General features: G+C 45.8%; 3 protein-coding genes and 1 pseudogene across 5 annotated transcripts; 3 read left to right on the forward strand and 1 right to left on the reverse strand.

Moving 5' to 3' along the window:
* The first annotated feature begins 24,070 nt into the window (after positions 1-24,070).
* LOC136527845 (peroxidase 16-like) lies at positions 24,071-27,361 on the forward strand. The gene is made up of 4 exons (XM_066520693.1): positions 24,071-24,572; positions 24,679-24,870; positions 25,964-26,129; positions 26,609-27,361. The coding sequence occupies exons 1-4, from the start codon at positions 24,330-24,332 to the stop codon at positions 27,016-27,018; spliced, it is 1,011 nt and encodes a 336-aa protein (XP_066376790.1). The 5' UTR covers positions 24,071-24,329; the 3' UTR covers positions 27,019-27,361.
* A 512-nt stretch (positions 27,362-27,873) lies between these two features.
* On the forward strand, positions 27,874-35,962 carry LOC136529627 (protein MAIN-LIKE 1-like). 2 transcript variants are annotated; one of them, XM_066522703.1, is made up of 8 exons: positions 27,874-28,043; positions 33,317-33,389; positions 33,502-34,176; positions 34,271-34,465; positions 34,548-34,756; positions 34,844-35,138; positions 35,214-35,312; positions 35,398-35,962. In XM_066522703.1, the coding sequence occupies exons 2-8, from the start codon at positions 33,318-33,320 to the stop codon at positions 35,668-35,670; spliced, it is 1,818 nt and encodes a 605-aa protein (XP_066378800.1). In that variant the 5' UTR covers positions 27,874-28,043; position 33,317; the 3' UTR covers positions 35,671-35,962. The 2 variants fall into 2 exon arrangements, with proteins under 2 accessions (XP_066378800.1, XP_066378801.1); XM_066522704.1 differs by lacking the exon at positions 27,874-28,043 and adding an exon at positions 32,967-33,176.
* A 10,938-nt stretch (positions 35,963-46,900) lies between these two features.
* Positions 46,901-51,363, reverse strand: LOC136527047 (uncharacterized). 2 transcript variants are annotated; one of them, XM_066519657.1, is made up of 6 exons: positions 51,243-51,363; positions 48,838-50,186; positions 48,398-48,448; positions 48,214-48,255; positions 47,932-48,090; positions 46,901-47,450 (listed from the first exon to the last, which is right to left on the reverse strand). In XM_066519657.1, the coding sequence occupies exons 2-6, from the start codon at positions 50,137-50,139 to the stop codon at positions 47,298-47,300; spliced, it is 1,707 nt and encodes a 568-aa protein (XP_066375754.1). In that variant the 5' UTR covers positions 50,140-50,186; positions 51,243-51,363; the 3' UTR covers positions 46,901-47,297. The 2 variants fall into 2 exon arrangements, with proteins under 2 accessions (XP_066375754.1, XP_066375753.1); XM_066519656.1 differs by having other exon boundaries at positions 48,214-48,312.
* A 9,195-nt stretch (positions 51,364-60,558) lies between these two features.
* Positions 60,559-63,663, forward strand: LOC136528956 (uncharacterized; annotated as a pseudogene).
* The last annotated feature ends 7,849 nt before the right edge of the window (positions 63,664-71,512 follow it).

Consider the following 71,512-nt stretch of genomic DNA (forward strand, 5'->3'; position numbering starts at 1 on the left):
TAGGACGAACCCCGGTGAGAGACCAGAAAAATGCAGCCACGAGGGCTCGATCTCTAGCCGGTAAGGTCCCAACCACTGGGCCTTGCCACCCGAGCTACGCTCGGTTCTCCCTATTTGCTAAGTTGTTCGGGAAGGAATGGCATGTTGGACCGTTCTCAAGGAGCTATTTGGACAATGGTTGGGTCTGAGTTGTATGCTGTAAAGCTTCCATTGTTCTCTCTCTGAAAGCACAAGACAACAATACAAATGGAATTCATGCAAAGGCTTATTTATTATGGGATTTCCATGTTCTATGTGAAAGCAAGCTCATAAGAATTAATTAATGAGACATGAGGGATTGCATATGGAATGGTCTCATATTTGAAGCTTGCTAAATTGAAATGAAAAAAGATAACAATACAAATGAATGGTTGATTCAACACAAGATGTGACTTGATGGCTTGAGATGGTGAAGATAGCAAGGAAAGGCTTCGATGTACTAAACAAGGGTGAAGGGCAAGCGACGGCTTGGCGGCCGAAGAACCTAGCTAAGGTGAAAAAGGAAGTACTTGCATTTAGTTGAGGTACTAATCAAGCTACAATGGTCATATTGATGTGGAGGATCAAATCTATATTGGACAAAGTGTTTGAAGTGACTTGATGCATTTGGAGTTATTCATATTTGATGAATGGAATCAAGTCATGTGCTCAAGATGGCTATGCTCAAGTGACAAGATCAATATCAACATGTTGCCACCCTTACTTGATGAAGATTGAAAGAGATGGCATTAATTCAAAAGAGATCAACTTAAGCGGTATAAATTCGTTTTTCCTTTAATCTTGAGTTTAATAGATATGCCGTACTATTAAGAGGGATGCATCATGTTGATAGATAATGTTTCATAAGTGCTTAAGCTAACCCATGTGAGTTTTGAGTATTTGAGAGACAAAAGAGCTAACTAATTTCTTGCTGGTCTGGCAATACCGGACGTGTCCGGTATTTGCCCAGCAAAGGTAAAATTGTTGTTCTTGAGTTGGTTCGTCGGGAGTTCCGACGTAAGTCGGGAGTTTCGACGGTCGGGAGTTCCAACATCTCGTGCTTTAACTGACTTGGAGAGTTCACTGTGGTGGTCATACCGGACGTGTCCGGTATTCATACCGGACGTGTCCGGTATGGATGACCAGAGGCCAACGGCTAGTTTTCAAATGCCTTCAGAGTCGGGAGTTCCGATGGTCAGAAGTTCTGGCAAGAGTCGGGAGTTCCGACACCTCACAAACTTCAACTCGGTTACTTAGTTTTCAAATATGCTGAGGGTCAGGAGTTTCGACGTGAGTCAGGAGTTTCGACAGTCAGAAGTCTCGGCATTCATCGGGAGTTTCGATGCCTCACAACATCACTGTAACTTAGTTACCGTTGGCACAGTATAGGTCATACCGGACGTGTCCGGTATGGCAACGGCTATAAAACGGCTAGTTTTTCCAAGGGGCTATAAATACCCCCAAGCCTTCACCTTTGGAGGCTGCTGATTCTGCTGGTTGCTACACACATTTTTTAGCCTTGTCAACTCTCCCAACCATCTCTTAGTGAGTGATTGATCAAATTTGCCAAATCAAATTGTGGGTTGAGTGAAATTCAAAAAGAGAGCAATCCAACCACTTGAGCACTTGTGCATATTGTCTATTTTGTGATTCGCATTTGTTACTTTTGGACTCTTCGGTCCTAGACGGCTAGGCGTCACCGGAGAGCACCCGAGAGATTGTGGTGTGCCTCGGAAAGTTTATAACGATCGATTCCGCCGCCTCAGAATCAACTAGTGGAAGGAGGAAAAGGAGTTAGAAAAGACTCCGGCTAGAGTGACCTTCGTGGTACCCTCTAGGGCTGACCTTCGCTGGGTCACCCACAGTCCCCTCAACGGAGAGTAGGACTCAAACGAGTCTGAACTTCGGTAAAACAAATATCATGTCTCAATTCGCATTTCATTTGATATTTGTGTTGCTCCAGCTCTTGTGCAGGTTCACTGTGTATATAGTCATCTCTAGTAGGTACCTGCAGTTTGGCTCGAAGATAGAAATCAAAAGGAGCAAGTTTGGTGCTGTTCTGTAGAATTCGTGTATACCGGACATGTCCGGTATTCATACCGAACACGTCCTGTATTTCCTGCCTGTGCTGAATACATTTATTCTCTGTTCTAACTTTGTGTTGCAGGGTTGTAGCTTCTAGATATATTCTTTACACCTTGTATACTCTGTGGCTAACTTGTGAGGGGTGGTACTACTCTTTATTATGGAAACTCCCTTTACTAATCGTTTCCGCATTTAAAGGTGTTAATTTTCAGAAACGCCTATTCACCCCCCCTCTAGGCGGCATTCTAGGTCCTTTCAATTGGTATCAGAGCGAGGTTCTCACCTAAAGCTTCACCGCCATGAGAAAAGGATGTCGACGCCTATCGAGTTGGAGCCGGTGCTTCTCCAAAATGATGGTTCAAACTTTCTACCTTAGTCAATTCATGTACTCAATGCTTTTAGGGATATTAATCCTCTTGTTGAGCATATTGTGGATGCAAGCATACCTCTTCCTATAGTTGATTAGAGCAACTACAAAAATTTATCAAAAGAGGAAGAGATATGCGTGCAACTTAATGCTTAAGCTATTAATATCATGTTGAGTACATTAAGTGTAGAGGTTCAAGATGAGGCAATCTTTAATGGACAACCACCTCCAGAGAGTGCTCATCTCATTTGGACTAGACTTTTTTATTTATATGGAAAATCCAAATGTGATGATGCACTTGAGATCATGTCAATGGAAAGTATGTCCATTGTGTCTTCATGCAGCGAAGAAGCCTCACAAAACCTCAAGAGCGCTGAGTTGGAGCAAGAAGTGCAAGCAGCGCATGACTTGCTGTCTGCCTGCACATACCGGACGTGTCCAGTATGCAGTATGGCCGAGGCAACAGACCATCAAGCAGCTGTTTGCAATGATGCTCAAGCCCGATGGAGACCAAGTGATGAGTCAACCTCAGTATCTTATGATACTCATCACTTGTGTCTCATGGCCAAGAAAAGAAAGAAAAAGAGTAACAAGAAAAATCAAGAAAAGGAGAAAGCACAAGTAGATGATCAAGATGAGAGTGATGTTGAAGTTGAAGACAACTACAACCTTGATCATCTCAACCGCAAAGACAAGTTCATCATCATGAAGATAGTTGAAAAGAATGATGAGCTTGAAGAAGAGATTGAGAAGCAAGAGAAATCACTTCAAAAGCAAGAATTGTTTCTCATCTCCAAGATGGAACAACTAAAGGCTCTAAGTGAAAGGTATGAAAAATTATCAATTGAGCATGCTTTAGTTACTAACTCCTCTTCTAGTGTTTCTCAACTAGAGAATGAAAACTTTGAGCTCAAGGCAAGGCTAGATGAACTATCAAGCAAGTATAATGTGCTACAAGCAAACTATGTTCATCTAAAGTACTCTCATGAGAAAGTAGTAGAATCAAGCATCATGCTTGAGGTAGCTCATGAGGTTGTGATGACATCAGTAAAATTTTCTCAACCTCTTACACATTCACTCACTAGTACACCATCTCAATTAAATATTTCTTGTACTAATAAGTGTGCTCCTCAAGCAAGTCAATCTTCGATTGAGCTAAATCTCATAGAAAACATAGAGCTCAAAGAAGAGGTGAAAAGATTAAAGAAAGATGTGATTCGGTTGAAGGATAAGGAGAAAGCACAACCTTCTCAAGATAACCGTGATAACATGGTGAAAAAGCTTGAGAAGGGTTCAAACCTTGCTTCCTCCAAAGCCCAACAAAAGAATCACATTTCAAGTAAGGCCAACACAACCAAGAGCAAGAAACATGAAAAAAGGTTATGCTATGGTTGTGGATTATATGGACATAAGTGGGCAATGTGTCAACATAAGAGTTGGGCCGACAAGGTTAAAGCCGCCAATCAAAAGGCTTCTACCAAGGAGGCCAAGCAAATGAAGAGTGATGGACAAAGCGCTTGTCTCATGAGCAAGAAATTAGGGCATCCTACCAAGAAATGCCCAATGTACAAAGAGGCAAGAAAGGAAGCCCAAGTTGCAACAAGAAGATGATATGGATGCAATGATATGGGCCATAAGGTTGATAGATGTCCATACAAGCAAAACAAGCATAGAGCAAACAAAGGCCGCATATGCTATGCTTGTAGAAGAAAGGGGCATCTAAGCTATGAATGCTCAAATGGTAATGCTCCTAAGCTGAACACATTTGTTTATAATGGTAAGCTTAGGAAGACCACAAATGGAGTTAGCACTAGCAAGGTGATGTGTTCACCACAAACTAGTGCTAAAGCCATTTGGGTGCCTAAGCACTTGTTGACTAACCCAAAAGGACCCAACAAGAGTTGGGTACCAAAGTGTGATTAGGTTAATGATGTAGGTACTTGGTGATGAGATGAAGGCTTTGGGGTGGTTGAGCGAGCAATTTGATAATATTCACTCAATCTATCAACCAATTCTTATCATAATCTTTTATATGGTTGACCCAAAGATAATTCAATGAATATATCATATATTTCATCCACACCATTGGTAACAAGTACCTAAACCTTATAGGAAAGCCAACTTGTTCGTTTTGTGTTCAATAGTTCACAAATAGACGGCATCCTTGGTCCTTTCAATGTGGCTAATTGAAAAGTGTTTTATTTTGCCATATGATGCTTTTAATAGCTCTCCAGTAGAGCAATTCATTTGTTGAGATGCAGGTATACAATAAATAATAGATCTAAACGAAGAATCACAAGCAGCAAATTATTTATTTCTGTCCTACACCTATCGGGCGTGTCCGGTATTACTATCAGATGTGTCCGGTATGGCCAGGGATAGAAAGAAAGTATTTCTGTTCTACGTATTCCGGACGTGTTAGGTATACCTACCGGACGTGTCCGGTATTGCAGGAACCATAACACTAATAGGATTACAACTGAGTCTTTGATTCATATATTTTCATATATCCTCAATTTACTCAGAAGCTTGTGGTTTACCAAATCTAAGTGGATTGTGAGCATCTCTTGAACTCAAATTTAAATATGGAAAATTATTTATTTATGGTTCAAAATAGAAAATTGTCTCCCATATTCTTAATAGAATAAAGTGCTAGTTGAAGGTCATTCAAATTACTTAAAGCACTTATTTAGGGGGAGCTCAGTTTCTATTTTGCACTCTGGTGGACTAACACATTTATCTAGCATTATTTGTAGTCCTTTGAATGAAAATATATCTAGCATGATTATTTGGCAATTAAGGTCAACATAAAGATTATCATGCTATGTATCTTCTTAGTGGTATTCTTGTGGGCTCAAGGCAAAGGTATGTCTTTACATACATGCATTGTAAGTGCATCTAAGGCCCTTTATATGTTAGAATGTGTATTTGTGTGACATAGGAGAGATGTTTTTCAAAACCTATAACTAGCATGTGTAGGTGGTGTGAATTTGAAAAACTATTTGAATCTTGGTCTTTGTGACCTAGCCTTGTCATGTGATAATTATAGCTCTCCTTGATTGTTTGACTGGCTAATTATACATGACATGGCTTTCTTAAGTCCACAATCTACTATGTCTTACAATATCTCTCTCAAGTAATCAAAATCTATTTATGCCAAATATTTAGAAAAGAGAAGTGCTACTCATGGCATTTACATAAGAAAAGTAATTACATCTTATTTGGATCAAGGACATACATGTTTTTGGATCAAGAAACAATAGAGAAGGGGATTAGAATTAATTGAATGAAATTTGGAAAAAGATCAGTCAGCCCGCAAATACCGGACGTGTCCGGTATGAGTGGGGCTATAATAACGGCCGGTACCCCTTCGACCCTGATCCTCTATCTATCTTTTCTCTCCTCTAAGCCGACGCTGCCTCCTTTGTTCCACCATATTGGTGATCGAGTGATTCCACCATGAAAAGGAAGAGAGGGAGATTGGATCGAAGGAGATTTGCATCAAGATTGAAGACTCTGGGACTTGGATTTCCAATCGTATCTTCATTCACTCTCACAAGGTACCCTAATCCCAGACCTCATCCGATCTAAGCGGTTAGGGCATGATTTTGGAATTCCTTCGATAGAGATGCTACATTACCTGTCTAGAAGCAATGCCTAGAGTTTGGATTGGATTGGTTAAAGATTGGGCCAAGGACCCCGGTTAGGGTTGCTGTCCGCTCATACCGGGCATACCGAACGTGTGCGGTATGGGACAGCAGAGCAGATTTTGCTCCCTTGTTTCAATCTTCTCAGTGGTTGATTCTTGGGACTAAGTTTAATTGTCTATTGTGTTTTGTGAACCTTTTGACCTAGTTTGGTTGAGGTAATTACAAGGCATAGGACAATTATCCTTATTTCTATATATCAACTAAAATAAGCTATCGTTTGGGCATGTATCTAAAATTCCTTACATATCTTTGGATACAGGACAGCAGCCATGAGCGGAAGATAGGAGCCTAGGTCCAAGCATAGGCATGATCCAGCTTTGGAGAAACACAAAAAGGCAAAACAGGAAATGCATCCTAGATTTAGTCAGCAGGAGCAGGGCAGCAGCAGGGAACTCTCCAGAGCTACTAGGGGTGCTCTACAGTACAAAGAGGGAGACAACAGTTCTTCCTCTAACATAGATACAGAAGAGTATAGAGTGGAGCCTAGTACCAGGAAGAGGAAAAGCACTGATAGAGATTCAGATGGTGGTAGCTCAGATGATGAGCAAGAGATTGAGGAGGAGCAGACAGTACCTCTAGCTCAGCACCAGCTAGGTTAGGGTATGCACTATGGTTTACTTGAGCCACATCCACCTAGTGTACCCTCTTATGTTGCCAGAGTTGACTATCGGGGGAAAGGCATGACCAGAAGTGCCAGAGATGAAAGAAGAATTGATCCAAGGGGCTTGTCAAGGATTTAGTTTGACCATCGATTTCAGATAGCCTTTCATATGGACTTCTACACTAGTGTGATCCTCGCCAGGAACCCAGTGATTGCCAGGTCTCAGTGGATTGACTGGCAGTACATCATAAATTTGCAAAAGGCCTCCATTGATCACGCTATTGCTATTTGTGAGCATACAGGGGTTTATGAGATTATGGAGTTCCAGCATGACTGGAACACAGAGGTGGTAGCTCAGTTCTATGCCACCCTATATGTTGAGGAGGATGAGAGGCGTATGCACTGGATGCTTGAGGGCCAGTGGTACAGTGTTGATTATGATGCTTTTGCAGCACTACTTGGCTTCTCAGATGATGATCTTCAGAAAGATAGGATCCACACAGAGCAGGTGAGCAGCTTGCCTACATGTACCCACCAGGGGGTGAGAGAGGAGCAGTGGGGAAGGTTCTAGGTCTTCACCCTACTTATAGATACCTGGACAAGATGTTCAGGAAGACCATTGATTGCAAGGGTAGAGATAAGGGAAACATTACAGATTACTCTAGGAACCTGCTCCACAGGATGGCACCTAATGCACGACCCTTCAGTGTATTTGACTTCATTTGGTGTGAGATCAGGAGTGTCGGCGAGAGGCCCCTCAAAGGCTATGGTTTTGCTCCCTACATCATGCACATGATTGAGCAGGTCATAGGGCATACCTTTGAGTATGACAAGGTACATAAGGCCCTGAAGATTGTTGCAGACTTGCCTAAGGTTGGGTACCTCCAGTAGGACCAGGAGGAGGAGCAGCAGCACTAGAGGCAAATGCACCTGTAGGTGGTGCAGTAGCAGGACGAGCTTCCCCTCTACCATATGCTCCTTCACGTTCTTCTTCACATCACCACAGTCTTCCTTCTCCTATTCGCAAGATGTTCAGTGCTATCTTTGGGATGTGCAAGGACATACGGACCTATCAGTAGAAGGAGAGGGAGGCTAGGAGGAAGGATACTTGGACTTTAAAGCAGATTGCTTCTAGACTTGAGCTTGATCCTCCTAGGTCTCCACTATCAGATGAGGCAGCTAGTGAGCCTGAGACTGAGGAGCAGTAGCAGGGCAGGTATGACGTAGAGTTTGCTGAGTTCCTTCAGTGGCAGCAGCAGCAACAATAGGCACCAGAGCACCCTGACACTTTACCACTATAGGCTCAGGTGCCTACTTACTCTCAGCCACGTCCCAGTGCTGTAGACGAATATGCTTTAGACTGGTGGAGTGATCTCACGGGTAATTTCTATGACCCCTCTGGTGCGGGTGGTTCTCGTCTAGCCGGTGATGAGGATGCTGGTAGAGATAAAGATGATGATGAGTGATTACAGCTTGCAGTCCCTTTGTCCTCAGTATGTCATTGTTAGACCTTTGTGGTGATAGATGACAAAGGGAGAGAGAGACTGATTAAAACTTCAGGATATTTGTTTTATTTGCTTTTCTTTGTACCTAAAGATATGTACTGCAGGCTGTAGCTTCAGCTTCTTTTTAGTTTTTGAGCTTCATTGATGTATATCTTGAGTTTGAGAAAGATTGTATCATGTGAGAGATGAGACTTACTTATGCTTTATCTATGTATCTCTTGAGACATGATCTTTATATATATATACATTAGTGGCTTGTGGACTTGAGAAAATATGTAATGAGTGCTATGTGTGACATACATGCATTGTATTTATTTTCATAAGGACCATGCATGCTAGAATGAAAATATTTGATGTGATGTCTTTATATTTATTCTTGTGTGATATATCTTGCCATATGCATCACGATTTTACTTTGTCACACACACATGCACTCCACGGATGCAATGATTTAGGGGGAGTCTTCTATTTGTTTTAGTATGTGCAATTGACATTTGAGGTCATTTCATGAATTCTAATCACAAGCACATATTAAGGGGGAGCCTCTCGTAAATCATTGAACCCAAAAGTTTAAATGTTTATATTCTTTTGTAAGCTTTAATTAAGTTGTCATCAATCACCAAAAAGGGGGAGATTGAAAGTGCATCTAGCCCTTTAGTGGGTTTTGGATGGTTGAATGACAACGTGATTAAAGGTCTAACTCGTTTGCTAAGTATGGACAGTTAATAGGTTATCTCACGGGTACTTAATGAAAGCCAAAATGATGTGTTGTTGTATAAAACAATCTAGTTCAAGCACAAGACAACAATGCAAATGAAATTCATGCAAAGACTTATTTATTGTGGAATTTCCATGTTCTATGTGAAAGCAAGCTCGTAAGAATTAATTAATGAGACATGAGAGATTGTATATGGAATGGTCTCATATTTGAAGCTTGCTAAATTGAAATGAAAAAGATAACAATACAAATGAATGGTTGATTCAACACAAGATGTGACTTGATGGCTTAAGATGGTGAAGATAGCAAGGAAAGGCTTCGAGGTACTAAGCAAGGGTGAAGGGCAAACGACGGCTTGGCGGCCGAAGAACCTAGCTAGGGTGAAGAAGGAAGTACTTGCATTTAGTTGAGGTACTAATCAAGCTACGATGGTCATATTGATGTGGAGGATCAAATCTATATTGGACAAAGTGTTTGAAGTGACTTGATGCATTTAGAGTTATTCATATTTGATGAATGGAATCAAGTCATGTGCTCAAGATGGCTATGCTCAAGTGACAAGATCAATATCAACATGTTGCCACCCTTACTTGATGAAGATTGAAAGAGACGACATTAATTTAAAAGAGATTAACTCAAGCGGTATAAATTCATTTTTTCTTTAATCTTGAGTTTAATAGGTATGCCGTACTATTAAGAGGGATGCATCATGTTGATAGATAATGTTTCATAAGTGCTTAAGCCAACCCATGTGAGTTTTGAGTATTTGAGAGACAAAAGAGCTAACTGATTTCTTGCTGGTCTGGCAATACCGGACGTGTTCGGTATTCATACCGGACGTGTTCGGTATTTGCCCGGCATGAGTCGGGAGTTCCGACACCTCACAAACTTCAACTCAGTTACTTAGTTTTCAAATATGCTGAGGGTCGGAAGTTCCGACGTGAGTTGGGAGTTTCAACGGTCGGAAGTCCCGACATTCATCGGGAGTTCCGACGCCTCACAACATCACTGTAACTTAGTTACCGTTGACGTAGTATAGGTTATACCGGACGTGTCCGGTATGCACCAAGCCTCCACCTTTGGAGGCTACTGATTCTGCTGGTTGCTACACACATTTTTGAGCCTTGCCAACTCTCCCAACCCTCTCTTAGTGAGTGATTGATCAAATTTGCCAAATCAAATTGTGGGTTGAGTGAAATTCAAAAAGAGAGCAATCCAACCACTTGAGCACTTGTGCATATTGTCTATTTTGTGATTTGCATTTGTTACTCTTGGACTCTTTGGTCCTAGACGGCTAGGCGTCGTCGGAGAGCACCCGAGAGATTGTGGTGTGCCTCAAAAAGTTTGTAACGGTCAATTCCGCCGCCTCAGAATCAACTAGGGGAAGGAGGAAAATGAGTTGGAAAAGACTTCGGCTAGAGTGACCTTCGTGATACCCTCTAGGGCTGACCTTCGCTGGGTCGCCCACAGCCCCCTCAACGGAGAGTAGGACTCGAACGAGTCCGAACTTCAGTAAAACAAATATCGTGTCTCAATTCGCACTTCATTTGATATTTGTGTTGCTCCAGCTCTTGTGCAGGTTCTCTATGTATATTATCATCTCTAGTAGGTAACTGCAGTTTGGCTCAAAGATAGAAATCGAAAAGAGCAAGTTTGGGGCTGTTCTGCAGAATTTGTGTATACCAGACACGTACGGTATTTCCTGCCTGTGCTGAATGCATTCATTCTCTGTTCTAACTTTGTGTTGTAGGGTTGTAGCTTCTAGATATATTCTTTATACCTTGTATACTCTGTGGCTAACTTGTGAGGAGTGGTACTACTCTTTATTTGGAGTTTCCATTTTAGAAACTCCCTTTACTAATCGTTTTCGTATTTAAAGGTGTTAATTTTTAGAAAAACATATTCACCCCCCTTTAGACGGCATCTAGGTCCTTTCACTCTCCCCTGCAGAGCAGAGGATGATACCGAGCCGTTCAAGTCGGACGCACGCAAGTGCTCGCACGTTAACCACAGTGCATCTATCTTTCTTCTTTTTTATCCTCTACTTTTTTCCCTTTTACCTTATACATTAACCAATCTATTTTATATGATCATATATGTATTAATATACTAGCTGTAGCCGAGGGCACAATGTTTTTTTTCTTTTTCACCGTTTTTCTCTCCTCTTTCACTTTTTATCTTCTTCTGATCTAATTGAATCTTATGATCACAAATCTATAAAATTTATAATGAGAATTTGTGACCATAACTTGTCACGTTACGTACATAAGTTGTGAGTATGACTTTATAATTTTCTAAAAATAAAAATTATGCTTTTTTAAAAAAGTAAAAAAAACTATGATGACAAATTAAGTTGTTCCGTAAAACGTTATGCATATAATTTATGTGTATAACTTCTAACTTTCCAACAATAAAAAATTATGGAAATATTTTTTTAAAAATAAAAGTTCTGATAAAAAGTTATGCATACTAGTTATATGTATAATTTTGTAACTTTCCAAAAAAAGAAAAAATGCAGGAATGATTTTTATCCACAAAAGGAAATTATATTGAAAAGTTATGTTTCGCAAAATATTATATATAAAAGTTATGTTTATAACTCTGCAACTTTCTAAGAAAATATGGTGTTAAATTTTGAAAAAAAAAAGTTATACGTAAAAATTATGAGTATAACTTCGTAACTTTCAAAAAAAAAGAAAAGTTACGTAAATAATTTTTCCCCAAAAAAGGTGATGGGCTGGTGGGATAGCTGATTAGCTGGGTCGGAGAACCAGCTCGCGTGCGATAAACTGCACGCGTGGCACTGTCCAATTAGGGAAAGAGGTGGGAATTCTTTTTTTAGAAAATAAAACTCGTGGGTGTTAGATTGATCGCTGATTTAGAATTGAGTGAATGTAAGCTAATTAGTGAGGTCGTCGCCGCAACCTGCGCGCGCAGGGTGCCTAGAGTGGGATGAGCAGTGTGGGAGGGGGCTTGAGCCCCCGACCGTGACAACTCTCACCACGGGGGAATCGTTGGTCGTCTTTACGAGATCCCTACCGTGACAATTCTCACCATGGGTGAATCACTGGTGGCCTTTACATGCGGCGAAATCAGGAACTACACCGTAGAAGAGGCACGGATCGAAGTAGTGTGCACCCATGCGGATATAAAAGGGTCTGATTATTTGTCCGTATTAGCTTAAGTCTACATTAGACCTTACGCAGCACAGCCTAAGCCCATATAAATATATAAAGTTCCTTCATACTTTTTTTCATAGGTACTTGGATGTCCTTCATTGACAAACCATGTCCGTATATTTGTTTGTTTATATTTTATTGCATATAGTCACTTTATATGTTCTATCAGAAGCCTTATGTTTATAGTAAAGATAGAGAATGTAAAAAAATTATTTTTATGTGTTCATCGGCTTATGCAGATCTGCATTTTGTAATACGAAAAGATCTAGCATACTCTAGCTAATTTTGTATTTGCATACTTTGAGCACTATGCAAGGAAGCAATCAATCAGACCTATAATTACTCCCTCTGCCTTAAAAAACATAATTCTCATTTTTAAGGAGTCAAATAATTTTAAATTTAATCAAATCTATATAAAAAATACTAATATCTATGATATCGAATAAGGACATATTTGGATGTATAAGGCTTGGCTCTGTTGAAGATGAGGGCGACATCGGCATCAGCAACTTCATCGGCTTGACGACATGGAGACTTGGCTTTCCGAATGGCGATATCAAGGCGGAGATGATATTGCCGTCATGGAATAATTTTCTCCGGTCTCTTCTCCATTTTGTTGTGGTTAGATCTGACCACAATGAAGGACTAGGGAGAATAAGGTTCATATCAGTCTTTCTTATTATTCGGTGGCAGAAAGAAGAAGAAGGAAGACACAAGAAAGAAGTTTCTTCACTTCGCCTGCAGGAATGTTGGTCGTCGTTCGTTGGGCATATGTTCTCAGGTATTTTGCCGAGTGTTTAGCTGTGCGGTCATCTATACGAATCGTCGTACATGTTTGGAGTTGAGATTTTGGGCTATACAAAGCATGGGTACAATTTACATGATCAGGTTCTAGAAATACGTAGTATATTCTAGTGTGCTTGTAACGTGATGATGTACTCAGCTATAATCTAATATAATTCTTCTTTCGTCTCAAATAAAAAAGCTCTAACCTATCAAACATGAGGCTAATAGGTAGCCTAATTTTTTAGCCAAGCATTCGTTTTTTTTTTTTGAGTAATAGAGCTTCTATTAATTCATGGCAAGATTACAATCGGCAGCCGCTAGATCGACTAGCCAGCCCGGTGCATTATCAATCCAGAAGTAACAGCGATCAGTGGCCGAAACCATAGATGCACAAAGGTTTGCCACCGAATTCGCGTCCCTTTGAATCCATCTAATCTTAAACTCACTAAAAACCTTGCCTAGCTCTAAAATGTCAAAACATAAGCCTCCGATGTGTGAAGTAGACGCATGTTGACTTAGCAGCAACTTCGAGAGTTCTTGGCAATCGACTTCAAGCATCACCCGGTCGAGTCCCAATTCCACAGCCAGCTCGAGACCCTCCCTCGCCGCCATGGCCTCCGCTGTAAGCACATCCGGTACATCCTCAAACCATCTTGCTGATCCACCTGCCACTAGACCATCTTGATCGCGGATGACCACTCCTGCCGAGCCAGTATTGGTCACCTGGTCGAAGCCCGCATCCGTATTGATCTTGAACCAGCCCGGCGATGGCTTCTCCCACTTCGTTTTCGGCGCCCTCGGTCTGACCACCGGCGCTCGCTTTAGTGACGCCAGGTCTTCCAGAAGCTTTGATATGAACCGAGCAGTAGCACCTGGTTCCCAGGATTTGCACCCGTGACCACGCGCGTTGCGACCAGTCCAGAGTGCCCAGGCGCCACATATAATTGTTTCAGTGGTCGCGATCCTCCCTGACCGCATGTGGAGAACATCCCTAGCCCAAGTGCAACTCTGTATGCTTGGCACCGGCATCCCCGTCTCCTTCTTCACCTCTTTCAAGAATCGCTTCGCGAGCGGGCAGTCAAAGAACACATGAAGCAAGGTCTCATCTCGACTGCCACACACCTCACAGTGGCTTTCTCTTGCCACATGTCGCCTCTTGAGCTCCGACTTTGACGGCAGGGAATTATGGAGCACCCTCCACCAGAAGACACGAACCTTGGGTGGCACATTCAGTTTCCATAGCACCTTCCAAAAGGTCGAGTCACCTGAAGCTGATGCCTGCCTGTTATCATCGGCCATCGCTTTTTCCATCTGGTCCCACTTAGCCAAGCATTCGTTAGCAAGTCGCTGCCAGCCAACTTAACTAATTTGGACTAATTTGTGCGTACAAATACGCATCACTGTATTCTTATTTTTGCGTGGCTGCGGCATATGGCTCCGTCACTGGTACCTCCAGTCTACTCGCCCGTGTGCGCGTGTTCCATTCCACGCATCATCTTTTTTTTTTTTTTTTGACGCTATCCGTTGTTTGCTTTTGTCGAGCCCCGGCCCTTGAACTCCTCCTCTTTTTTTTGTGCTTAACGTTAGCTCTACGGCCCGTGAACTGAAGCGACAAAGGCGGCCCACGGATCGGTTGGGCTGTTGCGACTCTGATCGTATGAGAGGGTCCAGCCCTGTCGGTCCGGCAAGGAAAGCCGCCTATCTGCCAAGTAGTTCGGGAATGGTATGTTGGGCCGTTATCGAAGAGCTATTTCGACGACTGATGGGCCAGCGCTCATTTTCGCCAGACACACCCGTGCGGCGGGCGTGCGCCTGAGTTTCGTATTTGACGTTGCCGCTGCGGACGGACGGAGGACCTGTCCTTCCTTCCGAGCACGATGAGTTCCAAGTTCCAACACGCATCCCCAGCCGGTTACACAGCCCTCATCGTTGTGCTAAGGTTGCGTTGCGTTGCGTGCCATCGACAACAGTCTGTTCGGTTGGCTGGTTCGTATCGTTGCTGGTTCGTGAAGAAGTACTGATGACTGGTTTATGTGAGAGAAAAATACTGTTTCGACTGAAAATTTACGATCGTTTACGACAAGCCACAGCCAAACAAACAGGCTAACATCGCTGGCTCTCGCTTGGTTGGCAGATAGTACTAGTAGTAGTCTATCCGAGACATTCCAAACCCTTGAACACCGCCGATGGAGACAAAGAAGTCGATTGCGTGCCCTGTGGCTGTGATCACGGGCGCCTGCCATGCATATCTGTCTCTTCCCGTTCCTGTAGGCGTCCCTTCAGGTCCATCTGGGACAAATCCGGGAGCTCGCTTGGCTGGCTCGGCGTGCTGGTCCTACGCATGTTCGCTACCGGCGGCTGCCTGTCGGCCGCTAGGAACTGGGCTGGGCTGGACACTAGTAAAGCTCGTGACGAATCGGTATTGCGAGTCTAGGGATTGAGGGATACAGGGACCGTCGTCGATCGCCTGATTACAGCAGGACTCCAAGAGAGACAGGCCTAAACGTCGGCACTATGCCTGCTCGTGGCCGATGGTTCACGGGTAGCTAGCGTGGCCCGTGCACGGCGGCGCATAATACGGACGCGGACGCGATGATTGCTCAGCAGTTTCTGCCGTTCTGCGAGATGCTTCCTTCAGTTCGCAGTTCCTCTGCTTCTCTTTCGCGACGTCGTTAACGGTTTGTTCCATCAGCTGTTTCACCAGCAGGCAGCAGCACCTGACCGAAGCTCAGAGGCCTAACAGTGCGCCCGTGCTGCTGGCAGCTGCTGCAACAACTGCATTCAGAGCTGCGGTCTGCGGCACCGTGCCCCGCCCGCGGCGGCGACCGCCATCTCCCGACACGATCGAGTGCGCGAGTGGCAAATCTCAGCAAAGATAAACACTGGCCGCATGCATCCAGGCGGCGGGCGCCACAGTGGACCGACCGAGATCGGATAGGTCAGGACGTGGCGCGGCACCTCCCGCCGTGACCTACCCGTGCGAGAGCCGAGCCGAAACCTTGGGCCGTCGCGTGCGTGCGCGCCCCGGGATCAGCACGTCGTCCAGCTGCGTGCGTGCGTGCCAGTGCTGCGCCGGCTGGCCTTGCCTTGTCTTTGCCTGGCTAGGCCAGGGGACCATTAATCTTTGCGTGCACCACTGGTCAACCCGGCCGGGCGGCATATGCTGGGCGTACGCGCAGGCAGGCGGCAGCCGCTTATGGCCTTGTTTAGATTAGCCTGTAAAGTTTTTGTGTCACATCGGATACTACGTGAGAATGTCATACGAGGTGTTCGAATACTAATAAAAAAATAAATTATAAAATCCGTCAGTAAACAACGAGACGAATTTATTAAGCCTAATTATTTCATCATTAGCATATGTGTTACTGGAGCACTTTATTATGAAATTATGGACTAATTAGGCTTAAAAGATTCGTCTCGCAAAATAGTCATAAACTGTGCAATTAGTTATTTTTTTATTCTATATTTAATACTTCATGTATGTGTCAAACATTCGATGTGATAGGATGTAGAGTTTTAGGGCTTCTTTGGCAGAGCTCCGGCGGCTCCGGCTCCCGCACCTGTCGGCCGCCCACGGGCCGATAGGTGCCAGGAGAGCCAGAGCCGCGGAGCCCGAAAAACAAGCTTCTCCGGCTCCTGCGGTGTCTGTGAGAGAGGGAAGGAGGAGAGAGAAAAACGCTCCGGCCCAAGCCTCCGGCGACGGGCCTCCGCTTCGCTCCGTCAGAAGCCTGGCCTATATCCTGGAGTGAATTTGGAACAACTCCAACAAACTCCACCTTAAGACAAATTCATCTTGTATCATAAATCAACCCTTCATCCTGAACATAACAAAGATAGAAAACCACTGGTGCCAACAATAGTCTCTTGGACTATCCAATTAAACCAACTAAGCTTGAGCACAGCTCAAACTTAGCAACAGGAACAGGCTTTGTCATCATATCGGTGGGATTATCATGAGTACTAATCTTGCATACCTTCAGCTTACCTTCTTCAATCACATCACGCACAAAATGATACTTGATATCTATATGCTTAGTTCTCTCATGGAACATCTGATCTTTAGTGAGGTAAATTGCACTTTGACTGTCACAGTGCAAACTTATGCAAGATTCAACTCCACAAAGCTCAGCGTACAAACCTTTCAGCCAAATTAATTCTTTGCACGCTTCACAAATAGCCATATATTCTGCTTCAGTAGTAGACAAAGCAACAACTGACTGTAAAGTAGCCCTCCAACTCACAGCACAACTGCCAACAATAAACACATAACATGTAAGTGATCTTCGCCTGTCCAGATCAGCAGCATAATCAGAATCCACATAGCCAATAAGACCCTTATCAGTTCTTCCAAACTTTAAACAGGAATCTGCTGTGCCTCTGAGGTACCTGAAAATCCACTGAACTGCCCTCCAATATTCTTTGCCAGGATTAGACATATATCTACTAACAAGACTCATAGCATATGACAAATCTGGACGAGAGCAAACCATGGCATAAATCAAAGACCCAACAGCACTAGAATAAGGAACCCTTGACATGTATTCAATCTCTGCATCTGTACTAGGACACTGAGCAGCTGACAACTTAAAGTGAGGTGCAATAGGGGTACTAACAGCCTTAGCATTTTGCATGTTGAAACGCTGAAGAACTTTCTTGATATAATTTTGTTGACTAAGAAATAGCAAACCAGATTTTCTGTCTCTACTAATTTCCATACCCAGAATTTTCTTAGCACTACCAAGGTCTTTCATATCAAACTCACTACTCAATAGCTTCTTTAACTTAGTGATTTCAATCTTACTCTTGGCAGCAATCAGCATATCATCAACATATAACAGCAAATATATAGGTGATCTATTAACATGCTCGATGTAAACACAGCTATCATACTTAGATCTTTTAAAACTGTGTGCTAACATAAATGAATCAAACCTCTTGTTCCACTGACGAGGGGACTGTTTCAAACCATACAAGGATCTCTTCAACTTGCACACATATTTTTCCTTGCCAGACACTATGAACCTTTCTGGTTGGTCCATGTATATGTCCTCCTCAAGCTCTCCATATAAAAACGCAGTCTTCACATCTAACTGCTCAAGCTCAAGATCATATGAAGCAACAATACTAAGGAAAGTACGAATTGAACTGTGTTTTACCACTGGAGAGAACACATCATTGTAGTCAACACCCGGAATTTGACTGTAGCCTTTAGCAACTAACCTTGCCTTATACTTTGGAGGCTCGCTTGGAGATAAACCCTCCTTTCTCTTGAAGATCCATTTGCAGCTGATGGTCTTCTTATTCTTAGGCAAAGGTACAATCTCCCATGTACTGTTCTTCTCAAGAGACTGCATCTTCTCATGCATAGCGGAAATCCAATTCTCAGTATCACCACAACGAATAGCTTCTTTATAGGTTGCTGGCTCATGAACATTCTCCACCTGTTCAGCATAACTCAAAGCTTAGTAAGACAAATTACACTCTTCAATAAGACGCTTAGGAGGTGCAATTGTCCTTTTTGACTTGCGTTGAGCAATAGGTAAATCCTCCTCTAACTGCAAAATAGGAGGAGTTTGCTGAACATCATTATGAGCATCATCCTCAGCAACATCATTATCATGGTCACCATGCTCATCAACAGGCTCCACCTACACACCTGTATCATCATCAACATGCTCCACTTGCATGCGCATACGCTGCAGCTCCTTTTCTGGAACATGATCTGAGGGTAAACTGTCAGTAAACATCACAGATTCATTGAAAACAACACTCCTGCTCATAAAAGTCTTTCCTGTTTCAGGATTCCACAATTTATAGCCTTTGACTCCTGAACTATAACCAAGGAAAAGACACTTAACAGCTCTAGGCTCTAATTTTCCATTATCAACATGAGCATAAGCAGTGCATCCAAAAACTTTCAACTGTGAATAATCAGCAGGCGTACCAGACCATACCTCAATGAAAGTTCTTTTATTTAGTGGAATAGAAGACGACCTGTTTATCAAGTAACAGGCAGTATTAGTAGCTTCAGCCCAAAAATGCTTGCTCATCCTGGCATTAGACAGCATGCAACGGGCCTTGGACATGATGGTTCTGTTCATGCGTTCGGCCACACCATTCTGTTGTGGAGTATGGGGTATGGTGTGATGCCTAACAATGCCTTCCGATCTGCAATAATCATTAAATTCACGCGAACAAAATTCTCCACCATTATCAGTACGAAGCAATTTTACCTTCCTTTCAGTTTGCCTTTCTATCATTACTTTCTAGTTCTTAAAAGCAGCAAAAGTATCATCTTTCTGTTTCAGAAAATAAGGCCAAACCCTTCTAGAGTAATCATCAATAATTGTAAGCATGTAACGAGCACCACCAAGTGAGGACTTACGGGAAGGACCCCATAAATCAGCATGAACATAATCAAGAGTACCTTTAGTGGTGTGAACAGAAGTGTTGAAATGTACCCTTTTATGCTTCCCGAAAATACAATGCTCACAAAACTTTATTTTACTCAAAGTGCAGCCATCCAGCAGGTTTCTCTTCATCAATTCTGCCATACCATGGTGACTCATATGTCCCAAACGCATATGCCAAAGGTTAGTTTTACTAGGTTCATCGTTAGTAACAGCAGCAATAGCGGAATCAGAACCAGGTAAAGTACACCCTCTAAGGACATATAACTTTGCCGAATTAAGATCACCTTTCAAGCAAACAAGAGAACCTTTTGATACCTTCAGAACGCCATCTGAACCGGAATATTTGTAACCTTCTGCATCATGCGTGCTCAATGAGATAAGATTTCTGGACATCCCTGGTATATACCTGACATTTTTTAGCGTGCGTGTCATGCCATCATCAGTCTTGATCTGAACTGATCCAATCCCCACAATGTCACACGGGTTATCATCTCCCATCCACACAACATCCCCTTTCTGCACAGGCTTATACGAGCTAAACCAATTTCTGTTAGTGCAAATATGAAATGAACATGCGGAATCGAGAATCCATTCATCATGACCAGCAACACAACCAGCAAATACTACCAGACAATCTCCAGAATCATCATCAGACGCAGCAGCAGCAACAGAGACCTTACCAGCCGACTTGTTTTTCCTCTTCTCCTTATTCTGTACTTTTCTGCAATCCTCAACATTATGATTTGTCAGCTTGCAATAAACACAGAACTTTTTATTACCATGCGGCTTGGACTTTGAACGGCCTCTCCTTTCGTAGTTCTTTCTACCATCATTGCCATCATTGGAGGATCTGTTTTCAGTTCTGCCTCTCATATGCAAAGCATCGCCCTTGGAGGACGACGTCCCGTCATTCTGCACGATGCCTCTCATCTTCTCCCTATAATGGAGAGCCTCATAAACTTCCTTTAGGGTTAGTTCATCACGGCTCAAGAGTATGGTGTCACGAAAATTTGCATACGAATTTGGCAAAGAACATAGCAGTAAAAGACCTAAGTTCTCATCATCATACTTTACCTCCATCGACACTAGGTCGGCGACGATCTTCTTGAATTCAGCGATGTGGCTCATCACTGAATCGTCCTCCTTCATCTTCAGAGTGAATAGCTTCATCTTCATCTGCATCTTACTGGTTAGATCCTTGGACATACACATCGATTCCAGTTTCAGCCATAGTTCTGCAGCAGTTTTCTCTTTCAGACACTCCTGCAAAATATCATTATGAAGATGCAACTGAATTAGGGCGAGCACCTTCTGATCCTTGCGGATCTCTTCTGGAGTCCACTCGGCCTTCCTCTTTCCGAAACTATCCAGCGCCTCATCATAGTCATGAGTCTGCGCCAGAATCCCCCGCATCTTGACTTGCCATAGCGAGAACCGCGTGTCGTAGTTCAGCAGCGGAAGATCGAACTTCATCGACGTCGTCATGAACCCTAACAGCAACCAAAGCTCTGGTACCACTTGTTAAGAACGACGTATAGAAATATGAAGTAAAGAATCAAACCACAGAGGAGACACACGATTTAACGTGGAAAACCCCTCCGATATGGAGGGGAAAAACCACGGGCACCAGCCAGCAACAATCTCACTATCTCAAGAGTTTTGGGTTACACGCCTATGGCGGCTTACAAGAGAATCAAGTCTCCACGAAACCCTAGCAAGGGTGTAGATACCGTACCGTACCGCGGGGGGCTCCGCCCCCCCGCACCCCCCGAGCACAGGGGCGAGACCTGATGGACCGGCTTCAGACTCCGCTACGCTCCGGCCCAAGCCTCCGGCGACGGGCCTCCGCTTCGCTCCGTCAGAAGCCTGGCCTATATCCTGGAATGAATTTGGAACAACTCCAACACATCTACAATCACAAGCAAATTTGGCACAGGACGAAATCCGGACTATTTGCCAAAGTGTATTTCGTTCTTTAAATATATAGAAAATAAATCCGGGCTATTTGTGTGAGTCAGTGGCGCAGCCGAGGGAGTCAGTGTCACGGCTTTCTCTTCTCTCGCCGGGGCGCCGGGAAGGAGGAAGTTCACGTGGTTCCGGTTCCAGACGCGGCAATCCAGCACGCGTAGGATGGTAGGAGGCGACCAGCCTAATTTACAACCGACCTAGCTCGTAGGACACAGCATGTGGAAGGGCAAGGGCGATCCAGCATGCGTAGGACCAATCCTTTCGCGTACAAACTGACTCAGAAACGTGGAAGAAGAGGAATTATAAGAAGAATCTGGTCATCTGCGAGGGCTTCTCCGTCGTCCCAACACGGGGGTTCCGTCTGTGCGGATATTCAGCTACCGAGGACAGAACAGCGACCAACAAGAAAGAACCCAGAACCAGACCAGAGCTGCTGGATTTAGCAGCGGTACGCACATTCCTGCATGCTGCCGCTCTAATTGTGCAGGATTGCATACGCGTGCACCGGTTCCGTTTCGAACAGGACACTGATACGCATCCAGCATCGATGTCCTTACTCAGGAATGGAAACCGGTTTATGTATTATGCAGTTGAAGCGAGAAAATAGTACCTTCCCAGCTCTCGATCTGTTCGCTTGAACTTATCAGGAGACTTATCAGTTAGAATCTATAGTATTTTTTTCTCACAATAAAATAGCTTCAGCCGACTTTAATACCAACTTCACAGACATCATCTGCATGACCGCATCTCCATTCCGTGTCCTCTTTCGGCAGCACCACGGACACGGATTGTGCCTTGCCTTCGCCCCGGCGCGGAGCGGCTGTTAGCATCATCGGAAGCCCTCAGCAAACGGCGAAAAGGAGCAGAAAAGAAAAAAAAACGTCGTTTTGCTTCGTCTTGAGCCACAACGGACGCCTTTGGTAGTGGAAACATTAGGGCGCGTTTAGTTGGCAAAATTTTTTGGTTTTGGTTACTGTAGCACTTTCGTTTGTATTTGTACTAATTAGGTTCGAAAGTTTCGTCTCGTGATTTCTCACCTAACTGTGTAATTAGTTTTGTTTTTCGTCTACATTTAGTACTCCATACATGTGCCACAAGATTTGATATGACATTTTAAGGTGAAAATTTTTGGAATGTAAACCGGGCCTTAAAAAAACCCCCGGCAATCTCTCGGCTCGGCGGCCGCTTTGCTTCCTCGGCTCCCCGTCGCCATCCATCCTTGAGCGCTGGCCACGACCACGAGCCCTCTTCCTCTCCCGGCGCCTCGCGGGCCCAGCCCATCGCCGCGCGCCGCGCCGTATCCAGTAGACGCACGCGACGTCTCTGTAGCGTTGCCCATGCATGCAGCAAGCCAGGAAGCCAGAAGGGGTGCACCCACATGCCATGTCCTGGATTTTTTTTCTATCTAATCCGGCGACCTGCTTCTCGCCGGATGTACTCCCGTCTCGGACGGTGCCCCAAGAAACAAAAAAGAGACAATTACCTGTACGCCATTATAAAAGTTCGAAATGATCTACGTGTCATTGAAATTTTGAAAAGTTTCTCAGTACCCTCGCCCGAAGTTTCTTTTACCTACGTGCCACTTTCATCAGTTTTCCTTGTAACAGCAAGCGGAAAAGACGATTTTGCCCTCAGTTATAGAATGCATCAAAATTTTCATTCTTTCCTCAGGTGCCACTGTAACTTCTTGTGATTCAAAAAACTTCACTTTTTTCTCTGTACCATTATGAAAAAAATCATGGTAACAGCTTGTACGTGTGCATGTGAAAAACTTTAATAATTATAATAAATTCGAAATGCATCCAAATTTTTTTAATTATTAAAGTTTTTCACATGCACACGTACAAGCTGTTACCATGATTTTTTTCATAATGGTACAGAGAAAAAAGTGAAGTTTTTTGAATCACATGAAGTTACAGTGGCACCTGATGAAAGAATGAAAATTTTGATGCATTCTATAACTGAGGGCAAAATCGTCTTTTCCGCTTGCTGTTACAAGGAAAACTGACGAAAGTGGCACGTAGGTAAAAGAAACTTCGGGCGAGGATACCGAGGAACTTTTCAAAATTTCAATGGCACGTAGATCATTTCGAACTTTTATAATGGCGTAGAGGTAAAAGGCAAAAAAAAAAAAAAAAAAACGTGACGAGTGCGGAGACGAGCTGAACCAGATGAGCTGGATGCCTGGATTGCGGAGAACTGGAGATGCTCTCTGGTAGTAGCCGGGACAGGCTACAGACTGCAGAGCATGCAAGCTGCCGAGACAGGGGTCAAGGTTTTAACGGTGCTGGCCGTGGTAGTAGTTTAACGGTTTCGAGGCTGGTCAGTGCGAGAGACTGCGAGCATGTTCGTGGATGTCTGTACACTCGCGTCAGTAAATTTTTGTTTATTACGCGAGTTCTCCTCCCTCCCCGTTTCTACACGTCTCTAGAATGAAGCGGATCGGAGGACGGACGAAGGCACGAGGCAGTGAGAACGTGAGCCAGGCGCAGGGGACTGGGGAGGCCAGCCCGGTGCTAGTTGGCCGCGCGCGTCGGGCACTTGTTTGTTTACCTCGGGATGGGATAGAATTATGGACGATCAGCGGGAGAGAGTAGTGTGCGTGTCCCATGCTGGGGCCTTAATATTCCCCCCGTGTCCGTCCGTCCGTCCCCATCATTTCATCGCAAGTAACCTCCCCGTCGGCCGCTTCGCTTGCAGCGTATCAAAGCTCGATCATCTATATAAGTAAGCGCCGGCCTCTCTCCTCACTTAAAGCAGGCACCCAGTGTTTAGCTGGCGAACGAGAGAGGAGTGAAGCGAACGAGAGGAGGAGCAGCTGCGGCTGCGAGCGGGCAATTAACGCCAGACAGATAGGTAGTAGTAGTCTGGTAGAGGCAGACAGAGAGAGAGAGAGAGGAAGAGGGGGGAGATTAGCAAAAGCCGCGGGCAGCTGCGGCCAGCAGCTGATTGGTAGCGAAAGTATAAGCTCCGGGCGCAATGAGGTCGAGGAGGCCGTCGCCTTCGTGGCGGCAGAGCGTGGTCGCCGCGGTCGTCAAAGCGCTGCTGGCTGCGACGTGGTGCGCGGCGGCGGCGCAGGCGCAGCTGAGCCAGAGCTACTACGCGTCGACGTGCCCCAACGTGGAGACGCTGGTGCGCGGCGCCGTCACCCAGAAGCTGCAGGAGACCTTCAACGCCGCGCCGGGCACGCTCCGCCTCTTCTTCCACGACTGCTTCGTCAGGGTACGTACGGTCCATTCCATTTGCATCCGTCAGTCATCATCATGCGCAATGATCGATTAACGTCCCCAGTCCTGACCCTTCTCTTCTCGGTTCATACCAATCCCAGGGCTGCGACGCGTCCGTGCTGCTGTCCGGTCCCGACGACGAGCACAGCGCGGGCGCCGACACGACGCTGTCGCCGGACGCGCTGGACCTCGTCACCCGCGCCAAGGCCGCCGTCGAGGCTGACCCGCAGTGCGCCTACAAGGTCTCCTGCGCCGACATCCTCGCCCTCGCCGCCCGCGACGTCGTCTCCCAGGTACTGTGTCTACTACTTCTCTGGCCTCTCATCCATCCATCCATCCCAAGCTGCAGGCCGCAACTACACGCACGCACGCCCCTCTCTTCTTCCTCCCAACCCAGCTCCCGTAGAGCTGGACACGGCTGGACAGTCTGAAACCTTTGCTTATATATCCTAATGCAAGCTCAATGTCAATGAGGAGTTTAGGATCAGCACGAACCATTGAGTTTGGGGGGGGGGGGGGGGGGGGGGGGGGGGTATTGGATCTGGGGGGTGGTCCTGGTACTGCATCCTGTCGGAATTCTGCTGTCCCCGGCTCATTCACTCGGAGCAACAGCACGCACGCGGTCCAGAGTCCAGACTCGAGAGCTGGGACGGCGGCAAGGGCAAGGCATGGCGCGAATGCGATAAGCCGTGGTGGCCTGGCCTGGACGGGAGCTGAGCGCTCCTCGCTGGCTCGCTGCTGCGTCAGCCCGTGCTGCCTGCCGGCCTTTGAATTCTTCTCTGACGCCAAAGCAGACACGGTTTGGCGGCGTAAGTGAGCCGGTACGGCGTCGACAGATACGGGCGCCCGACACCTAATCCGCCGGGCCGTGCAGTACTGGAGCCCTGGACGGACAGACCGGTGCTCGTAGAGATATACTACGGAGTATTCCGTATACACGGACACGGCCATACGGGCTCAGTTATTGTGCCGAGCAACTCGGCCGAAGCTTCTGATGCTCGTATTCATATTTCGCACACACACGAGCGTGCTGCTGGTACTGCTCTGCGTGTACGCCTAGGCAATGGTAAAAGAATTTCACTGCAGGAATGTGCAGGTGTACTGAGAAAGAACTTACCGATGGTTGCAAAGGGCACGTTTAGTTCTCAAAAAGTTTTCCAAAAAGTGCTACAGTAGTCATTACATCGAATCTTGCGATACGTGTATGGAACATTAAATGTAGACGGAAAAAAAAACTAATTGCACAGTTTGATTGGAAATCACGAGACGAACGTTTTGAGCTTAATTAGTCCATGATTGAACACTAATTGTCAAATAAAAACAAAAATACTATAGTAACTAAATTTCCAAATTTCGTCTAACTAAACACAGCCTTTACTTATGCAGACCGGCGGTCCGTACTACCAGGTGGAGCTGGGGCGGCTGGACGGCAAGGTGGGCACGCGCGCCGTGGTGAAGCACAGCCTCCCCGGCGCCGGCTTCGACCTGGACCAGCTCAACAAGCTCTTCGCCGCCAACGGGCTCACGCAGACCGACATGATCGCGCTCTCAGGTACATGGCACATGGCAGCTGGCAGCTGCATGCGGTTGCGGTCGGGACGCCGGACGGCGGACGCGGCCCATCATTCCGCCTCGCCCACTCCGCTCACTCCCCGCTGCTCACATTCCCTCCTCCTGCCGCTGCTCGCAGAAACGCATGTCCTTTCCAGGCTGGCGCCGGGGCCGGCTGCGCCCACCCTCCCCCGCTTCCTCCCGCTGCAGCTGCAGCGTCGCGCGCAGGGGCAGTCCTTTTCTCTTGGCATGGTCCCGTGGAGTCCTCCTCCCATGGCTCGCTGTTGCTGCTACACTGTCGCTCGCTCACGCACTCGTGACCCCTGACGAGATCACCACGCACCGTCACGTCACGGTCGTAGCACTAGCAGTAAAACCTTAGTAGGCTGCACGTCAGCGGGTCAGCGACCACGGCTGCCGATCCGCCGCTGACGCTGCCATCCACAGCGTCACTGACGTACGTGGCGCTTGCAATTGCAGGTGGGCACACGATCGGCGTGACGCACTGCGACAAGTTCGTGCGGCGGCTGTACCCGTTCAAGGGCAACAACGCCGGCGCCGGCCCGCCGATGAACCTCTACTTCCTGCGGCAGATGCGGCAGACGTGCCCGCTCAACTACAGCCCGTCGGCGTTCGCGATGCTGGACGCCGTGACGCCCCGCAAGTTCGACAACGGATACTACCAGACGCTGCAGCAGATGAAGGGCCTGCTGGCCTCCGACCAGGTGCTCTTCGCCGACCGCCGGTCCCGCGCCACCGTCAGCTACTTCGCCGCCAACCAGACCGCCTTCTTCGACGCCTTCGTCGCCGCCATGGCCAAGCTGGGGCGCGTCGGCGTCAAGACCGCCGCCGACGGCGAGATCCGCCGCGTCTGCACCAAGGTCAACTAGCTAGCTTAGCTAGCCCGTACATTGGGACATTGGGTGGGTAGTACCGTAGTTGGGGGCTGAGAAAGAATGTCCATGTCCATCAGTAAAGTCCTTCCATGATCCTTCACAGTTCACAGTCACAGTCACAGTGTACTATTAATTTGTTGATGATCCGCCGATTCTTTTCTTGATTATTATTGTGTTGTAGTAGTAGTAGTAGTAATTAAAACCATGTAACAAGAAGAGGGACCTCCATATATCCTAGGATATTTTCATGCCTTACCATGTGAATGTGATAGAAGGAGGAGAGGAAGGTACCATACTTTTACACCCATGTAAATTAATGCTACAGTTCGTCCAAGTACATTCCCTTTCTTGCTTTTTTTTTACAGTTGCTGATCACTCACGAGAAACATGAATGAGGTTGAGCGAGGGTGACCCGCTCGCCTGTGTACATTGTATGCTATGCTCATGGCGGATCCAGGCTGATGACGTGAAATTTTCGTATTTTGATCTCTTTTGAAAACAATTTCTAGAAAAATATCAACGCCAAAACAATTTCTGAAAATAGACCATTTTTAGGCGTCTTAGCACATGACGCCGAGATATGAGGCTCGGCGTCGTGTCACGCCACGCCGAGGTTCTGCCACGTCACGGACGACCGGGGTCGTCGTCGTCACGTTGGCGCGTGGGTCCGAGACGTCGGCGTCGTGTCAGCCGACGCCAAGTGCCCAACATCGGCGCGGTCGGACAGAGCGCCGAGCTCTGGCCCCATCCGGAGCGCGGCCCAGGCGGCCCAACAGAGGACGGTGGCCCAGAAGCTCGGCGTTGTGTCACTTAACGCCGAGCCTCCAGACCTCGGCGTGATCCGACTCAACGCCGAGGTCTGGACCCTTTAGGCCGCGCCGAGGCCCCTTCTTCTTCCTCCCTTCATTCTGAAACCGCCGGCCTCCCTCTCTTCCTCTTCACCCCCGCGCCGCCACCAAACCCTAACCCCCAAAATCGACCCCCGGTGCCACGATCTCGGCTCCCGAAGGTTCCTCGAGGTAATGGTCCCTCCCCTCCTCCATTCTATCCGCGTAGATGTGCTTACATTGTCCTTAATTATTTGGAATCAAGGTTGTTTGGTTATTTGGTATATTTGTGTTTGCATTTGCAAAATGTATGGCTTAGGATGATTGAGTGCATTGTTGTTTAACTGTTATATGTGATGAACATGTTAGGTTAGTTTGGTTTCTAGTTATTTTGGTCATTAGGGTTATTTGTTTATTATAGGTGTCATTAGGGTTAGTTATTTGTTGGTTATTAGGGTTACTATGTATTTTATTAATTTGTTGGTCATTACATTTCAATTTGTTATGAGTAGAAATGATTATGTTGTTGGGGTTGAAAAACGATGAAATGATATATTTTAGTTTCTACTTATTGGATTGAAATATATTCATATGTTACACTACTTGTTGTGTGATGGATGTAGATGGATAAATTAGTGAGGTTGCATCATGGAGGCCGTATTGTTAGGACAAGAGATGATAGTTTGGAATTTCTGGACATGTGTGAGGAGTTGTTGATTTTTTCTGAAACACCATCTTTGACCCAGTTAGTGGAGCGAGTGAAGGTTAAGTTAGGCTGGAATGAAGGAGACGTGCATGTTCAGTTTGAAGGTGTCATAGATGTTGGGTCGTCGAAGGGTCCTCGGATCAAGCGGTTGCTCAAAATTACAAGCGAGTCTGAATGGAATGATTACAAGGCAGTTGTATTGGCCTCAGAAGTGCGATCTTTGGATTTAGTAGTAAGTAAGGAGTCCGGCTTAGGAAATGATAACTTCGAAGCATGGCCATCTTCCCCCGCTGAAAGGTCCTAATGGCTAGAGGGGGGGTGAATAGCCTAATAAAAAATTCTACAACAACACTTAACCAAATGGTTAGACAATTATGAGGCGAAGCGAGTGTTGCGCTAGCCTACTCAAAAATGCAAGCCACCTACCACAATTCTAGTTTAGATAGTGTCAATTCACACAAGAGCAATGACACTACCCTATGTTAGTGTGCTCTCAAAGGCTAACTAAAGAGCCACACCAACCAAGCATGCAAGCTCTCACAACTAGCTACACTAAAGAGCTTGTCAACTAGTTTGCGGTAAAGTAAATAGAGTGATCAAGAGGGTTATACCGCCGTGTAGATGAATGAACCAATCAATCACGAAGATGAATAACAATGATGACCAATCACCTCGGAATCAAATGATGAACACAATGATTTTTACCGAGGTTCACTTGCTTGCCGGCAAGTTAGTCCTCGTTGTGGCGATTCACTCACTTGGAGGTTCACGCGCTGATTGGCATCACTCGCCAAACCCTCAATAGGGTGCCGCACAACCAACACAAGATGAGGATCACACAAGCCACAAGCAATTTACTAGAGTACCTTTTGGCGCTCCGCCGGGGAAAGGTCAAGAACCCCTCACAATCACCACGATCGGAGTCGGAGACAATCACCTCCTCCACTCAACGATCCTTGCTGCTCCAAGCCGTCTAGGTGGCGGCAACCACCAAGAGTAACAAGCGAAATCCGCAGCGAAACACAATCACCAAGTGCCTCTAGATGCAATCACTCAAGCAATGCACTTGGATCACTCCCAATCTCACTACGATGATGAATCAATGATCTAGATGAGTGGGAGGGCTTTGGCTAAGCTCACAAGTATGCTATGTCAATAGAAATGGCCAAGAGTATATGCTTGAGCCGGCCATGGGGCTATAAATAGAGCCCCAATCAAATAGAGCCGTTATACCCCTTCACTGGGCAAAACGCGTTCTGACCGGACGCTCCGGTCAGACTGACCGGACGCTGGCTCTCAGCGTCCGGTCGCTCAATGTCAGCCACGTGTCCAGACTCAACGGTCATCAGCCTCGACCGGACGCTGCTCCTTCGAACTGACCGGACGCTGAAGCCCCTGCGTCCGGTTGTTTACAGTAAGCTCCCGAGCATGACCGGACACGTCCGATGAAACTGACCGGACGCTGAAGTCCCAGCGTCCGGTCGTTTCCAGTAAGCTCCCCGAGGCATGTTTTTTTTGACCGGACGCGTCCGGTCCACCTTGACCGGACGTAGCCAGCGTCCGGTGCTCAACCCTAGCCACTGTGCCGTCTGACAGCTCGACCGGACGCAGCCTTTCAGCGTCCGGTCGCTGAGTGACCCAGCGTCCGGTCAATAGACCGACGCCAGCATCATTTCGATCAACTCCATTTCAACTCTAACTTCTTCACCCTTGCTCAAGTGTGCCAACCACCAAGAATTTTGCATCCGGCGCAATAGAAAATAGACATTTCATTTTTCCAAAAGCGCCGAATCCCGCCTCGCAAGCTCGGCGGGAGGGAGAGAGGGACCCAAACCCATCTCAACCCTGCACACACCTTGTGCACATGTGTTAGCATATATTCACAAATATTATCAAGGGTGTTAGCATTCCACTAGATCCTAAATGCATATGCAATGAGTTAGAGCATCTAGTGGCACTTTGACAACCGCATTCCGATACGAGTTTCACCCCTCTTAATAGTACGGCTATCAAACCTAAATGTGATCACACTCTCTAAGTGTCTTGATCACCAAAACAAAATAGCTCCTATGGTTTATACCTTTGCCTTGAGCTTTTTGTTTTTCTCTTTCTTCTCTTCAAGTGTAAGCCCTTGATCATCTCCATGCTATCACCATTGTCATGTTATGATCTTCATTTGCTTCTCTACTTGAAGTGTGCTACCTATGTCATGAACACTTGATAAACTAGGTTAGCACTTAGGGTTTCATCAATTCACCAAAACCAAACTAGAGCTTTCACCCGCTCACATAGGTTATGGTCCTTTGCCTGAAGAAGAAATACTTGTCACACAACTAGGCTACGGTGGAGATGAGGAAGAGAATCCGGTTGCCGATGGTGAGGGCAATCATGATAGTGATGAAGATGATGATGATTATGTAATTGTTGATGCAGAAGAAGGTTTGGACGATGCTAGCAGAGACTTTTCTATTGAGGATGAGCTTAGCGACGAAGATGATCTTAGTAGTGAAGAAGACTTTGGTGATGCTAGGGCTACGAACCGTTTTGACATGGAGATAGCTGGAGATGATGAGTCCTTCGTAGAGGAGATAGCCGAAGACTCTGATGACGATCGCCCTGTTGGTCGTCTGAATTTAAGGGAAATAGAGATATTGTCTAGGGTCTTGCCTTGGAGAGATCCACTAGTTGGTGATTTCGAGGACCTTAGCCATGGTCATAGGGCAGTAGCTGATGGTGGGCAAAGTGATACAACTGTGCCTGATGTTAGCGGTTGCCTCATCATACGGAAGGGCATATTGTCTGCTACCATGGATGAGTTGAAATCATGGTTGCAAGAGTACTCCATTGTACACAACCGACCTTTTAGGGTCATCAATTCATTCAAGGAGAAGAGGTACACTGTTGCTTGTGAAGAACAACAGTGTGGTTGGAGAGTATGTACTAGGAAGACGAAGGCAGGCAAATGGAAGATTATCTCAGTGAAGCAACCACATGTTTGTGCCACTGCTGAGGCAGAAGAGAACCATCTGCAGCTCAATTCTAGGTTCATTGCAAGGCAATTATGCCCCGTGGTGAAGCATATGCCAACCATTACGGTGTCTGCATTGGTTGAGATCATCTTCCAACGGTATAATTACTATGTCAAGTATGGGAAAGCATGGAGGGCAAAGCAGCGTGCACTGGAAATAATATTTGGAAATTGGGAAGAAGCTTATGAGCGCCTCCCTGTAATGTTGAACGCAATGAGAGCCGTAAATCCTGGGATGCACTTCGAGTATTTACCTAAGGAGGGTGAAACAAGGAATGGTAGCCAGGTATTTGGAAGGGCGTTTTGGGCGTTCGGGCAGAGTATCGAAGCATTCAAGCATTGCAGGCCCGTCGTCTCAATTGACGGGACCTTTCTTACAGGGAAATTTGAAGGCACAATGCTTATTTGTATTGGGACAGATGTAGAGGACCAGCTTGTGCCATTGGCCTTTGCGATTGTTCGGAAGGAGGACACGGATAGTTGGTGTTGGTTTCTCAGGCTAGTAAGACAAGTGGTAATTGGTCTGGGACGTGATGTTTGTATGATATCCGATAGGCATGCTGGCATTCTGAATGCCGTAGAACAAGAGATTCCTGGTTACGGCAAAATACATCACCGGTGGTGCACCAGACACCTTGCTCAGAATCTTATAAGGCATGATCACACAAAGGACAACTTCAAATTATTTGAGGAGGTTTGCAGGCAGCAAGAGGTTCAATTATTCAAAGATAAGTTAGATGCCCTGAAGTTAGCCACAAATGTTGATGGCAGGCAATTCTTGAGCGAGTTGATGGCGTCGAAGGATAAGTGGTCACTTGCATATGACACGGGTGGTTGGAGATGGGGCTTCATGACTAGTAACATGGCAGAGATGTTCAACAGCCTTCTAAGAGGTTGTCGTGGTCTGCCTGTGACTGCTATTGCCTCATTCACCTTCTACAAGTTGAATTCTTGGTTCGTTTCGAGGAAGAAGCATGCGAGGTCTCTATGGACAGCAGGCAAAGCTTGGCCACTTTTAGCATCTCAGGAACTAGCTTTCTCAAAGAAAAAGTCTAAACGACAGAAGGGTTCATGTTTTGATCCAATCAACCATGGATATGAGATTCTAGAGGATGGCGGAACTAACATTGGTGGTGAAGACCGTGGTGCTCGAAAACATAAAGTAGTGATCAATGAGAACAAGTGTACGTGTGGAAAACCGATCATATACCATAGGCCTTGCTCCCACATGATTACAGCCTGTCGCCTTAGACGTGTTGACCCTGAGGTCCCTCCCCGTATGGCCGCGGAGTTCTCTTTGAGGAACCTAATGAGCACCTGGAATCCTAAGTTCGAGCCATATCTTGACGATAGTCAATGGCCTACTTATGATGGCCCCAAGTATGTGGCTGATCTTGGTTTACTCTGGAAGAGTAGAGGACCTAGGCGGCGGAAGCGGTTCAGGATGGACATGGACCGAGCCACGAAAGGTAGATCAACCACGAGTAAGGTTGGGAGACATTTTGTAGAGGACACCCAAAAGAGCCGTTGCTCTGGTTGCCATAAGCCGGGCCACAATAAGAGAAAATGTCCTGAACTACTTAGACAACAGGTATCCATCAAGCTAGCTACTAGAATTGCTTTGTGTAATGGTACATTGGTTTACTTTTGTTTTTTTTATTTTTATGTTACTTCGTACCACATACACATGCTTTAACTTACACTAATGGTTTGTCATTGCTTATGTTGCAGGATGGATCGGTTCCCCCTTCTTGATCCAAGGTTCGATGAGCACCACCGGGCTCGGAGGATCGAGAACGGAGAGGTATATTCAACAATTCGTATGAAAACACTGCATTGTTCATGTTTTGCTCTATAGTCCATGCTCTTTATAAAGTGACATGCACTAATACTTTTTCATGCTTGTTTTTTTGCAGGTTTTGAATGTGCTGAGGCCAATGACACATGAGGCCTCTACGACCATGGTCTACGACGAGAGGTACACGCCCCTCCTGAAGGTGGCGAACCTTGCTACCGTTGCTCGTGTTTGTCGTCGAGGCACGCCACCTTTCAACCCAGCGGCGTTGACGGCGTTGATAGATCGGTGGCGTCCGGAGACACACAGCTTTCACCTACCATGCGGGGAGATGACGGTCACTCTCGAGGACGTTGCCATGATCCTTGGAGTCAAAATCCGAGGATTCCCAGTGACAGGAGACACGGAGTCTGAAGGATGGCAGCAGCGGGTTGAGCACTTCTTGGGACGGCCCCTAGCGGCAGTTGAGGCTGGCAAGAAATGGCGCAGCAGTGGGGTGTCCCTGAGGTGGCTTCGTCAGCAGTTTCGGGAGTGCCCACCCAACGTAGACGCCGAGACCGTGACATACTACTGTCGGGCCTATGTCCTCCACATGTTAGGTACGGTTCTCTTCCCTGACGGCACTGGAGACACGGCGTCCTGGATGTACATTCCGTGCCTTTTGAACTGGGAGGATGCCGGCAATAGGAGTTGGGGCTCGGCTATACTTGCCTTCCTGTACCGTCAGCTTTGCGAGGCTTGCCGCCGTCCTGGAGGCTCGCACGCTACAATGTCAGGCTGCATCACACTGTTGCAGGTAATAAAGCAAAGTTGTACAAGTTACCACTACAATTCAATGTATTTTCTTAACAAAAGTGATTAACATTCATGTTTCCACTCTTTTTTTGCAGATTTGGATGTGGGAGAGGCTTCCAGTTGGGAGACCGCATCAGCTTGATCCCCCACAACCTTGGTTTCCTCAAGGAGACGCAGTTGTCGCCCCTACCGTGGCACACCTCTACGAGCGAGCCCATGGAACATACCACGTGTCACGCCACGCATACATCAGCTTCACCAACGAGCTGGACACCCTTTTGCCACAGCATGTAAGTTTCCCACCCTTTTGCCCTAATCGAGGATAAGTGCACAAATTGAGCGTCGACTAGTTGATGACGACGTTGTGTACAGGTTCAATGGAGCCCATATCGGCGGAGGCAAGTAACGGATCTCAACTTGAGCGACTTGTGCATGGCAGACGAGGACGTCTGGACGATGAGGACCCCCCTTATTTGTTTCTATGCAGTTGAGTACCATCTCCCTCACCGTGTAGCACGGCAGTTTGGTAGGCTGCAGCCTTCTCCGCCCGATGATTTCTCCACCGGTTGGCAGCTCCACAAGTACGTAACATACAATATTTTGTTCGTTTCACATGAAAGAATCATTGAGTAGGCCTTCATATTGCCGATTTGGTGTAAAATTTGCAGGTTCAACAGACAAAAAAATAAGAAGATCACCAACTGGCAGCTGGAGCACCATCGCTACATTGATGAGTGGATGTTGATGGAGCAGAACAACATGGGCATCCACGCCGTCCATCGTGACAAGGCATTCCATGATTACCTTGTTTGGTTTGGTCAACGAACAAGGCTTCAATTGAGGCCCGCTTGGACGGAGCAAGACATTGCTGACATTGCGAGCGAGGATGAGGGCAACAACCCATATGACCAAGCTACCCGAGAAGGCAGGCAAGTTGAGATCGCCCCTGCGTTAGCCAGAGCTGTAAGTGATACAACTATTTCAATCTCTGAGGTCTTTACTGTGATAGAGACATAAATTATTGTTTTTGTTGCATAGAGCATGGAGATAATGAGGACAGTGGCCGACCAAGGAAGGGCATTGATGATTCCTGTGGGCGATCCTGATGAGGCCTCCATGTTACGACAACACATTCAGGTAGTCTTCTCTCATTCAGTTGATGTTACATCTTTATATAGTTTTACGACCAACCCCACTTACTAATAGTGCTTTCAAAATGCAGCGTGCCATGCATCGCCTACGAAAGGTAGCTGCACGCCTTGGATGTAGACGTTCCCCGGATGTGGCAGTCCCACAACAGCTTGGTGCTGGACCTTCTACTGCACATGTTGGAGGGACTTCATCTTCACATGGTGCACATGGTGGCATGACTTCTTCTTCACATGGTGCAACAACTACTACAGAGGGTGGTCAAGGACATGGTCATTATGATGATGAAGTTGATGAAGGACAGGGAGAGTATGATCATGAGTATGATGAGATTGGCATGTCCTAGCTTGGAGATGCACCCCAAGGAACTCAAGGCCCCTCCGGTTCTGGACGTCCACATAGGACGCTCAGACCAGTGGACAGGTACACTCCAGGTACCTATCCGTTTGGGAGGGGAAAGCGTTACGCTCGCCGTCCACGTTAAGGTAGAAGGAGCGATAAAAGATCCAAAGACTTCATATGCTTTATTTTGTGCATGGACTATGTATGCATTGGACCTTGTACTATGTTTTGGACTATGTTTGTTGATTGATGAAACATATGTATGGACTATGTTGGATGTTGAATGTGTTGGACTATGTTGGATGCTTAATGTGTTGGACCTTTGTATGTACGGATGTTGAATGAATGTGTCTGTCGGTGTGGTCATGTGTTATGTGAATGTGTGGAACGTCGCCATGTTTCATGTTTCCAGCTATTAAGGGCCTCCGTCGCAACTCACAAGGAAGAAGGGGTGTCATCGTCCCCATCTAGGGGAGCTAGCGAAGGGGACGCAAAGGGGACGAAGCACGCAAAGAAGATCCACGGTGACATGTTAGGAGAGTCGGGGAGCTAGCGAAGGGGACGCAAAGGGGACGAAGCACGCAAAGAAGATCCACGGTGACATGTTAGGAGAGTCGGGGAGCTAGCGAAGGGGACGAAGCACGCAAAGAAGAGATGATATATTGGTGAACCCAGGGGCTCGGCGTTTAGTCATTTGACGCCGACCCCTGGTACGTACTGGAAAGCAATTCACCGAAGCGCCGAGGTGCCCAAGCTCGGCGTTTAGTCATTTCACGCCGACCCCTGGTGCTTCCTGCAAACCCTTGCATCGAAGCGCCGAGGTGCCCAAGCTCGGCGCGTTATGACTAAGCGCCGAGGTTCGGCCCAAACCGGGCCACGGCCGTTTCCAAACCCTAGGGTTGGCGTGGGCCGCCTCGACGCCGAGCCTCAGCCCAACTCGCAGAAAGCCGAGCCAAACCCTAGGGTCGGCGTGGGACGACTAAACGCCGAGCCTCAGCCCACCACACGGCCGCCAAACCCTAGGGTCGGCGTGCCCTAGGGTCGGCGTGGGCCGACTCAACGCCGAGCCTCAGCCCACCTCACACACGGCCGCCAAACCCTAGGGTCGGCGTGGGCCGACTCAACGCCGAGGCTCCGCCCACCTCACACACCCCAAACCCTAGGGGAGCCTCAGCTCAACATGTAAACGCCGACCCAGACCATTTGGTATATGTTGCGATCCTATTTGCATGATTCAAATGAAAAATCTTTCTCAACGATTCCTCTTCGACTAACACGAGTTATACTAATAAGAGTAGACAAGTTATATTTATGTTTGTATATTTGTTCCTGCAGGAAAAACCGATTGTTGGTTCGATTTCAATCCCCTATTTTTAGGGAGACTCAAATCTTTTTATTCAGTTTGGGAATCAACCATAGTACATGAAACTTAGAGGTAGGTAAACTGCAATTTATGAAATAGCGGAGGCACAACGATTACACTCACATCAAAAGTAACAATGGCATGTCGCAAACTAAACCTAGCATGTCTTAGGGGATTGAAAGAAACAAGTGATACAGACATTACAAAGGGAACACACTCAAATAAAAACTAACAATGGCATGTTGCAAACTAAACCTAGCATGCCTTACGAGATTGAAAAGAACAACTCATACAAGCATTCCACATTCGGATTGACTAACAAATGTTGGTCCTAATAATGCTCCCACATATTGAACTGAGTTGCGTCTTCCCCATAGTATGATCCAGTTGACGGAGGCGGTGGTGGTGGCGGTGGCGGTGGCGGTGGACAAGGAGGTCCATCCTTCTTATGGTTCGTGCACTCGCAGTACGGATTATTGCATAGTGCCTCCTCTGCATCATTGCTGTTGTCGTCGTCCGACTTGTCCCTGTTACCACTTCCAGGGCCATACTCTAGGTCAAAGATGCGTCCCTGTAGATATGTGATGTACTGTTGATGGGGATAGATAGGAGGAGGGTCGACCCATCTAGTGAAGCCACAGTTATCTGGACAGCTTGAATCCTGAAAACCCATCTACCAATAAGTACTACTAGAAACTACATGCAAATCTTAAAAAGGAGAGAGTTCAAAGGCAATACAAATCCTCGCGGGCATCTGAAGAAACGACGGCCTCCACCGTCACAGTCGTTGTACATCTGCACAACGCAATCCAAACCGTGGCGGCATTTTGGCCAATCTTCAATGCGCTTATCGTATGATCTAAGAGGTCTCTCACGGGTGAAGTCACTCTTCCTCTCCAAAGGAAATTCCTCTATTGCTTCTTCAAAAGAATCAGGACCCAGAGAACCCTCCCACACAATCGGAGGTCCCTTCCTCACCCCCTTTCCTCTCCCTCCACCTAAACCCTTTCCACTCGAGGAACCTCCGCTCGACATTTGCTAAAACTAAACCAGAAAACAAGTTGTGTGGATGTGGAGCAAGACATGAAGCACTATATATAGATATGAAGGCAGGTTCACCATGAATGCTACGTGACAAAAAACATGTGTGCCTACTCATTTATTGAATCTGAAAAGGCTAGATGCTTCATCTGAAAAGCCTACAACCATGACTGGTCATTTCATCTGAAAAGGCTACACCTGTGTTTTGTCACTACATCTTAATGCAGTACATCACTCTGATATTAATTCATTGCGTCTACAGATACAACAGTAAACGAATCTAGGCATTTCAGTGAGTTTTCAAATAGACTAGTACCCCTTTCAGTGACTGCAACAGTACTTGTAGCCCTTTCAGTGACTGCAACAACACAAGTAGTCTTTTCAGTTATACAAACAGTACCACTACAGTCTTCGGATAGTTAACGAAGTACATGGCATAAGACCATCTGAAATAAAATCATAGTGCATTACAACATAATAAAAAAATTCCAGGGAATAAGTTCATCTGAAATAAAAGCAGAGTGCATTACAACATAATAAAAAAAGTCCAGGGCTACATGACATCGCTCGTGAATGAACCAAATACCTACTGAGTGCAACGAGGCCACTTTCCCTTCCTCTCGGCATCGGGATTCTCCTCCATCGCTGCCTTCGCTCGGCGCACACGCTCAATCTTCTTCTCCCTCTCCGCCCGGTACGCAGCAACACGCCTCCTTTCCTCCTCTTCCTTATGCTCCTTTTCTATAGCCTCCAGTCTGCGTCTCTGCTCAAACCTCTCCTTAACCTCCGCATCCCACTCCTTCAGGCCTTCTAGACGCTGCTTGTCCGACTCCTTGATTTCAGTGTCAATCCACTGCTCAAAGTCACACAGTGGTGGAACGGTCTGCAAGAAAAACAAATTGTTACAAAACAAATAAATAAGCAATACTTAATATCACAAGAAAATTAATTAACAAAATAAAAATTCCTCACAAACGATGCACGGCGTTGTTGCTTTGTAGGTTCCCATGCATAATTGGGACACATCCAGTACCTCTGCCTATATGTTTCCTCATCTTCAGAGATGTCTACCTTGCAAGGATCACCACAAAAGCACATTGGTCGAGGAACACCTTCAGGGAGAGGCTTTAGGTCGTAGGGATTTGCCCTCTGGCGACCATAGCTACAATTGAAAGAATTTAGTCATATTAACGGAGAACCAAACCTAAACCTAGGGTTTTCTATTTGTTGCACAGATAATGAATAAACATTGGGATTACCTTGGAATACGAGCTTTACCACGTCTTGGCATCCTAACGTTACGAAGAAAACGTCTTGGTCATAACAAATTGAAATGTAATGACCAACAAATTAATAAAATACATAGTAACCCTAATGACCAACAAATAACTAACCCTAATGACACCTATAATAAACAAATAACCCTAATGACCAAAATAACTAGAAACCAAACTAACCTAACATGTTCATCACATATAACAGTTAAACAACAATGCACTCAATCATCCTAAGCCATACATTTTGCAAATGCATACACAAATATACCAAATCACCAAACAACCATGATTCCAAATGATTAGGGACAATGTAAGCACATCTACGCGGATAGAATGGAGGAGGGCAGGGACCATTACCTCGAGGAAGCTTCGGGAGACGAGATCCGGGCACCGGGGGTCGATTTTGGAGGTTAGAGTTTCGTGGGGGCCGTGGGGGATTTGGGAGCCGTGGGGGAATGGAGGAAGGGAGGGAAGAAGAAGAAGGGGCCTCGGCGCGGCCTAAAGGGTCCAGACCTCGGCGTTGAGTCGGATCACGCCGAGGTCTGGAGGCTCGGCGTTAAGTGACACAACGCCGAGCTTCTGGGCCACCGTCCTCTGTTGGGCCGCCTGGGCCGCGCTCCGGATGGGGCCAGAGCTCGGCGCTCTGTCCGACCGCGCCGATGTTGGGCACTTGGCGTCGGCTGACACGACGCCGACGTCTCGGACCCACGCGCCAACGTGGCGACGACGACCCCGGTCGTCCGTGACGTGGCAGAACCTCGGCGTGGCGTGACACGACGCCGAGCCTCATATCTCGGCGTCATGTGCTAAGACGCCTAAAAATGGTCTATTTTCAGAAATTGTTTTGGCGTTGGTATTTTTCTAGAAATTGTTTTCAAAAGAGATCAAAATACGAAAATTTCACGGCTGATGACAGCCAGAACATGTAGTATGGTCCAAGTCCTCATAAATGCAGCCGGCATGAGCTGTGTGCGCGTGTGCGTGTGTGTATGCTCTGCAGCTCAGAGACCATGTGATGCTTTCAGTGGATGGAGCAAGCAGAAATTAGGGTAGCTGCTGAGGATGAACAGTGTGATGATCTATGGTGCTGATGATGCCTGCTCTGATTGAGAGGACGGCCTCTGTTTTTAGTGTTTGTCGCCTTGACAGCTTTCTATCATGAGAAAGAAACGGAAGAACAAGGCAGCCTAGGCGGCTATGTTAGAAACAATAGGCATTATAAACGATGAAGAACTGAGAGGACACGAGATTTTAACGTAGAAAACCCTACTAAAGAAGAAGAGAAAAACCACGGACACCAGCTAGGAAATCTTCACTATATCGGGTGAGGTTACAAACGTCGGGGATTTACAACTTTTCTTATCCCAAGACGACGGCTTACAGGAAGTATATATAGAGATAGAAAAACCTTAATAGGTGACGATCCGCTTCGCTTCGGCCCAAGCCTCCTGGCGACGGGCCTCGTTTCGCTCCATCAGAAGTTAATCTTTATATTGTACGTAACTAAATTTGGATTACAACTCAACATGCTAGCAGTGACCTAGACATGAGATTTGGTGACACGGAATTGCAGAAACATGCGGCTATAAACTCTGCTTTTCCACGTCAAGTACTGAACTTTCACGCCGTTGGCTCGAACTCGGAATGCATAAGCGCGTGTTCAGTTGTCTGAACTTTGGATTTTGGGCTACTGTAGTACTTTCGTTTTTATTTGGTAATTAGTGTTCAATTATGGACTAATTAGGCTCAAAACGTTCGTCTCGTAATTTCCAACCAAACTGTGCAATTAGTTTTTTTCGTCTATATTTAATGCTCCATGTACGTATGGCAAGATTCGATGTGATGGATACTGTAGCATTTTTTGGGAAAAAATTTTGGAACTAAACGAGGGCTAACTTGATGTGTTGGGATGGCACAATCGCAAGGTCCCTTTCTTGGTCAGAAACAGCCGCCGAATTTGCTGTTCCCCAACCAACTGAAGTTATTCTTCCTCCAAACAAACAAAAGATGCTCTGGAACTTAACCATCAAGGGACGCATACCAGAAACCTGCAATTTGCAGCATGGGTAACCTTCACCTTATCTCTCTGAAAGTATGAACTGCATCAATCTTATGTATTGACCATCATTAATCTCGCTGACACGTGTTATTACTGAAATTTACGCCTAACCAGTAACCAGTAAATGTGCATCGATCGCATGGCACAGTGGGGACCTCACAGTCAAGTGTATGTCACCTTTCTTTTCGTGGTCATTTCTCGCCCATACTCTGATGCTAGTCCTTTTCATGTTCCTGCAATGAAATATGCCATAGGAGTACATGAAATATGCCATAGGCTGTTTCCAGGGCGTCCTGCATCTCAAAGAGGCACACTATTGGTACGCAATAACTGCTACGGCCAAACCTTGCTGGTCATTAATAAACAGAAAAAAAGTGAAATTTCTCCATGGGAATATATATTTCCAAGATTAGCAATATAGAAACATGAACATTCTGAACGGTCCAACAGACCCTTGTACAAGTACACACCAACATGAGTGTGATAAGCATTTCGGCGTGGCTATTGATTATGGTTATATGATGCCACATACTATTTCTGTTTAATACCAACAACGAAACATGTTCCGCTGGAGTGATGGGCAGAACTTCTATGAATCTAGCTAGACATTTCAGGTGGCCTCAAACATCAATTTCACATCATCATAAATACTTGACCATCTCATTAGTCATAATAAAGAGCATTAAAACTTATACAATCTGTTATATCTCAGACTGCATGAAAAACTTCTTTTTGCTAAATCTGCATGCTCTAAGAAACAGAATGTAGAAGAGAATTGTGTGTTAATATCAGACATGCTCTTAGTCTTAGCTCGGCCCCCCTATCTAGCTCAGACAATGAAAATGAGGGTCACAAAGTCAAGCACACAAGAAAAGTAATGGTGCCGAATATGTGTCTCTGGACTACAATTCCTCCTGACTGCCACACACTGCTGATTTTCTAGGTTTACATTATTGAAGCCAGTGGCATTCCTTTGGAATGCATTCTATGCCTTATTTGGTGAAAATGGACAGTCACTTTCTGAAGTTAAAATCAGCTATCGAAACTCAAAATTAAACTGCTTACCATCCCAACTGATTTAAGGGGAAATTTGAACAAGTTTTCAATCCAACACAGAAATGCAGAATCAATTTAATTCAGGCATTAATAGAATCCACAAAATTCATACCGTCCAGACTCCAGACAGATCCAAGTATCCGATTACTTAGATTATAGAACCAATATCAAGCTGCCAGAGCATACATCAATACATCATGATCATTTTGACCTCAAGCTTTGGTTTATCAGTTAAACCGGGAAGAGGAGTACAAGCACAAATTCTAGCAAATTTCTACACAGGTTTTTGCCGAGGTTGTGAAAAAAAGATCACGACATATTTTTTTTTTATATATAAAAACACTACTGGCCTTCTGGCGACTTGACAAAGATAAAGTGCCAACAGCAGGCATCATAGCTCTGAAAAGTTGAAGCTACCAAACCGAGCTCCTATTTTTCCATGCTCAAATTGTGTTCCTGTAGTCCTGTGCACATCCATCCAGGCGTCCAGCACCTAATGGCAACATGATTTGGTGCAAGAAAAAGGGCGACTTCTCATTTCCATTTGTACTCGTGGACCCCTAAAGCATCCCAAAGAATCAATCCAGACGATGTTGCTACAACAGGTGGCATGCAGCCATGCAGGGGCAGGCCGATCGATCTGATAATGGCCTGCTCTTTTTTTGCATAAAGCTACAAGCAAGTACCTGTCTCTCTGCTTCAGCTCGACTGTACCTGCTCACGTGCTGAACTAAAATACTTCTATTAATATATCTTATCTGTAGGGGCTTTGGCCCCTCCAGTTTTCTAAAAGAAAAATACTTCTATTAACTTTCCTCAGCTCTCGCGGGGGCAAATATTGCAACCAAAGCACTTGACTAAAGATTAGTTTTGCTTTACATTGACATCGATGTCCATGCCTTGGTTACATGGAGCCGTCATAGGAAAATGTCATGAAAATGTGGCTAATTGGGTATGAGCCGTGCTTTGTGTACTAAAAATCTACAGGTAGATCTGAAAAGGACACTGGAGAACTTTATGAATCATCACTTATGACAGTGGATAAGTACGAAACTAATGCAGGAGTACTCTGTACAGAAGATCCTAAAAACAAGATCTTAGATAGTTGGCATCTATTGCGCCTTTTTTTTTAATGATAGCATGTCTAGATAAGACTAACCTGAATGGCTGCAAACATATGATATCTGCCATAAATTGTCATGTAATTGTTGTTGGTTCCTCGAACTGTTCCATGTCCTAAGAAGAATATCCTTGCTAACTGTCCACTGTCCTAAGAAGTGTGTCTATTCATTTTCTTATTATGACATGATCGGGGAATATAGGAGCATATTTGGAACATTATCATGAACATTGATAGGGACAATTCTCAAGATTCACGATCTCATATCTACTATACTTAAATAGGGACTCACTGGCAGATTTTTCTGCGATTTCGTAAAGCCACGTCGTCATCTGGGTGTCTGTATTCTCCAAGTCATATGAGCCAGATCGAGGAGAAGATACAGTTTCATCGCGGCCGCCGGAACCCATGCATGGCATGCCATCGTCTCCAGCGATGCTGGATCAGCCTCAAACCAACCACTTGAGAGCGCCGCGCTGATCGAGCGCGCGGCGGCGGTTACGACTTAGGAAGCCTTGCACGAGAGCATTGAGATGAGATAAAAGAGCACGGCGAGCACGTAGGCAACCACGAACGCAACAGCAAACATGCTCCACGCAACCTCAGAAAACACGAATGATAAATCGGCTGAAGCTGATTTTTTTTTAGAGAAAAACACTATATCATGGCTGATAAGCCGGGCTGATAAGTTCAAGCGAACAGGGCGGATCGTGTATTCAGTATTCGTATCATTCATTTCTCGTCAGAACTTGAGAAGGAAGGAACTAACTCACCTTTCCTATGGTCCTCTTCCGGGCCTCTGCGTCGTATTCCTTCTCCTCCTCCACATCCGCGATGATGATGTCCACGGCCACGTGCTGAGGCTGGCTTGCCGCCGCCGATTCGGCTGATGCGTTGATCCGGGTGGTCCACATCACGTACGATGACGGAGGAGGAGCCGCCACTCCACTCGTAGCAAGTCGTTTGAGCCGGAACGAAGCTCTATTTTCTTTGCCTATATACTAGCTATAATGACGGTGCTCTCCTGCGACCACTCCGTTGCTGTGTTCTTTTCGTATCATAAATAAACATATATAAAGGCTTCACCGACAGAGAGTCCGACAGAGAAAAGACTTCACCGAGTGGGTGTGGCGTCCGGGATTCGATGGAAACCGGCGCGGACTCGGGTCAAGTCACTCGGACGTTTTCTTATTGGGCCAAGAAAAATGAATCCGAGTTCCCAGAGGCCCACGATCAGTGTGACAACACGAGGAATTCGTTTGTTTCCATTTTTTTTAGAAGGTATGTCTACAAAATTAACTGAACGAATTCAGTTTTAGGAATGAACAAAAAAAAAAAAAAACTCGAAGCTCGTTAGCTCGATCGGCTCGGCTCGGCTCGTTACGATAATGAGCCAAGCCAAGATTTTAGCTTTTTTTTAAGTGACCAAAGATTTTAGCTCGTTAGCTATAACGAGCCAACTCAAGCCAGCTCGCCGCTCATGAGCCAAACAAGCCATACTTCCAGGGAAAAAAGAGACATAACTTATATTAGTTTTTGTATTACTTCATGTCTTGTACTTTACAATTGGTTGACCTTATAAACTTGGGATTATTATGACTTTATCATTTTGTTTTTAATGGATGTATGGATACTTATGGACGCATTCTGTATGGTATGGAGTATGGACCATAGATGTATTACACAATACTATAGTATATTACTATGTTAGCATATATTATTTTTTTGTTCAATTTAAGACGGTTGAATGTGTTAATTTTGTATTATTACTATTCTCAAGCTTTAGATAAATGCAAATATTATATTTTGTGTATTTTTTATACCTGACTCGCGAGCTTAACAAACCAGCTCGAGCTCGTAAACGAGCCGAGCCGAGTTAGCTTTCTGGCTCGTTAAGATAACGAGCCGAGCCGAGCTAGTTCGTTATCTTAACGAGCCAGGGCGAGCCAAGCCGAGCCGGCTAGTTATCCAACCTTACATAGGTTGCTGTCACCACTTGATTAGCGAGAAAAATAAAATTAAATGTCATACAATTTATAGTGAGGAAAATATATCACCAAATTAATTGGCGAGATATGTACTACCTCTGTCTCCAAAATAATACAACTATGGGTTACGTGCCAGTTAAAGTTATTCATGTTTGATCAAGTTTTTAGTAAATAATATTCATATTTATGGTTCAAAATTAATTTATTATGAAAATATATTTCGTAATTAATATAATGATATTTATTTCATATTATAAATATTTATATTTTTTAATCTATAATTGATCAAACTTAATATACTAAAATGTGACACTGTTTCAGAATTGTATTTCTTTTGGAAACGGAGGGAGTATCTTTTTATAGGGCAGCATGTCTTGTTTATTTAAGTTGGCCAACCCAAAAGTTGAAGGGGAAATGAAAAGAAAATAAAGGAAAAACACAGGCTGACAAAAAAATGTATGTAGATTAAAATTCTCTAATGAACAGAAAACAGGAATTCATTTCGCGGCTAATAGTCCTGACCGACCTATATAAAGCATTCGACAGATAACTGGCAGCTTTTTATTTGTTAAACTATCCGAAACAAACTGAAGAAAAAATCATCTCAAATTACACGAGCCTTTGGGTCTTTATCATTTGGAGAAAGCATATTATTCACCATGCTGCACATCAAAATTTCAAATGCACGAGCAGAAATTTATATATCACAGCCAACAAAATTGGTGGAAAAAATTATACTGTGCTTCAACTAGAACTAGAATGTATAATGCAGTCTTGGGCCATAAAGTGGGTTAGAGGCCTAAAGGATGCAATGAATCAGCCCAACTTGCATAAAGAGGAAGAGGAGCTTCACCTGGAGGCATATTTTTCCTTTTCCCTTAGTCCTTTCAATTCATTTGTAGCCCACCAGTGAGCTTGTGCTGTTGAGCAGGAAGGACCATGACAAGTGACACGTGATCGTGTATTATTCTTCTAGAGCTGTAGTGACAGTAATCGAGTTATGGAAACAGAGTACATCACGATCACGAGTTGTGCAATGATAAAGCAAGCGGCAGATCACTTTTTATGTGCTGCACTTTCATCTTCAAGTATCAATAACCTAGTAGTTTGTGCAATGCATGATCATCAGATATGACATATCCAGGTCAAACAGAAAGGATCAATGGAAACATCTCCAGGTCCATAATAATAATAATAATAAAGTAGGAAGACAAGAGAAGGAGCTAGTCTGTCACCAGCAGTATAGGACAAGCAAAGTGGAAAACAAGAAAAGTGCTGCACAGAACATTTCTCAGCACCAGCACCTATAGATTAGTTTGAGAGGACTAAATGATATCAATCCTTTTGCAATTCTTCTATTCATCGGAGGTTACAGCACCTGTACAATCCATGAGAACATATTTCTCCATTAAAGCAGGAATTTATGCCAACATACTTGGATAAATTATGTAACTCAACATTTCAATCAAGGAGAACCATTTCTTAATTAGAATCTGGAGAAATTTCTTAAGAAGGTGAACCCCGATTATTTTCGAGTTCCTGACCATACTGCTGTCAAGCAGCGCTCATATTTCACAAGGGTGTGCTAAGAAGATAAAAGATGCAGTAACAAAACGTTACAGGGGTTCCAGGGAGAGAGAGGGCCTATCATATCCACAAATTGGGGTGAACTGCTTCAACATCATTCTAATCATGAATCAACGCTATTTACAAGTTTGAGCCAAGATTCATGCGTCTCCCTTGTTCATCACTGAAGGTATAGCTGAAGCTTTGCATATTGGACACCAGTTCTTCTGTCTAAGCCATTCGTGAATACAGCACACATGGTACTGATGTTCACATTGCATTGTACCAATCTCTTCACCTTCCACGTATTCCTCCTGGAACATCAAGTCAGTGTCAGTCAGAATGCAGGCTGCAGGACAATAATCATCCAGTGTCCAGGAGACAGATGTTTATTTAAACAAGTAATTGCTGGGAATATGGCATTTCAAAAGGCAAACATGGAGATACATTGTTGGAACAGATACTACAGGTTTAAAGATGTGTGTGTTTGGTTGAGGGTGTTGAAGACCTGAAGCTATGAGTTCTATGTGCAACTTTCCACAACATCAGTATACTTTTGTTTCCTTGGCTTGTGTGCACCCTTAGTAATTCCAATTCATCACTACATAGCCCCCCTTCCAGTTAGCCTATGCCTTCTCCGTTTGTCAGGCAAGGCACTAATGCAGTCCCTTTCTTTCCCCAAAGAAATGAGTTGAACATATGAAGCATACCATCAAGTTAAAATTACATTGCCAATTCTAAATCAAAATTTAGAACGGCAATTGAACATTGAAATACTGGAGTAAAAAAAAATACCTGACATATGCTACATTTCACATCATCTGCTGCAATGTTGTTCACATCTCTACCAGAATTTCTTGCTTCGTGTACGCTTTGGTTTACACACTTGGCAAATTGCTCTTCGTTAAGGGCAGTACTCACTGAGCCAATATGATCTTCCAAAGCAAGTAGTTCCTGAAAAAGATTATCAAAAGAGAGACAAATTACATATCAAAGAACTAAACACAAGCTTTTCCCAAGCCCCAAGGATATTTAATTCGAACAATAATAATGGAGCAAACATGTTGAAAGTAATACCTCATATGACATATTGTCGATATCCAATCTCATATCTTCGTGCTGATCGTGCAAATCAAGGCCACTTAAGAGCAGATTAGTTTCTAGCACCAGCAGTTGCTACCATTTTTTTATTCAGAATATATCTCAGTGCAAAAGTTGGTAAAGGAGAAAACAAAATGGACATCAAGATAAAAGGACAAACCTCATAAGTCAATTCATCATCATCTTCAATCCTATCCAATGCTAGCAACGCCTACATACAGTAAACATGGCAAACATCATAATTTACTCCTTTGTCGGACAAAAATCAGTATCCTTTATATTGTACATAGCTTTGATTAATTTCATCGCAAATGTTTTCTTTAAAAAAAATGACCACTAGGGGAAAGACCTCCCCCGAGGCATTGCATTAAGAAGAGAAGCTCAACACAGGATTGAGAAAAAGAAAAGGGTCTGAAGGACGGACCACCCTGGAACAAGCTGAAACCGGCATAACTCAGTTAGGGTCCTTTTGTTGTGAGACCCAGTATTTGAACCCTGTTTCACAACTGGACACCCTACCACCACATCACTAGTGTGTTCACATCGTAAATGAAAATTTAACAACTCAGAACATGTATTAAATAAGTTACAGAAACCAACCTGTGCAATACCTTCCATGTTTACGCGCCTGTAGCCGTCTCTCTCCCCAAACATACCATGGAACATCCGTTGGGGGCTTTCCTCAGTACGAGACGTAGATCTTCTCCTTTCTGTCTGACTAGTTGAGCCTTGATGATTAGATGAATAAATTGCATGAGGTAATTCTGCATAAAAGGGTCTTCCTAATCTCTCTGGGGGAGTACCATCCATGTGAAAATGACCGCATTCTGGATGAACGCTTGCAACAGTCTCATGCAGAGCAAATATGCTGTCCTCTCTTTCACCTGGTATCATCCTCTCCCTGGCACGCAGAGTAAAAGGTCGTCTAGTCCTTATCGAATCTGTAGGATCCTGAATACTTCTGCTATTGGTCCTTGCTGTTTGTTGAGAAGCTAATTGTTCAACAGCTCTAGCTCTAGGACCAGTACTGCCAGGATAACTAGCACGCGGCTGACTTAAATTAGATTGTTCACTTATTCCCCTTGATCTTGAAGAACTTTCTGCATCAGAAGTTCTCTTCTTTGTAACTTCGACCCTCCTATCACAGACAGAATCAGATGAAGAACATCCTGAAGGCAGAACATCAGATATTGAAGTGCAACCAAGATTTTTTAGGCCACGTCTCTGTGCTCCAGTAATGGTAGTGCCAGGGGCAGTTGATGACCTGACACCAGTAGTTTGTAAAGTATGCTGACGAACAAAAGTGGAAGCACCTTGATGTCTACCTGAATTCAATTCTTCTTTATCCTTTTGCTTATGTGCCATAGCATTCAATGCAGTATCTCTCGAATTAACTGCACGTGCAGAACTCCCTGAAGAACCAGAAACATCTAAAACTCCAAGATCATGCTCTTCTGGCAAGCTTCCTTCAGTAGTTGTTGAGGATGATGAAGCTTCTGATGTACCCTTCTGCATGTATGGATGCCCATCGCCAAATACAGAAGCTTTCTTGCCACTTTGTAGGCGTCTAACCTCAGTTCTTCTGTTACTGCTTTCAGCAATGTCTGTCTCTGCCAAAAAGGGCCGTTTTTGTCTCTCATCGCAATATTTTCTAACAGGAGCTTTTGAAGAGCTTACAGATGATGCCCTGGAGCCTGATGAATGAAATGGCCCTTGAAAATACCTTGGCTTCTCTTTATTTTCAGTGAACCGTGATTTTACAGGATTGAGATTTGAACTCTTCCCTGGCTGCTTGTTGTACTGGCTTGGCCTATCCTCATTGCTTTGATTTCTCAATGAAATGCCAGAACCTCTTCTAAGAAACCCAACTGGGGTAGTGGATCTACAGGAAGATTCGTCCATACCAAAATCCAGCAAAATGAACAGTCCAGAAGACTTCTGATAGAATTCTGCAACCCGAATTTGTAATGGTTAGAGACAAAGAATTGGAACAAGAGGACATGGATAGACACGTGCAAGACATACCCAAAAAAATGAAGAAGCAGCACAGCACAGTTCAGAAAAAGCAAACTTAGAGAAGGCAATGCTGCCAAGCTCCAAGAGAAACAAACAAATATATAGTAAGCTCAGTATCTTCCCATATCTGATCTTCATTCGCCTTTAAGAGCAAAAAGTTAAGAGAACACGGTAAAGTTGTGTCCACAGCAAAACGGACAAGGGAAGGTTACCCGTATGCTATAGTACTCCTGTGAAATTACCGCGACAAGGATCGAGAGGTCCATACATATCACAGGTAGATTGTGATACAGTATAAGCAGAGCGAGAGCCATTTCTTGGGACCACATATACCGAATAAAACACTTGGGGGCCATTGATCATGATAGCCGCGTGGAAACATCATTCACCTATCTAGCATCCGATGCCTTCAAGTTCCCAAAACAGTAATTAAAAAAAACTGCGAATGAACACCCACGAGTGCGTCAAATGGAAGGACGTTGCGATATACTGTATGGCACTACCAAAATTCTTCCATCGCAGAATGAATGCGGGCGGCCTCTGAACAGAGGACGGCGACCACGAAAATTCATTCCGCAACTCCACCTCTGAACTCGCAACTCTACCTCCGAACTCTGAGACATGGGTATTAGTTCCGATTTCCGGAGAGAAAACCTCCGGACATCCATCCACAAATCAAACAGGTGCACCGGACTGATGATTTGAATGAAAAGGGAAAAAAAACAAATAAATCGCAACCGAGTACGCCAATCCAAAGGTGCAACCAAACCGCACCAAATAGCAGCAGTACCCAACCCAGGTCTGTACGGCCTTTTGATTCCAAAATCCCCAAATTCAAACATGCCGAACAAGGAAATGATCAGAGGATTCCATCCCAACCTCTAGAACTCCTGTACTGCCTGCCCCCGCCCCACCTGGCCACCCCCCACATCAAATCAAAGGCACCCTCCACCCATCATCGGCTCATCGCCATCCATGCCCCTCCGTACCTCGTGGAAGCCGAAGCCGAAGTCGAAGCGACCGGCGGCGGCGTGCCTGCCTCCCCTGATCCCCTCCTCGTCTCCTCGCGGAAATGGGAAGCCGGAGAAGACGGCGAGCAGACGGAGGGAGGATTTGGGCAGATCCCAGGCGAATTTATTTAGCGGCGTTAGCGGGTCGGGTTCGCAGGGAGGGAAACGGTGATCCCTTCCTCCGGGTTAACGGGGGGGCTCCGCCTCCACGTGGCGGCGCTGACTGGGCGCAGCACGCACGCGTCGTCGTCGTGGACTCGCCGTAGGTGCGCCCGTGACCCGGGGCGAGGCTCACGCGCAGGCGCGGATGGATCGGAGCCGTTGGGACCGCGCCGTGATTCGTGCTGGACCTGCCGCATCGGCAAGGAACACGCCGGCCGCACACGGGTTAAACGCCTGCCGCCGCCGGTCGGAAACTTCAGCGGCGCCGCTGTCTCCTCTCTGACGTCCGAAGAAACGAATCAGCGGAGCTACCGAGCTAGGGTTTCTCTGTGACTTATCCGTTTGGAATTTCATTTTTGAAAGATAATTCCTCCGGTTATGAAGTGCGCTTTTAGGTTCGTTCAAAATAATATATAATAATAAAGTGTGTGTTTTTAGATTAATAAACTCATAAACATCTAAATAGGTGTATATAAGAAATGAAAAGCATAGCTGTCTAAGAAAAAGATTAGTGTGTTTTAACGATGATAGTACAAGTAGCTTTCTTGGCCAAACCATCATTTTCCGTCCTTTTGGAGTGCCCTTACATTCATCCATTCATCATTATCCATCTATCAAAATTTTGAGACGGCTCCATCACACAAGATTCGAAAGCAAGAGCAAGAAAAGGATGCCGACCATTTGGAGCTCGCCCTGCGTTAATTAAAAACTCTGTCCCAAAATCAGATACGTGGCATAAAAAATCTAAACTATAAATCATTTTGTTTTTTTCTAAATACATTAAACATAGCAAAAAAAAACTATGCACTTAGAAAAGTCAAAACAATTTGTAAGTTAAATGAGGGAGTAATTTATTGGAAAAACCATCCTAAGTTGAAAATTGAATGGCTTTGGTGGATGGTAGTTCAAGATTGTAATATGAATTACTCCAAATTGTATGTCGTTTTGTCATTCCTAATTACATAGTTTTTGTTATATTTTTGGATATATATTATGTCTAAATACATAATAAAAACTATGAATTTTATAAAAAAAAAAAGCGAAAAAAGACTTACAATTTGAAACGGGGTGAGTATTTTTTGAAATTTAAGATTTGGAAAACAGATCAAAGACTATTAATTATTTCATGGTTGATAAATGGTTAAAAACATAGAGGCATAATGTCGTGAGTATTGGCCGAATAATAAGGTGTGAAATCCATCTCACTGTTCAATGTAGATGGGATATATTTCCTGTTAGTCTTGGAATTAAAGATAAGTAGGTAAGAGTTAACACGCGATGAGTTGCCACTACTTCTTTCTCAAATGAAACAGATGCATGGCTTGTTCAAGTCCTAATCTTGCCTCCAGAATCTATTAGACTCTGCTGGTGAGTAAAGGCAATGCCTGTCAGAACAAATGAGGCAAGAATTTTATGGTACGAACATGCCTTCTTATTGACCTCGCAAAAAAAGGGGGTAAAGTACATTTTCAACCTCCAACTCACATTGAAGTTCGATTTTCAACCTTCAACTATGAAACCGGGTAACAGACATCCTTCAACTGTTAAAACCGGACAAATTTGGTCATCCACTGGTTTTAAAAGCGGTTTTCTATTTTCTAATAATAATAAATTTTGGTTCGATCTCTAGAAATTCGTAATTAATTTGTTTTAAATTAAAAAAATATGAAACTAGTTCATGTTTTCTTCGAAAAATGTTATATATATATATTTATGCTATATTTAAAATTGTTTTAAATTTTGCACAGAATTAATGTATACAATAACATTGCTATCCCCCGCCAGCATTTATTTTAGATGAAATTAGTACTTTTTTTCTAAAAATGTTATCTACTTGATTATGGTCTATATATAGGTATTTGGAATTGGTTTATATGTTCCTATTGCTTTATTGCTCGTTGTCACACCTGTTATTTATTTAAAACAAGTAAGATCTAAACAAGCTTAAATATAGCATCAACATGTATATATATATATATATATATATATATATATATATATATATATATATATATATATATATATATATAATTTTTAGAAGAAAACAAGAACTAGTTTTATATTTTTATAATTTAAAATAAATTAATTACGAACTTCTAGAGATCAAACCGAATTTTTATCATTATTAGAAAATAGAAACCCGCTTTTGAAACATGCCAAGGACCAAATTTGTCCGGTTTTGACAGTTGGAGGGTGTTTATTACCCAGTTTCATAGTTGAAGGTTGAAAATCGAATTTTAATGCGAGTTGGAGGTTGAAAAATGTACTTTACACCTCCCCCCCCCCCCCAAAAGTGTTTGCTTCACACTGGTTTTTAGCGATTATGTCTACTTCAAGGGTGCATCGGCGTGTTCGCTGGTTGGTTTCTGGGCTGGTTTGGGCTGGCTGGTGCTGGTTTGTTGTGAGAGAAAAACACTGTTGGCTAGTTGAATAAGTTTGGCTGAAACCAACAAACGAACAGGGTGCATATTCAGTGATTACTGGTCTTGTGACCAGACCAAGCCCTTTTCTTTGCCATTTTTTTGACCAAGGAGCCGGCACAGCCCCAAGTACCAACTACCAACTGCAAATTAAAGGGGCGCTTAAACATCGGCGGCTCAATTCGATTGGAACCTTTCAGCCGTTGGAATGACAGTCTAACATATACACAAGCTTCCCAATCAAAACATGTCAAGAGTGTTAAGTAGGCACCTTGAAAAGATAGGGTTAGGTTTTCCTTTGAAGAAAGAAAGAAGAAAGCAGGGTTAGGTTGAAATGAACTTGAAACAACAGACCTGGTGAACTTGAGTATGCTATGGCAGTTGTAAATGATTTCTTTTTTTTTAAATGGAGTAGATAGTTCATGCACAATACCGGGAAAGATGCCTGACGACCAAATCAGCAACGGCACCTGTTCTTAATTCTCGACAATTATCTATAGCACAGTAACAAACAACAAGCAAAGAAACATACAGCCTGACAAAAGTGCATCCATTTTGTAGTAACGGACGGCGCCAAACGGGGGAGCTCCACCATGCGTGTCTGCTGTACGCGCGTGCACTTGTTTGTTCTCTTGCAGCGTTTATTCGGACATACAGTACGTGTTAAATAAAAAATGAATATATATTAGGAGACAAAGAAAGGTGCCGGATGATAGCATGCACTGTGATGCATAGTTAGTGGCGCTGCAACATCCTTGATCATTTTTTTTCTCGAATCAACATCCTTGATCTTAACATTGAACTATAGCATCTTCTTTAATTTTGTGATGTGCCCTAATTAATCTAGGGCGTGCATGTGTGACTAGAGATTTTGTTCGAATTCTGCGAAATCCTCCTGCGGCGCCAAAGAAAGCTACCTGTCGCCTTGTGCCTTTTGGCTGCGTAGCGCACCTGTGCTTTGCTTTGGCGAAAGGCGGGGGCATCTAGTGCTTGGTCCGTTGCGTTTGGCCATGATTGCTTCGCTTCTCTTCTCAAACAGAAGAACCAGCTGCACACCAGCTTTTGCAAGGAATTGGCCGCATTGGACCCCCCCGCCCTGCCAGGAAAGCTATGCTACAGCCTTGCATTATGTTGATCTTTCGGTTCGACATCCACTCCGACCGGTTCTCCAAGTTTCAGCAAAATTTCAGGTGGTTTTTGACATGCCGTGCATGATGATGGGCAGTTGCAAAACCTCTCTGAACTCTGATAAGGTGAAGATAAGGGAGGAGGGAGATGGCAGTGGCACAGAGGTTGATCGAGGCGAGGCCACTAGACGAGCATGAATGCAGGATGGATGGATGATGAGTCATGAGCGCGTGGACCGGCACCTGGCGCCCGTCCGGTCCGTTGGTTGTTGGCCAATCATGTAACGGCATCTGTGCACTAATATAACCCAACCCTCACTCGCTCACTGCTTAACCGAACTACCAAGCCATTAGCTGGCGTCGAATCGAATATTCAATGGAAACCCGCGGGTCCTGGCCTGGGAAGGGGGAATCCAGGCATGGCGTGGGGACGACGACTTTGCTTCGAGCTGAATGGTGCAAATGGCTTTTGCTGCTTGACAGCAGAACGCGTCCGGTTTCAGGCACAGTTGTTAAAATCTGCAATTTTAGCATGTAATTCGCGCTTTTTATGATCTTAGTTAACTAAGGGATCTTATTGTACGTACGATCCTGATCGATGAAGTCTGCGATTGTACGTTTTTTATGTTTAGGATCGTACCTAAAGCCCTCTGATTTGATTCTTGATAAGCTTGGATTCGGGGTATGATTGCTGCAATGCTGTCGCGTGGACAGGCCTGCCGATGCGTTCGAGCTCGAACGTGGCAATAAACTACACCGGCCAGACAGATTACAGGGCCCCCTCCTATCTGACATGTCATCTCAGGAGACCAGATTACCGATCCCGCAGGCAGCATGCGTTCCGGTGCCGCCGTGCCGGACGTGGCAACGGGGCGCGCGTGTGCCGGTGCCGAGCGGGAACGCGCCCGTCCTGCTGCCTGCCGGGTCGCGTCGCGTGCATTTTCTCTCGAGGCCGCGGCATCAGCTGGTGCATGCGCGGCGGCCATAGCAGGCAGGCAGCGGTGCTTGATGGAGTCGTCGTACTTGCCGGTGGGTAGCCACGGCCCAACCCGCTGGAGCCTCTTGCCTGCGTCCTCCCTGCCAGATCAAAAGCAGCTTGCGGGTACGGGGACCGGCGGATCGCGCCGCGTCGCCGAACACCGTGCGTGCATGATTGGGTGGAGTCAACGACTCCTCGCGTGCTGCCCCTCCCGGACTGGTTTTTTTTTCCTTCCTGATGAAGCTGGGATCGTGCGGTTTTGGGCGGCCTGCCAAAAAGCCCAGTCGAGAGAGAGACAGCCGCCCACCGCAGGGAGTGCGCGCGATGATACCGGGCAAACGGCCCATGTTGAGCCTAGAAACCTGGGAAAACTGTTGAAGAGGGCTTACACCATGTTTGTATGCTGGAGACCTATGAAATTTTAAAAACACTAATCATATGTCCCTGAATAAATCAAATTTTTGGGGATATCTTAAGCCAAACATTTTTTTTAAGTTCAACTGCATTTATAGAAAAGAGAACCAAGATTGATGAAATCGAATTAGTATCGTTAGGCACAACATAAACTATTTTTATAATATGCTCATTTGGTGTCATAAACATTTCTGCTCTTTTCTTTTGGTCATAAAAAGGTTTAGTTTAAGATAACTTTACAAACTGATTTTTTTAGGGACAGAGGAAGTAGGGTTTTACTGATACTATGGTTTTCAACACTACAAACTTCTTGCACCCAAATCAGGGGCGGATGCAGGGGGGGGGGGGGGGGGGGGGGGGGGGCTGCAGCCCCCTCGCGGGCCAAATTCTAAGGGAGAAACTCTTAAGTCTGAATGGAAAAAACCAAATCAAATAATCTATTTCTGGATAAATCCTTCAGTAAAAAAAACATAGTCATGCAATTAAGATTTTTAGCAAGATTTTAGCATTCCAAAGGGTGTATGTCTAGTAAAATTTGTAGCGTTCTATAATTTAGCCCACCTCTTAACCTATTTCTAGATCCGCCACTGACCCAAATATTTCATAGTGCTACAAAACCAAAGTATTTGCAAAGCTATAGTATTTTTCTGAAACCATCCAAAAAATACTTTGCATCCAAATGACGCCTACCAGTATAATCCCCATCGCCATAGGACCAAATACTTTGCATGCAAACCTGAATTTGGAAACTTATAATGCTATAAACAGGTTGGTCCTTGCTCATCAAAATTTCCTGCTAACTTGGGGCATGTTCGGCAGGACTGAAAAATAAGCCAAAATACTGTTCTGGCTGATTATTGTGAGGGAAAAATACTGTTCTGTCTGAAAACACTGTTCACATGGAACAGTGCCACTGTGAGTGCGCTGGCCAGCCCAGCCCCAGCCGGCGAGCCAACCGAACGCGCTCTTGATACTTGGATCATCAAATCTGGCCTCAACTCCAATGGCATGTATTTGATGTTGTCTAGAAAGCACACGTTTTTGAGGAATTTTTCAATCAAAGAAATAAATATGCATGAAACATCAGACTAGTAAGGATACAAATGGGTAACAAATAACGATTTCCAGGTTACCTATTTGTCGGTGTTTTGGACCGGCGGGTCCTCAACCGACTAGTGAAAATATACTGCGTGTCCCTAATCCTGGATGGTGATGCAAAGAGACACAAGGCTTATACTGGTTCAGGCAATAGGTGTCCTACGTCCAGTCTAAGGGAGCGATCTTGTATTCCTTGCACCGAGGTGCTTGTAGTAGGGGCTTACAAGCTGAGCGGGAGATGGAGCTAGTCCTAGGTCTCTGCGTAGAGTGGCGTGGGTTGCTTGAGATGTTGATCTCTTGCAGTGAGGAAGCATGCGTGTTACAGGGCGTTGTGCGTCGCTTGCACCGGTCTGTCTCTCCCCCCTAGAAGCGGCCCTGGCCACTCTCTTTTATAGTCGAAGGGGGGCGGTACATGTATTTGCTACGTGGCGTTTTATGAGCAGAGGCGGTATGTCCGAGCCCTGTAGCTCGTCACTGTGGCGACATGGTCGGTGGAGCGGTCTTGTCCTCGGCGCACTGGAGCGACGCGCCGGTCACGCCTGATCCTGTGCGACGTGGGAGCTCCTGTGGTGGCAGGCGCACCTTCTTCTGTTGGAGGTGTGCTGGTCACCGTATGTTTGACCGGCACGGAGTGCCGAGGCTGGGTTGATGCGATGGCGCGAGTACGATGATTCCGAGGCTACAGGAGCTAGGCCCTGTGCACGACGTGGGAGCTCCTGCAGCCCGACGCAGGGCATGGCGCATACTGCGGGCGACGTGCGGTCCCAGAGTGTTGATAACGTAGAGAGCCGAGGCCCAGGCGATGCAGAGGCTAGACCGTCGTGGGGGGCTCGGCGGGCGCGAGTCCCGAGGCTACAGGAGCCCGGAAGCGGGTAGCCGAGGCTCGAAGGGAGCAGTTGGTCTTGTACATCGATTCCAAGGCTACAGGGACCCGGACTTGACTTTCCATGCCTGAGCAGGGGTTATGCAGCACAGTGTGGCATGGGTGTCCGTCGTGGGCACAGTGCCAAGCACAGTGGCCGGTAACCCCCGCCCCGTCCTGTCTCGAATAGCATGGGGTCGATGTGACTCCCGTCTCGTCGGCCACCCCGCTATACTGTGCCGTCGTGCGGCTGACGTCGCGGGAGTGGTTGACGCGTTAGTTGGATGTGACGTCCCGTCAGAGAAGTCGATCAAGGCGGCGGTGACGGGGTTGATGCCGAGCCGGCCTCGAGCGAGTCGATAGCTGGGTGCTCGTCCGAGGCCTTGCGCGCGGGGCCTCGGGCGAGTCGGAGAATCGGCACCTCGTCCGAGGCCTTGCACGTGGGGCCTCGGGCGAGTCGGAGAATCAGCACCTCGTCCGAGGCCTTGCGCGCTGGGCCTCGGGCGAGTCGGAGAACCGGCACCTCGTCCGAGGCCTTGTGGCGCGGGGCCTCGGGCGAGTCGGAGAATCGGTACCTCGTCCGAGGCCTTGCGCGCGGGGCCTCGGGCAAGTCGGAGAACCGGTACCTCGTCCGAGGTCTCGCGGTTGTCTCTTGGCTTCGATATTTACAAGGTCTAAGCGATTTTTTCGGTTCTCGCTTAGGGGACCCCTTTTTATGGTACCCGACACTATTTTACCAGTTTATTATCCCACAAATTGGTCTTTGCTCATAAAAATTTTCCTGCTATCTTGATCCTTGGATCATCAAATTTGGCTACAACTCAAATGGCATGTATTTGTTGTAGGCAAGAAAGCACGCGTTTTCAATTTTTGAAAGAAATAAATATGTTTGTGTCAGGGTTATGATACCCCAGGTATCTCAAGACACCGATTAGTCAGCCGCTCGGGCGGCCCATGGTACATGAGCTGGTATAAGCCCGAGCGACCGAGGCCCAGCTAAGCTATGTGGACTTGGGCCAAACACTAAGGAAGGGGTTGGTCGTGACCTCTCCTCTCTGCCTTCATCATACGCCGCGCGGCACCACACGACCTCTCCCCCGTCCCGACCCCTAGGAGGAACGGGGAGAGATCGGACTCTGCCAGATCAGAGCAAGCACGCCGCACTAACCCCGCAAGGACCGAGGGGACAGCAGCCCCCTCAGCCTGGTCAGACGCCATCCCTGCGCCATGCAGCAAATATAAGACAACTCCACTAAGCAGTGGCGGCCAGTACGGTGACCCACCGTTCAAATACGGCCCGACGAGACGGGTGTACGACTCCACCCGCTACGGCATTAACTTTGAGGCCATCCAAGCTAGCGAAGGCCACGACCCCAGGGCTCGGGATCGTGGCCACCAGCCCCGCAAGCAGCAAGACGACCAACGACCTAGGGGCAGCTACCAACTCCCGTACGACGTCCCTAGGCGATCAGGAGGCGATGACGAAGGCCACGTCGCACAGGACGGCTGGCAAATCACCACCGTGCCTATAGTGCCGCCACAACCGGCACAGTAGCGCCACGCCACCCCATGCCGCGACGTGGGCACAAGACCATGACGACAACCATGCTCAGACGTGCGCTACACCAAGCCAAGATGACGTTTCTTGCAAGCCAAGTTAGCTAGGTTCCCCCCCTCAGGCTCAAGACCCTTCGGTCGGGAGAACCTCCTTCTCTGTATGTGACCTGGCACCGGACTGTATATAAGGGCAGCCAGTGCACCCTTCCAAGGCATCGGACTCCCAAAACCTTCATTTGGGCAGTCCATCTCCTAGGTCTAGCTCCACTCTCCTAACTCTTCCATCATTCTTGCCCCCCCATTGTAAGAACTTCAGAGCATTAAACATGCACTCAATCATCTCTGAAACTGGATGTAGGGCTCCGGCCTGAACCAGTATAATTCTTCGTGTCTTTTGGATGCTACCGTTGTCTTCCTGGCGCAACACGACAATCGTATAAATTTACTAGTCGGTTAACAAAAGACCGACAGTTTGAAACATCAGAACTAACAAGGATACAGATAGGTAAACCAATAATGTTTTCCAGGTTCCCTATTTTACCAGTTCATTATCCCACATATATTAATAACCATTATTACATGTCTTGCTGTATTAATTTATTTTAGCTAATTTTGGACCAACCATGAAAAGGTCTGGCCGGTGTAAAATTAGCCAAACGGAGAGCGAGCGACGCCCATGACAGATGGATCCTCCACCAGGTGTCAACTAGTAACCGGCCCTCACAGCTGCCATCCCAAGTGCCAAGTGCCAACTATTTGACAGGTTCTGTTTGCAAACATGGGGCTCTTCTGTTGCCCGGCTTTTTCTCATCTTGCTGCTGCCTTCTTCGTCTTCTCCCCTTCTCCTCCTCCCTCTCCACTGCGCCACAACACGCCATTCCTGGCCATTTCCTGCTTACGAAGGTACGACGGTTTCTCCACCCCTCATGGTTTTGAGACACGCAAACAAGACCATGTTATACTATTCCTATTCATTGTTCCTGTGGTTGAGAAAGCAACCATGAATTGAGTGGCATTAGGTTCCAGGTACGTTGCTGTCGTCCTTCGCTCTTCTTCCAGGGAAATTCGCTCGCCTATTTGCCATGGAACTATCCGCCTAGACGAGCGAATTCGATGCGTTGCCACATGCTTTGTGATTTGGGTGCCTAGCTTTTGATTAGATTCAACGATTTCTTTCCTCTCCGTTTAGGTTTTATTTTTCCTTGGCATAACTGAAAGAATCCCATGCATATTTTATATTCGTATAAGGCCCTCTTTCGAGTGTAGGAGGTTTTTTACGTGAAAATGAATCGATTTTTGTAAAATCCCTGTATAATTCGTGTGAAATTCCCGCCTTCTAGAGGGGGGGCCTAAATATTTTTTGTTCTTAAAAATGAATTAGTAAAAAGAAATCTTTGTATTGGAGTGGAATGTCTTTACCGTGTTGTAGGACAAATGGAATGCAATCAAAACATTTCTTTTTGGATAAAAAAGAGAAAACATTAATTGTCATTACAACGTGCCAGGAGTGTCTCGTGTCTGTCACGGACAACAGAGAAGAGAGATACACAAAATTGCAAACATGGCATGCATGTTGTCTCAACATGGGTCAACCACATACAAATCGGAGATGAGAAAAATACAAATCTCCCAAATCACGTCTCATTCTGCCTTGCACTTCTTGTACCGGCAAAACAATTGACAAATCTCTCTGCTCTGTGTTGCGATGCAGCGGAAGCCGCCCATGGCCACGCGGCCGTCGCTGCGGTCGAGCGACGGCGCGCGCCCAAGAAGCAAGAGCGGGACCGGGTCCGGGACCGGCAGGCCCCCGTCGAGCCCGCGCATCTCCAACCCGTCACGCCCGTCCTCCGCGGCGGCGGCGGCCGACAAGCCGATGCCGTCCTTCCTCCGTCCCACCGTGAGCTCGTCGATGCACAGCTCCTCGTCGACTTCCTCGCTGGCGTCGCCCTCCCACTCCTCCTCCACCTCCGCAGCCGCCGCCGGCTCCAAGGGCACCGCCGCCACGGTGAGGCGGCCGATCACGCCCAAGGACAAGGCCCTGGCGCAGCCTGTGGGCGCGCCGCGGCCGATCACGCCCAAGAAGGACAAGGCCCCGGCGCAGCCTGTGGGCGCGCAGCGGCCGATCACGCCCAAGGATAAGGCCAAGGCCAAAGCGCCGGCGCCGGCGTCGACCTCCACGTCGCGATGGGCCGCGGTGTCGCCGAGGCAGCTGATGCAGAGGGCGTCCAACGCGTTCAAGGCCAGCAGCAGGTCCCGCAGCAAGAAGAGCAAGGAGGAGGCGGCGGCGGCGGCCTCGGCGTCCGGCAGCAAGGGCGGCGCTGGTGCTTCCGTCGCGAGGGCCAAAGGCCAGACGGCGAGAGCACAGCCCGTCGAGGAGCAGCACCAGCAGCCGGAGACGCCCGCCGAGCCGTCGCCTGTCGTGACTCCCGTGGAAGCAGAAGCAGAGGAGCCTGTCCTGTTGGAGTCCGAAGCTGCTGACCAGAATGAGCAGGACGTCGCGACGGCGCAGGAGGCTGTCGGTACTGACATCACGACGGTGGCGGTGAGGTATCAAGAGGAGCAGGTCGCCGCAGGACAGCCGATGGGAAAAGCGGAGGAGGAGGACGTCGTTGTGGAGGAGAAGATCATACAGGTGGAGGCTGAGCAGGTGAAGGCGGAGAAGCCGGAGCTGCACGAAGACACGCCGCAGAGCAGCGAGGCTGTGCAGACAGAAACGGAGGCCCAGAAGCACACGGACGATGGCTCGCCGGCCGTCGTTGTAGAAGAAGCCGCGGCGAAGGAGGCGCCAACGCCTGAGGGAGAAGACGAGCTGGCAATGGCAACCAGGACGGTGGAAGGGAAGGTCGTCGAGGAGAGCCAGCAAGCTGAGGTGACTGAGAACTCTGAGACGAACGCGATCTCTGAGGAACCAAAACAAGAAACCGGCGTGATCTCTGAAGAACCCAAGGAGGAATCGAGCGTGATCTCTGAAGAACCAAAGGAAGCAGCTGATCCCGCGCCTTTGCAGAAGCACGAGGAAGAGGTGGCCCACGAGCCAACAGCGGCTGCCGGATCGAGCGCGTCAGCTCCGACGACGCCACTGAGAGAAGCGGCCAACGACGACGACGACGACGATGTGGAGGCAGTGCCTAAACAGGTGAGCGCTTCGGAGCCCGTGACGCCTGTGGCAGAAGCCATCAGCAAGGGGAAGGAGGTGATGGAGACTCAGCAGCAGAGCACGTCGGCGCCGACGACGCCGGCGGGCGCGGCGAAGAAGAGCGTGCCATCGAAGCAGGCGGCGATCCCCGAGGGGACGACGGCGTCGTCGGCGCTGGCGTTCAAGGGGCGCAAGGTGAAGACGGCCATGGAGAAGCGGTCGGAGGAGGAGCAGCCCAAGAAGAAGGAGGTGGCGCGGAGCAACGACGTGATCGAGGAGGCCAAGAGTAAGCTGATGGAGAAGCGGAAGAGCAAGGTGAAGGCGCTGGTGGGGGCGTTCGAGACCGTCATGGACAGCCCCCGGGCAAGCTGATTTGGATGTTTGGAGGGAAGGCCGAGTGGCGGTTGTGCCTGGTTTGAACTTTGGTGGGGGTGTTTGGATTGTTGCTTTCTTGTTTGTTGGTCGATCGTTGCTTCTTGTGATCACTGGAACAAATGGAGATGTGTTGTTGCTGATTTGATTATTTCTTGATGAACCTGTTCTTTATATGAGGAGAAAATAGCAGTGTTTATTTGGTTTTGACCGATGCAATATGTACGGTTTCTTCTTCTTAGATTTTGACAATGTATAATGTAGTATATGTGATTTAGCTTTCTTTTCTTTTTCTATAAGAAAAAGAGAAAGAGTATGTCCAAAACAGATGAAATATTTAGAAACATACGCTTGCAACTATAGATGAAAATGGACGGAAACGAATGAAAAATAGCTCTACCGTTTTCGTTTTCATATTTTTTGACGGAAACGAGAGCGGGAGCCGGACAGCCGGGAACGAAAACAGTAGCGGGATAAACGGTAATACAAAAACGGATAAATACGACCGGAAAATAGACGTAAACGAACGATAAGCAGAAACTTAAGCCCGGATTGCACGCCGCATATGATAGCTCAAATATAGAAACCAAGGTGCATCAGTAAATAGATAATACACCTAACCACACATAAATATTATTACATTGTTTCTCCGCTGTCATAAGTACTCCAAGCAGCAAGCTGATCACTGAATCACGACAAACCACTTCTTCTGATTGATTGATGTTTCTGCTATGGTAAAATAACGAATAGTGTCAGACAGTACTTAGTAGCAAAATTTGTTCAGGTCGTGCCTATACTGAACCAGTTACTCAATTGCTTGACAGTTCAGAACTTCAAATTAATAATAATCGATATGAAAACACATAATCAAATGTGGAGCAGTCTCCGATCAATAACTTTCAAACAGTAATTTGTACAAATTAGTAGTTGGACACTGCATGGCTGGCTGCAGTGCAAACTTCGCTAGGCCTACGATGGTTCCGGCGTGCGCGAGCACATCGACGTTCATGAAGAAGCGATTCAGCATTGCCAGGAGCACGTCGGTGGTGAGTAGGCTGTCGGAGCCGGCGCGCTCCACGCCGAGCACGGTGACCACCTGCTCCAGCCACCACGATCTCCTCGTCCTCCAGCCCGCGACATCAGCCGGTCCGAGGGCGCGGTTGCCAGAGTCTGACACCGGAGGATTGGAGGAAGAGAAAGAGGACGGCGGGTGGGGGAGGCCGCGTCGCCGTTAGGGATGAGGGTGCGGGTGCGGTGTTGTGTCTTGGGCCAAGTTGGGTCAGCTTTATGGATGGACTGAGCTCTTAGCAGGCCTATCCCGGACTTAATAAAAACGGGATGTAAAACAGGATATCCCGGTCGAAAACAGGATACCGCAAATACGGACAGACAAACGCTCTACCGTTTTTGGTCCCGGTCCCGTTTCACTCCGTCCCGTTTTCGTTTATCCCGGAAAAAACGAAAATGAACAGGAAAAAATGGTATACGGTTACGGACAGAACGGGATTCATGCCGTCCGTTTTCATCCTTACTTGCAACATATGTGTATGGTCACTGCAAAGAGTATGCAACACCCATATAAACACTTGCAACATACGTTTGAAATAGCTAAAATATTTGAAACATACCCTTGCAACACATGTGTATAGCTAGTGCAACATATGCAACATCCAGATAAAACACTTGCAACATACGTTTCTGAAAGTGCATTTGCCCCCTATGTGGGTTTTGGTGTATTGATGACACCCAAATTAGGGACTAATATGATCTTAATGAGATATGTTGCAGCTATTAGTCCCGTGAAAGAATTAAAGAGTTGATAAAGATGAAATGGTATCCCTCATTTTTTGAAGTTGTAAAGACGGACGAACTCAAAGCGATCTCCAAAGGTTCTAATTTTGTTTTTGAGTTTAGGATCCGCCGCACTATAAAGAGGGATGCAAGTTTAGTTGGTCTGAGGAAGATAGAGTGCTCAAGCATTTAATTAAAATCAAAAGAGAGCCACTCTAGCACTTCACGCGCACTTAGAATAATTTTCTATGACTTTCGATGTCGGAAGTCCCGACGTAAGTCGGAACTCCCGACAGTCGGAAGTCCCGACCCAAGCCGGGAGTCCCGGCCTCAGCAGTGCTGGCTGTTTGATTAACTGTGCACGTCGGAAGTCCCGACGTTTGCCGGGAGTTCCGACCGTCGGAAGTCCCGACGTTTGCCGGGAGTTCCGACACTGACTTTCACCCGTGGACTTCTGACTCGATGTGAACAGTGTTTTCTGTTGTAGTCGGAACTCCCGGGATCTGCGTCGGGACTTCCGACGTAGATCTGAACGGTTGGATTTTCACTTGGAGTATAAATACTCCTCTCTTCACTTCTAACCGTTACGGACTCATTTCACAGTTGACTCACTTCGTGTTGAACAGCTCCCGAGCAACTAAAGCACCCCTCTCCTTCCCTTTGCTCCAATCTTCGATTCCCTTAGCTTTTGAGTAAAAGGAGAGTGGATTAAGTGAGGGCATCACTTTGGAAAGCTTGAGCACTTGATTTCTTCGTCAAGCCGGTTGTTTTTGCGTCTATTACTCTTGGGGCTTTGCCCCTAGCCGGCTAGGCGTTGCCCTAGAGCTTCCATCTTGTGGAAGAGCCTTGGGAAGTTTGTATCACCCTTCGATTTCTTAGTGGAAAGCTCAAGTGACCTTTGTGGTCGCTTTGAGAGAGGCAAGGAGGTGGAAAAGACTCCGACCTTAGTGGTCACCTCAACAACGAGGACGTAGGAGCTCCTTTGTGGGGTTGCCGAACCTCGGGATAAATCCTTGTGTCCCGCGTGCTTGTTGTTGTTGTGATTGCTTGAGATTACTTGTTTGTGTTTGTCTCCTTGTCTCCAAAATCTCCATTTTAGGGTTTGGACTCGATCTACGGTTTGGAGGCTTTACGGCGTCAAGGGAGTGACCCAACATCTTCACCAAACCACTAGGAAGTGAGGTTGTAAGTTTATTTATCCGCAAAGTTAAATTTGGCACTGCTTTTGTAGTTCACGTAGGCGTCGGAACTGCTGACTTTTGCGCCGGAACTTCTGACAACGTCGGGAGTTCCGACCCAAACGTCGGGACTTCCGACAGTGGCTGACAGATTTGAACTTAGCATTTGCAGTAAATTTTTAGATACGCCTATTCACCCCCCCCCCCCTCTAGGCATTGTTAGATCCTTTCAATTGGTATCAGAGCGAGGTCTTCTCTTTGTGTTTCACCACGTGAGAAGAAACAATGTCGGAGACCGACAAGATGCAAGCCGTTGCCGTCGAAATGGCCAAGAAGATAGCTGAAGAGTTGATGAGTACTCAAGTCAAGCTCTTTCAAGATGAAATGAAAAAGATGCAAGATGAGATGAGCAAGTTGAAGGAAGAATTGAGCAAGAAGGTTGATGATGCAATAAGTGGCAAGAATGATATTAGTGACAAGAATGAAGCAAACAAAGATGCCGCTAGTGATATTGGAGCCGGTGAGCATGCTCATGGAAAAGGAATATATTCACACATGAGTTTTGACTATGGACAAATCATGAAAAATTCAACACTCCATACTCCGTCCGTCAATATTGGCAAGCCACCTCACTTTGATGAAACAAGATACACCGATTGGTCTTACAAGATGAAGATGCATCTAATAGCCGCAAGACTTTGGGAAGTTGTGGATGTTGGTGTGATGATTCCTACCGATGAAGATAGAGAGATAACTCCGGAAGAAGTGCACAACCTTCATCAAAATGCACAAGCCGTAGCATTGCTTGTGTCAAGCTTAGCTCCGGATGAGTTTAGAAAAGTAAATGGAATGGAAAGTGCAAAGCAAATTTGGGATACTTTGAAAGTATCATTTGAAGGAGATATAAGTGTGAGGAAAGGCAACATAGAGTTACTTCATGGTGAATTGGAAAGATTTGTATTCTTGCAAAATGAAACAACACAATCCATGTTTGATAGGCTCATGGCATTGGTCAACCGCATAAGAGCTCTTGGTAGCAACGAATGGGATGACAACAAAGTTGCTAGAAAGATGTTGAGAACCTATAGAGCCAAGAACAACATGCTAGCGTCCGTGATCATGGAAAGGCCCGGTTATGATGAGATGACACCTCAAGAAGTTCTTTCAAAGCTCAAGCATCATGAGTGTCTAGATGAAGATGCAATCAATGCTCACAATCAAAATCCTAATGCAATGGGATTCAACAAGAGTGTCGCCCTTAAAGCAACTCAACAACATGAAGGTCAAGTTTCAAGTCAAGAAAAGAAGAAGAAAGTGAAGGATGATTCCTCAAGTGGAGAAGAAGATTCCGATGCGGAGGTTGCATTTGTGATTAGAAATCTTAGAAAGTTTATGAAGAAGAAAAGCAATCGCAAGACCTATGGTGATGGTAAGAGAAGGTTCAAAAAGAGATTTTGCTATGGATGTGGTCAAGTTGGTCACTTCATAGCCGATTGTCCTAATGAGAAAAAGAAGCACAAGCATGACAAGGATGAAGATAAGAAGAACAAAAGCAAGAAGAGAGGTGAAGCTCATATTGGGGAAGAATGGGAGTCAAGTGATAGTAACTCAAGTGATGATGAGAAGAAGAAGAAGGGAGCCGCAAACATCGCCATCCACCACTCTTCTTCACCGACCATGATCCTCCCCTACTCAACTTCACCACCAAAGCTCTTCGTCAACCTATCTTCATCACCAAGGCTCTTCTCCAACCTCATCGACAACGACTACTACACTCCAACTTGTCTCATGGCAAAAGGGGAGAAGGTACATACTACACCCGTTTCCTCTAGTGATGAGTATGATAGTTGTGATGATAACATAGAAGAAATTGAAGCAACCATGATAAAGAAATTTGGTAAAAAGGCATTCACTAAAATAAAAATGCTAATGAAGAAATTAGAGAAGAGGGATAGATGCTTAGAGTTGCAAGGAGATATAATTACTCAAGAGAGAGAGAAAAACCTTGCACTTGAAGCATCTATCGCCGAGAAAAGATGAAGGTTGAGAAGTTAATCGTTGAATTGTCTTTAGCCAATGACTCAATTGGGAAATTGACTAAGGAACATTCCACGGTTAATGATCAAATAGCTAGCCTTAAGAATGAAAAGAGTATAACTCAAGAAAGCCTCACAAGCTTGAAAGAAAAATATCAAAATCTTGAGCTAAACTATAGTACTCTTTGGGCTAGCACTTCAACTTCTCCTAAGGCAACCGAAGTCTCTAATGTCTCCACTAGTGATGGTTGTAAAAGATGCTATAAAATTGATGTAAATGCATATGCAACTAACCTTGTTGAGTTAGAAAAGAAAAACAAGGAGATTCATAGGTTGGAGATGATATTGAAGAATGGGTGTAAGTGTCAAGAGCAATCTAACAAGACTATATACAAGTCATCAAGGCACCCATCAATCAAGGAAGGCATTGGCTACAATAGGTATGATGGAAAGGCAAATGGAAGGAATATAATAAATGGTGTGCCTTGTGTGAAGTTCAACAAGGGCGTTGCTCTTGATGAGCTTATATGCAAGGCGAACAACAAGGTATACATTCCAAAGATTCAACCTACAAATACCAAGACAATCAAAACAAAGCAATCCGATGTCCTCAAGCCACAAGCACCACTTCCACGGTGCTATGCTAGTGACTATATGTGTTGTTGGGGCAAGGATGGCAAGATTGTGGTTAAGTATGTTGGTGCCCAAAAGAGAAAGGAAATTATGAGGAGTGTTTGGGTGCCCAAGTTTTATGTGACTAACCCCTTAGGACCCAAATCTTTTTGGGTACCTAAAACAAAAGCATAATTTGTTTTTGTAGGAATATTCCTCCGGTGGAACAAGTTGGGTGTTGGATAGTGGATGCACCAATCATATGACCGGAGAGAAGGACATGTTCACATCATTTCAACCAAGTCATGATCAAAGTGGAAATATTGTGTTTGGTGACAATGGAAAAGGTGAAGTACTCGGTTTGGGTAAAATTGCAATATCAAATGATAATTCCATTTCCAATGTCTTACTTGTGAATTCGTTGAGATACAATTTGTTGTCCGTTTCATAACTTTGTGAGATGGGTTACAATTGTCTCTTTACGGATAAGGGTGTGGAAGTCTATAGAAGGGAGGATTCCTCTATTGCATTTACGGGTCATTTAAAGGGGAAACTCTATCTAGTTGATTTCACATCAAATAGAGTAAATCCCGAGACTTGTTTAATGGCAAAATCTAGCATGGGTTGGTTATGGCATCGCCGACTTGCCCATGTTGGGATGAGGAACTTGGCCAAACTTCAAAAAGGCGAACACATCCTTGGACTAACAAATGTTTCTTTTGAAAAAGATAGGATTTGTAGCGCATGCCAAGCAGGAAAACAAGTTGGAGCTAAACATCCCGCCAAGAATGTTGTGACAACCGAAAGGCCATTGGAATTGCTTCACATGGACATATTTGGACCCGTCGCTTATATAAGCATTGGTGGTAACAAATATGGTTTTGTAATTGTTGATGATTATTCTCGTTTCACTTGGGTATTCTTTTTGCGTGAAAAGAGTGAAGTCCAAGGAATCTTCAAGAAGTTTGCTAAAAGAGCCCAAAATGAGTTTGATGTCAAAATCAAGAGAGTTAGAAGTGACAACGGGACGGAGTTCAAGAACACCAACATTGAAGAGTTTCTTGATGTAGAAGGAGTCAAGCATGAGTTTTCGGTTCCATACACTCCACAACAAAATGGTGTTGTGGAGAGGAAGAACCGAATGCTCATAGAAGCCGCAAGAGCAATGTTGGATGAGTACAAGACCCCAACTAATTATTGGGCGGAAGCGGTCAACACGGCATGTCATGCCATCAACCGCTTATATCTTCACAAGATAAGAGCAAAGACCGCCTACGAACTTCTAACCGGTAAAAAGCCTAAGGTGCACTACTTTAGAGTTTTTGGATCCAAGTGTTTCATACTTAACAAGAAATCCAAAAGTTCTAAGTTTGCACCAAAGGTTGATGAAGGTTTCATGCTTGGTTATGGTACTAACGAACATGGATATCGTGTTTTCAATAAAACCACCGGTTTGATTGAAATAGCGGTAGACGTGACTTTTGATGAAACCGACGGCTCTCAAAAAGAGCAAGTCAATGTTGAGAATGTAGGTAATAAGGAAGCCTCACATGAAGCAATCAAGAAGCTTGCTATTGGTGAAGTGAAGCCCGTTGAAGACGAAGATGAAGACCATGTTGTGCGTAATGATCTTGATCCAACCATTCATCATGTTTCATCAAATGAACATGGTGAAGCCTCCGCAACAAGAAATAATCAAGATGGGAGATCAAATGAAGCACAAGGTCAATCTCATGAAGATGGTGTCAACAATGAGCGAGCTCAACCACAACTCAACAATGAAGAAAGAAGTGAAGTCAACCCTCCGCAAGCTCATGATTGTGATCTTCCAATCAATCATGACTGTGATGATGATGATGATGGCCCTATCCAAAGATCAACTCAAGTGCCACATCCTAGAGTGCATCAATCCATTCAACGGGATCATCCCGTTGATAACATATTGGGGAGCATTCGACGAGGGGTAACTACACGTTCCCGTTTAGCAAGTTTTTGTGAATATTACTCGTTTGTTTCTCCTTTGGAACCTCGTAGGGTGGAAGAGGCACTTGATGATCTGGATTGGATGATAGCCATGCAAGAGGAGTTAAATAACTTCACTCGGAATGAAGTCTGGTCCTTGGTGGAAAGACCCAAGCAAAATGTGATTGGAACCAAGTGGGTTTTCCGCAACAAGCAAGATGAGCATGGCGTGGTAACAAGGAACAAGGCAAGGTTGGTGGCTCAAGGATTCACTCAAATTGAAGGCTTGGATTTTGGGGAGACCTATGCACCGGTGGCTAGGCTAGAATCAATTCGTATTCTACTTGCCTATGCCGCCCATCATGATTTCAAGTTATATCAAATGGACGTGAAGAGCGCATTCCTCAATGGCCCCCTATCCGAGTTGGTGTATGTGGAGCAACCACCGGGCTTTGAAGACCCCAAGTATCCAAACCACGTCTACAAGCTCGACAAGGCGCTCTATGGGCTCAAACAAGCCCCTAGAGCTTGGTATGATTGTTT

Source organism: Miscanthus floridulus, chromosome 19 (genome assembly GCF_019320115.1).
Source record: "Miscanthus floridulus cultivar M001 chromosome 19, ASM1932011v1, whole genome shotgun sequence".
In the NCBI taxonomy this organism is placed as follows: Eukaryota; Viridiplantae; Streptophyta; class Magnoliopsida; order Poales; family Poaceae; genus Miscanthus; species Miscanthus floridulus.

Excerpts from the sequence above, each read along its gene's own strand:
- LOC136527845 (XM_066520693.1), top strand. The coding sequence starts at position 24,330 with ATGAGGTCGAGGAGGCCGTCGCCTTCGTGGCGGCAGAGCGTGGTCGCC. Across the intron at positions 24,573-24,678 it reads TCCACGACTGCTTCGTCAGG|GGCTGCGACGCGTCCGTGCT; the intron begins GTACGTACGGTC and ends TACCAATCCCAG. Across the intron at positions 26,130-26,608 it reads CGACATGATCGCGCTCTCAG|GTGGGCACACGATCGGCGTG; the intron begins GTACATGGCACA and ends TTGCAATTGCAG.
- LOC136527047 (XM_066519656.1), bottom strand. The coding sequence starts at position 50,139 with ATGGACGAATCTTCCTGTAGATCCACTACCCCAGTTGGGTTTCTTAGA. Across the intron at positions 48,091-48,213 it reads TCGACAATATGTCATATGAG|GAACTACTTGCTTTGGAAGA; the intron begins GTATTACTTTCA and ends AATCTTTTTCAG. Across the intron at positions 47,451-47,931 it reads TGAAATGTAGCATATGTCAG|GAGGAATACGTGGAAGGTGA; the intron begins GTATTTTTTTTT and ends TTGATGTTCCAG.
- LOC136529627 (XM_066522703.1), top strand. The coding sequence starts at position 33,318 with ATGGATCGGTTCCCCCTTCTTGATCCAAGGTTCGATGAGCACCACCGG. Across the intron at positions 33,390-33,501 it reads GGAGGATCGAGAACGGAGAG|GTTTTGAATGTGCTGAGGCC; the intron begins GTATATTCAACA and ends GTTTTTTTGCAG. Across the intron at positions 34,757-34,843 it reads ACCGGTTGGCAGCTCCACAA|GTTCAACAGACAAAAAAATA; the intron begins GTACGTAACATA and ends TAAAATTTGCAG.